The sequence below is a fragment of the Eurosta solidaginis genome, chromosome 5 (genome assembly GCF_040869045.1).
Source record: "Eurosta solidaginis isolate ZX-2024a chromosome 5, ASM4086904v1, whole genome shotgun sequence".
Lineage (NCBI taxonomy): Eukaryota > Metazoa > Arthropoda > Insecta > Diptera > Tephritidae > Eurosta > Eurosta solidaginis.
In genome coordinates, this window is record NC_090323.1 from 209,879,967 (window position 1) to 209,952,055 (window position 72,089).

The following is a 72,089-nucleotide window of genomic DNA, read 5'->3' on the forward strand; positions in this document are numbered from 1 at the left end:
CAAACACATTGGAGGTTTCCCCATCCCTAGGCTTCTAAATACGGGTGTCGATGAAAATACTTTATTGGCTGATAAGTCTTCGTCCATTTGCATAAAATGACCTAGCCAGCGAAGCTGTGGGCTTTTATTCGTTGCACTATCTTCATATTTGCGTTAAGTTCATATAGCTCATAATTATGTCTCATTCGATACTCGTCGTTGCCGTTACGGACAGAACTATAAACCTTCCGGAGATACTCTACTTGTAGAGCGTGATAACTGCTCGTAAAGAAAGGCCCTTACTTTTCAGTCTATAGCAGTATTATACTGTTTTCACACAGAAACTTAATGATCTCATTTCACCTGCTAATGAAATCGTAATTTTTTTGCTTTCACACAGAAGTAACTGCTCGATTAGTATGAAGGATGAGACAGACAATCATGGCGGAACGATACAAGGTGGGAGCATGGTGACATACCTACAAACAAAAAAATTCCATGTACTTGTAAATTCGATGGACAAATGTCAAAATCGTACTGCGCCGGCAGTTGATGTATCAAATCAAATAAAAAAGGTTATAATCAACTGTTCGATGCGGCCACCTTATATCGTTCCGCCATGCAGACAATGACATTTGCTTTGAAAATTAAGAAGCGGAAACGGAAGCGGAACGCTGCCAACAGAGTTGCATTGTGCTTTTGACTTCATTAGGCATTCGATTAGCTACTAATGAAATAATAATAGATTCGAATTTTGTAGGGAAGATTGAGCTCAATAAGCGTCTTAATGTAGAAAATTTCCTTTATTATTCTGTCACAGTTCGCCGGATATTTCAATCGTGAGCGCAGAACTCGTAAACTGTGTCAACTGGCAGCCGATGGTAACATTGCCATCCGACCACCTGCCTATACTTATTTCGGTCGAGCCGGCTTCATCGTCGCAGAAAAACGCACTTTCATTAACTTTAAAAAACAAAAGTGGGACGAATACAAATCGTATACAGACAACCGCTTTTCTGCCCTCCCCATCCCAACTGATGCCCACCAAGGGGAGCGTGCTTTCCGCATGGTCATTGAAACCGCCTGGGCTCGTTTCATTCCCGCCGGTAGAATTCCCGAAATTCGGCCCCACTTCCCGGCAGAGGCCGCAAGCTTAGCGAGAGAAGGAGACCTTATAAGACAGCTCGATCCTGGCGACCCCCAAATAAGGGATATAAACCAACGCATCAGATTGCTTGTAGATGAACACAAGCGGGCGAAATGGGAGGAGCACCTAAGCGGTTGTAACCTCTCTGTTTGTGTAGGTAAACTTTGGTCCACTGTAAAGTCCCTATCGAATCCGTCTAGGCACAATGACAAAGTTTCCATCGCCATTGGCGACAACGTGCTGTCGGATGCGAAAAAATGCGCGAGCGCTTTTTGCCGACAATACATAATGCATTCTACGGTCGACAAAAATAGACGGAGGGCCAACAGACGCACACGTAAACATAAGTTCAGCGCGTCACCAATTACCATCACCGCCAAAGAGGTTGAGGATGCCATCGGTCATGCTAAACCATCCAAAGCAGTGGGCCCAGACGGCATAGCCATGCCGATCCTTAAAAGCCTAGGGAAAGAGGGTTCAAATATTTAGCACATGTCTTCAACCTGTCTCTTTCCAACTTTGTCATACCCGAAAAATGGAAAATGGCCAAGGTAGTCCTGCTACTAAAGCCTGGGAAACCAGCTAACATAGGAGAGTCATATCGCCCGATATCCTATGGTCACAGGCCCGGGCCCAAAGATCGATGAGCTTTGCAACAGTTAAACGGCTACCTCCCTGATCTCTCCAGTTCTTTCGCCTCGCGAAACCTGGCATTATCACCGACTAAATCATCCGCGACCCTATTTACAACTTGGGCGTCCCAAATGTCGGCCATTTTGAACATCCACGTCGATGGCACTACGCTACCGACTGTCCTACACCTCAAAATCTTGGGTGTGACGTTTGATCAGGATCTACATTTTGGTGAACACACAGCCGCAATTGTTCCGAAAATACAGAGCCGTAATAAAATCCTCAAATCCCTTGCTGGCAGTACTTGGAGAAAAGACAAAGAAACGCTCTTTACCACATACAAAGCAATTGGCCAGCCGTTTGCGTGCTACGCGTCTCCTATATGGTCGCCAAGCCTAAAAACTACCCACTGGAAGAAGCTACAGGCCTGCCAAAATACTGCGCTTAGAACCGCCACGGGCTGTCTGCTTATGTCCCCAGAACACCATCTACATAATGAGGCGAGAATACTCCCCATCAGGGAGAGAAATGAGATGATAACCAAACAGTTCCTGTTGAATACCCAGAAACCTGGGCATCCCAACAGACATCTGATTGATGAGCCAGCACCGCCTAGGGACTTAAGGAGTCATTTCCGTAAGCATTTTGAGGAAATACTGCACCTGAGAACTCAGCCGTATGAAGCAAATAAACACAAGCAGATCCTTGGTGAACTCCGCAAACAGGCGTCGGACCTTTATGCCGGGAATTGCCCGGTGAATCCAGTACTTGGGGAACAGTACCCAAAACTTGCGAAAGAGGAACGCATACTCCCCAGGGAAACGCGAGTCAATCTGGCTCAACTTCGTTCTGGATACTGTAATAGGTTAAACTCTTAAATATCCAGAATCAACCCCGACATAAAAAATGTATGCCCCGCTTGCAATGTGTCCCCACATGGCACCAACCATCTCTTTAATTGTAATGTGGAACCAACGCCTCTAACACCACTATCGTTATGGTCCACCGCTGTCGAAACAGCGAGTTTCCTTGGACTCTCGTTAGAGTATATTGATGACAATTTGTGATCGGTCGCAGCTATTAGGTGTGGCGAAACATTGCTACAACAACAACAAGGACTCTTTCCTGACAATTTGTTACAATCTAAGTCCTCAATACATAATCCTTCCAATGACTGTACTCGACTCGGCGCCACATATGCTTGTGCCTCGTCGAACTCCAAAGTATTTTGACGTAACTTCTACGCGGACCGTATATAATATTTGTTCCAAATATGAGCCAAATCGGACGGAAAATTTGATTTTTTTAATATCTCGATCCTTGCGCCACCTGGCTACGAAATTTTTTTCATACGCCGCTTTCTATTCGTATATGTAATACGTGTTCCAAATATGAGCCTAATCGGAGCACATATTCGATTTTTTGAAATATCTCGGTGCATGCCCCACCTATCGGCGTTGATTTCTTCTTATTATTGCATTGTCATCGGGTTATGAACTATATTCCAAGTTTCAAGCTTGTAGCTTATCGGGAATTTACTTAAATTTCAATTACAAAATTCTGTTCGCTACACAGAGTCAAGGTAAATCACACCGTTTAAAAATAGATACAATCCGATTCTCAGACGTACTCAATATGCTCACAAAATTTCACGAGATCCGATCCAGCTGCTTCGAAAGGTTAAGATTAAAAAAGGTTGAGAAATTCAAATTATAGAAATTAAATTCGAAGCACGTTGTCAGCTGACCGCAATTGCAATAAGCCATCTAAAACGATTGAAAAATGCCGCCTTTTCTTTTGAATTCTCAATGAAGAATAAAGTACAGCTGCGAACACGAAAACAGGAGTGGCAAATTTTATAAGATTTCGTCAATAAAGTTCTTTTATTTATTTTTTTTTTTATGAAAGAAATATATGAATTTTGTAACTAAAACAATGCAAATAAATGTCAAGAACGTGTGTGAGAAAATTCGAATATTCGAAAAAATGTTGCGAAAATTTCGAAATTTTTTTTTTGAGAATGCAGTTTCCATATATGTAATACTCCTATATTGCTACGATAGGCTAGGTACATTCCCAAACATCAGAGTGCCGATATATTGCTGTTTGGCGTTTTTGTTTTTGTATTCAATAATCGAATATAACGAAATTTAAATTTTTTCTTGTCACATTTATGCTGCTACAATCACAAAAGTTTTATAGGCTGTCTTGTTTTGATTTCGAATTCAGAACACATTGCGAGCATTTTCTATTAGCAATATAGAAGTATTACATATATGGCAGTTTCGTAATAAAAGTAATTTTAGTCTTAAAAACTTTAAGTTCTATGAATCTCAAAATTCGAATTGATTTTGACAATTTTTCGAAGGATATTTTACTTTTTTCTCCATAGCAAGAGTGTATAGCTTTATTTTTAATGTAGAGGAAAATCGGAAAAAAGTTTTCAAAAATCGGTGAAAATTTTAACGAACCCTGAACTGTGGTACACAAAAATTGATTTAGCTACAAAATTCCATACCCACGTTGAATCTGAAGAACTCTCCAAAAAAAATTCTCATATAATATCAACCTGGTTAAAAATTGTCCGATATGAAATCGTTTATTGAATAATGAAATAAAAAATCCGACTATTCGGATGTGTGAGCGAAATGGAGCTCGATGGTTTTTAACTAATAGAGAATATGTTTTGCGATTATAATAGGGAAAAAAATATTAAAGCGGGCAAACAACTTTTAACTTGGATTGCTTTCGTGTGTTAGAGGATCAAATATCAGCATTTTTCCTTCACTTCGTTTTAAAAAAAATTGTGCAAAAACAGGCGAGTTTAAAGTCTAATTGTCATTTCTTCTATTGGTCACAAGTTCTGAACGGCTTAAGATATTTCAACCATTTTTAATGTGAAAAAATACATTTCCTCTGCTTCTAAATACGGTTCTCGAAAAGACGTCTTACTTGGCAGAAATGTCTTCATACATTCCCATAAAACGACCTACACAGCAAAACCTTTTTATTCATTGCACCACCTTCCTATCTGCGTTAAGCTCATAAAGACTAACAAATATATATATATCTTTCACATGCCGAACCAGACAACAAATCTTTCGAAAAACTTTTCTCTCGTACACTTCAAAGGCCAACTCATCTTCCACTCAGTCCAAAGTAGCACTGGGTGAAAAGAGTTACCTTTCTTTTGATTTCTAATCTAACATTGTTTTTGTTACAGCATACTGTATATTTCGTTAGTAAATCCTATATAAAACTCTGCAAAGTGGCATATAAGCCAATCTTTATCGCAGCTCTCTAATTCTAAGCTTTACTAAGTTTTAAATAGTTTAAGTCAGTCTAATCCTTTCAGAGTTACTTTTAATATGTACATTTTAAGTCCAAATATAAAATCTTAGCCTTAGTAAAATACATCCAAAAATGAGAGCTTTGAATGTAGCGTATTGCCAATATCGTTGTGAAAACCCTACTTAAAAACAAATCTTTAAAAATATGGCAAATGTCATTCGTTTCATCATTATTTTGAGAGATATAATCTAATTTTGTGTAGGTGGCACACTTTATCAACACCCCTGCAAGAGGGTAAGCGGTAACCCTAGTAATTTTCATTTGACACCTACTCAAAAATTCAAATATGTGGCAACTCTATTAATAAATCCTTAGTAATAACAACTAGAGTGTAGTCTTAGATTGTAATATACAGTAGAATAGCGAAAAAGTTGACGAAAATATCCCAAGGGTATTTTACTTTTCTGAAATATTAACTTTTCCAAGCGGTTTTCAAATTTAACAAGTAAGGAAGGCTAAGTTCGGGTGTAATCGAACATTACATACTCAGTTGAGAGCTGTGGAGACAAAGTACGGGAAATTACCATATTGTAAAAGGAACCTAGGGTAACCCTGGAATGTGTTTGTATGACATGTGTATCAAATGGAAGGTATTAAAGAGTATTTTAAGAGGAAGTGGGCCATAGATCTATAAATGGACGCCATTTAGGGATATCGCCATAAAGGTGGACCAGGGGTGACTCTAGAATTTATTATGTACGATATGGGTATCAAATAAAAGGTATTAATGAGTATTTTAAAAGAGCGTGGGCCTAAGTTCTATAGATGTACGCCTTTTCGAGATATCGCCATAAAGATGGACCAGGGGTTACTCTAGAATTTGTTTGTACGATATGAGTATCAAATGAAAGGTGTTAATGAGTATTTTAAAAGGGAGTGGGCTTAAGTTCTATAGGTGGACGCATTTCGGAATATCGTTATAAAAGTGGACCTGGGTTGACTCTAGAATGCGTTTGTACAATATGGGTATCAAATGAAAGGTGCTAATGAGTATTTTAAAAGGGTGTGGGCCTTAGTTCTATAGGTGGACGCCTTTTTGAGATATCGCCATAAAGGTGGACCAGGGGTTACTCTAGAATCTGTTTGTACGATATGGGTATCAAATGAAGGGTTAATGAGTATTTTAAAAGGGCGTGGGTCTTAGTTCTATAGGTGGACGCCTTTTCGAGATATCTCCATAAAGGTGGACCAGGGGTTACTCTAGAATCTGTTTGTACGATATGGGTATCAAATGAAAGGGTTAATGAGTATTTTAAAAGGGCGTGGGTCTTAGTTCTATAGGTGGACGCCTTTTCGAGATATCTCCATAAAGGTAGAACAAGGGTGACTCTAGAAGTTGATTGTACGATATGGGTATCAAATGAAAGGTGTTAATGAGTATTTTAAAAGGGAGTGGGCCTTAGTTCTATATGTGGACGCCTTTTCGAGATATCGCCATAAACGTGGACCAGGGGTGGCTCTATAATGTGTTTGTACGATATGGGTATCAAATTAAAGGTATTAATGAGGGTTTTAAAAGGGAGTGGTGGTAGTTGTATATGTGAAGGCGCTTTCCAGATATCGACCAAAATGTGGACCAGGGTGACCCAGAACATCATAGGTTGGATACCGCTAATTTACTTATATATCTAATACCACGAAAAGTATTCCTTCCAAGATTCCAAGGGCTTTTGATTTCGCCCTACAAAACTTTTTCATTTTCTTCTACTTAATATGGTAGGTGTCACACCCATTTTACCATGTTTTTTTCTAAAGTTATATTTTGCGTCAATAGACCAATACAATTACCATGTTTCATTCCTTTTTTCGTATTTGGTATATAATTATGGCATTTTTTTTATTTTTCATAATTTTCGATATCGAAAAAGTGGGCGTGGTCATAGTCGGATTTCGGCCATTTTTTACACCAATACAAAGTGAGTTCAGATAAGTACGTGAACTGAGTTTAGTAAACAATTTTTGTTGTTATATCGGCCTACTGATTTTAAGATCGCGGGTTCGAATCGAGCTCAAGGCCTAACAATAATTTTTTATCATTATTATTGTTATGATAAATTTTTTCTTAATTGAAAAAATTTTTAAATTAGAATAGAGGAAAGAAAAAATTTAGACAACTGCCAAAGCTCGTTGTATAGATCCATTTCGGGAACTGCTAAATTCCTTCATCGGCAACGTTTAGGCGCCGCTGCTATAACCATTCAGCCATTACAGCGGTTTTTTGTTTGTCTTCATTAATCCTACTTCTATTCTGGTTCGTGCCAATTGATATTCACAACACTGCGACATCTGTTGCAGAATGGATGTGAAAATTGGACTTGTTTGATGGCAATGCCGCCATAGTGTCATATTTTATTGACACTTTTTCCCCGTTGTCTGGGATGTATTAACAATTTTTGTTGTTATATCGACCTACTGATTTTAAGATCGCGGGTTCGAATCGAGCTCAAGACCTAACAATAATTTTTTATCATTATTATTGTTATGATAAATTTTTTCTTAATTGAAAAAATTTTTAAATTAGAATAGAAGAAAGAAAAAATTTAGACAACTGCCAAAGCTCGTTGTATAGATCCATTTCGGGAACTGCTAAATTCCTTCATCGGCAACGTTTAGGCGCCGCTGCTATAACCATTCAGCCATCACAGCGGTTTTTGTTTGTCTTCATTAATCCTACTTCTATTCTGGTTCGATGAAGGAATTTAGCAGTTCCCGAAATGGATCGATACAACGAGCTTTGGCAGTTGTCTAAATTTTTTCTTTCTTCTATTCTAATTTAAAAATTTTTTCAATTAAGAAAAAATTTATCATAACAATAATAATGATAAAAAATTATTGTTAGGCCTTGAGTTCGATTCGAACCCGCGATCTTAAAATCAGTAGGCCGATATAACAACAAAAATTGTTAATACATCCCAGAGAACGGGGGAAAAGTGTCAATAAAATATGACACTATGGCGGCATTGCCATCAAACAAGTCCAATTTTCACATCCATTCTGCAACAGATGTCGCAGTGTTGTGAATATCAATTGGCACGAACCAGAATAGAAGTAGGATTAATGAAGACAAACAAAAAACCGCTGTGATGGCTGAATGGTTATAGCAGCGGCGCCTAAACGTTGCCGATGAAGGAATTTAGCAGTTCCCGAAATGGATCTATACAACGAGCTTTGGCAGTTGTCTAAATTTTTTCTTTCTTCTATTCTAATTTAAAACTTTTTTCAATTAAGAAAAAATTTATCATAACAATAATAATGATAAAAAATTATTGTTAGGCCTTGAGCTCGATTCGAACCCGCGATCTGAGTTTAGTAAAGATATATCGATTTTTGCTCAAGTTATCGTGTTAACGGCCGAGCGGAAGGACAGACGGTCGACTGTGTATAAAAACTGGGCGTGGCTTCAACCGATTTCGCCCTTTTTCACAGAAAACAGTTATCGTCCTAGGAGCTAAGCCTCTACCAAATTTCACAAGGATTGGTTAATTTTTGTTCGACTTATGGCATTAAAAGCATCCTAGACAAATTAAATGAAAAAGGGCGGAGCCACGCCCATTTTGAAATTTTCTTTTATTTTTGTATTTTGTTGCACCATATGTTTACTGGAGTTGTATGTTGGCATAATTTACTTATATGCTGTAAAGATATTAACTTTTCTTTTAAAATTTGAATTTAAAAAAAAAAAAATTTAAAAAGTGGGCGTGGTCGTTCTCCGATTTTGCTAATTTTTATTAAGCAGACATAAAGTAATAATAGTAACGTTCCTGCCAAATTTCATCATAAAATCTTCAACGACTGCCAAATTACAGTTTGCAAAACTTTTACGTTACCTTTTTTTAAAAGTGCGCGGTGTCACGCCCATTTTCCAAAATTTTTTAATTTTCTATTCTGCGTCATAAGGTCAACCAACCTAACAAGTTTCATCGCCTTATCTGTCTTTGGCAATGAATTATCGCATTTTCTCGGTTTTTCCAAATTTTTGATATCGAAAAAGTGGGCGTGGTTATAGTCCGATATCGTTCATTTTAGATAGAAATCTGAGATGAGTGTGCAGGAACCTACTTACCAAATTTCATCAAGATACCTCGAAATTTACTCAAGTTATCGTGTTAACGGACGGACGGGCGGACGGACATCGCTCAATCAAATTTTTTTTTTTGATATTGATGATTTTGATATATGGAAGTCTATATCTATCTCGATTCCTTTATACCTGTACAACCAACCGTTATCCAATCAAAGTTAATATACTCTTTGAGCTCTGCTCAACTGGGTATAATAAAGTAAGATTTAAATTTAGTTTCAGCTTTTTGACATAATTTTCTATGAGCTCTCTGTCAAAAAGATGTAACTAAATATATAACCTATTTTATGTCGCCTATGACTATGCGCCATTGAGTTTATTTAAATGACTTAGTTTTAAACATTACAAAGCATAAACTTAGATTTAATTTGTACTGGCTGATTTCACAGAAGAAGTTCACGGAACATACATATTCATTTATTCACATTGTAGATATCGTCGTGGCATTCGAAAAGTAACACTTTCAAATTTTTTTTACAAAGAAATCCTATGAAAAAAATTTGAATTGTGTTATTTCCAAAGCAGCGCTTGGGAGGATTTTCCCAAAAATTTTGAATCACTTGAATTAAATTTTTTTCCGGTGTTCATTCTGGCAAATTCGAGCTTAGCTCTTAACTTTAAAATTGGACCACTGATTGCAACATTACGCTGCCTTTGATTCAAGTACTGTTTGTAGAACCTTGCCTCATGAACGGGATATTCCAATTTAGAGGTTTCTTGGTGGCTACTTTGAGTGTGTTTGCTACTGCCTCCGAAATGCCATGACGTTTTTTCACCGCTTCGGATACATTGTAGTCCAACGCCAATCGTTTTCCGTAAATACCTTTAAACTGCTGGCTTTTTCATGCAAGCTTAATCTGAATCGCGATGATTTTTTCTGTTTTTTCCCCATTTTCTTAACAGAAGCTTTACACAACTCACAAGTTTAAATGCTCATGACTAATTGCATTTGTGTCTCGCGACACCGACAATCATTTTTCACAAAAATTCGCAGAATACCCGCACCGGTTTTTATTGCCAAACAAGCGCTTGGATTTGAAAAATTGATGAGCTCAGAAAAGTTAACCAATAGTTAATTTTTTAGCGCAGGACGTGGACGCTCAAGCTCGGTCAACTTAGCCGAGTAATCAGCTTTCTCGTGTGTTAACTTTTTCGCGATTCTATTGTACTATCTGTGTACCGAATGTCGTTCAAATCGGGGAGGTCGTTTCAGAGATCTTTGGAATATACCTATACATATATTGTGGCGAATATTAGCAATTCTATATGCTGCTTGTAAAAAAATGCATAACAACATAGGAGAAATAGGCGAACGAGGTAACTGAGTGTATAAAAGCTGCGCAAACTGAGGAATAATGAATCACTTTGATTTTAATACGCTCTCAATGAAGTATTATTACTACCACAGTAGCGTTGTAATTCAAGAGCATTTTGCTATATTTAATATTTGAGTTATTAATTCGGCCACTCTGCGATTCGGACTATAACAGAATAATCAGGAATTCGTTACAAATTTAACATGTCGATGTCCTAGGCGTTGGAACAATTTCCCTACTGCATTAGCTATTCTATAGTTCCGAACTATGCAAAATTTTGCTGCTATCGAACTAGATCTTATTTGATACTTTAGGTATTGTTCTGAGTCAGAAATTTTGTATCGGTAGTTACTGACCACCCTTGGTGATAAGTGGGAAGTTTCTCTCTGCGATATGATGCAGGTGGAATTAAGAAGGGTCGAAGCATGGGCCGTTGATAATGGTCTGGGCGTGAACCCACATAAAACGGAGCTGGTACTCTTTACGAAGAGGTATAAGATACCACGTCTCTCAACTCCAGTGCTGGCAAACACAGTGCTTAAATTGAGTGAGTCCGCCCAGTATCGAGGGCTCACACTTGATAAGAAATTGAACTGGACACAAAACACCACTGAGCGTGTCCGTAAGGCCACGGTTGCCCTCTACACATGTAAAGGGGCAATTGGACGGAAATGGGGTATGCCCCCTATGATAGTACATTGGATATACACGGCCATAGTTAGGCCAATATTGCTATACGGGGTGGCGGTATGGTGGCCCGCCCTGAATAAATCCTCGACGGTTCTTCCTCTTCAAAAGGTGCAAAGATCTGCACTACTATGCATAAGCAGAGCCATCCGCACAACGCCAACGGAGGCTATGAATGTAATACTGAGCCTACTACCCATAGATAGAGTAGGCATTAAATATGCAGCATGTGCAGCTATCAGGCTGAGGAAACTGACCACATTGGCGCACTGCAAACATACTGTAATTCTCGACAGATTCTGCATATCAGAATGGACAGATTTCTACAAACCATATACCAACTGAGATATTAATCCCTGAGAGGGAACAGTGGGTGAATGACCCTGATTGGCCCACTAACAGCATTCATATCTACACAGATGGATCTAAACTGGATAACAGGGTCGTTGGGGGTGTATATTCGGAACGATTGGAGATATAAAGATCGTTTCGCCTTCCGGATCACTGTAGCGTATTTCAGGCCGAGCTTGCGGCCATACAAGGCGCTGTGGACTGCCTTAGGGAGAAGATAGTCTCTCAGAAGCACATTTACATTTTCTCAGACAGTCAAGCAGCAATGAAATCCCTTGACTCTGTCACAGCTAATTCTGAAACTGTAGTAGGCTGTCGCAGATCACTTAACGTTATGGCTGAACAGTTTACTCTGCATCTGGTATGGGTTCCGGGATATAAGGGCATACCAAGTAATGAGAAGGCAGATGAGCTTGCAAGTAAGGGTACCTCCCTTCCACTTTCGCCATCCTGGAAGAGGTTGGGCATGCCGCTCTCCACCTGCAAGCTCAAGATAAAGGAGGCTCTACTGATGGAAGCAGGAGCCAGCTGGAAGCATCATGATAGATGCCACACGGCAAAACTCACATGGCTGGAATGGAATGAGAAGAGATCGCGAAAGCTTCTCACCCTCCGTAAGAGGGATGTTTCCTTAGTTTAGGCCTTCTTACGGGTCATGTTTGTATTGGGCCGCATACGGTAAGGATTTGCGCTCCATTTAATGATTATTGTAGAAGCTGCGGCAACGAAGAAGAACCTGAAACTGTTAGGCATCTACTCTGTGAATGTCCAGGGCTCGGTAGAAGAAGGCAACGTTTTATGGGCAAGATGTTTCTCGTAGATCTGACTGATAAAGCTGAGGTCAATACAGGACGCTTAGTTAGCTTCATAAACTCAACTAAGTGGTTTGATTAGGAGAGTGGGAACAAATCCGTGTGGTTTCACAATGGGCCTATAAAGGCCTAAGTGTGCCGCTACAATGTGGACGGCAGCCACTTGAACCTAACCTAACCTAACCTACTGACACCTCTACAAGTTGTACATAAATATACAAGAATTGTTCGTTGAAGTTATTAGTTCTGTAAAAAAATATTCAAAGCTTCTCTAGATATTTAATTGTTTCGCTTTTTAATACAATTTAAAACCACTGTACGCCATGCAGTACTGCCAAAATTTGAATAAAATTTTCTTATCATAATTGAAATTTAAATTAGTTTGCCGACTGCATTATGATAATTAAATAATTTGACACAATTAAATATTTTTGGGGTTTTTCAATACCGAAAATTGGGCTGTGTCCGTGCACATGTCATAGCGGTCTAGTTTACATCTTTTCGAGCTAACATGGCTCAACCGAAATCGTTTTCAACGCTGGTTTATTTGATTTACAAAAATTAATTGCAATTTTTAGTTTTTCATCTTACTATTTATTAAACATTTTTATACCAATTAAGGTATGATACATTGTAATTACCACGGTTATAAAAATACTACAAAAGATTAGTCGAGCATATGCAGATTAGACTTATGCGTTTTCGACCTTCATTCTACTCCTATCCGCGTAGTAGACATATTTACTGTTTTAATTGATTAAGTTTTGTGTGCAATTAAAACAAAACAAATATAAAATAGCGTAAAATTCTTGATACACAGCAGTTATTGGTTTTACTTTAAACTGCGCTTGCGCCAAAGACAAGTTTTAATATGTATGTATGTATATTTTTTATACCACCCTGCAAAAAATTATGCAATAAATCCTTAAGAGAGCGGTCTGCGATTGATCTGTTTTGTCCACATTGGAGTATAATTGATCCTCTATTGTCCCTTTTGCGTATATCTGGCATCAGTCAGTTTGAAATTTATGTAGCCAATTGAAAAAAAAAAAAAAAAACAATAAAAAACCAACAGCAACGAAAGTAATAAAATAAAAGATTAAATGTGATTGAATAGCATTAGCACTGTCGTTAAAGAATTAGAAAATGCAGGTTACACGTAAAATTATGTCACGAGGATAGCACCAAATAGAATAAGATTCAAATCGGTTGTCGAGGCCCTATGCTCCAATAGGAGTTAAGGGAGGAAAGAAGAATAACATTATTTAAGGAAAATGCGGGGCTCTATACCGAACATAAAATACTGGGACCATATGTTCCATTATCGTAATATTTGTTTTGTTTTATTATTCTACAACACCAAAACGAAAAAAAAATTAAGAATACTACATTAGATTTAAAAGATTATAAAATCCGTAAGACATTCCGTACGGGTAGAAAGAGGGCTTGACCGACACTACCTATAGGCGAACAAAAGAGACTTGTGTGACTCTGGCTGTAATAGCACGAAGAGAATAGGTCCGACACTACCCGTATGGATAAAAAAGAGCCTGTCGGACACTTTCCATAGGGGTACAATGAAGGAGTATCGAACATTACAAAAAGGATCTGTCCGACAGTACCCGTAGGGTATAAAGGGGACCAGACCGACACTACCCTTTGAAGCATAAACAGGTACAATTGGTCGCTCCACAGAACATGCTCAAACAAAAGGGACCACTCCAACCCATATAAAGAGCTCAGAACTAGCTAAAGTCGCATAATCCTTTGCGACTCATCCCGGATTATTCGTAGACTAGGCGCTTTTTCTGCAGGGAAGCTATATGTATTTGTACACAGGGTATTATAACTTTGAAAAGTTGTTTGTACAGGTATAAAGGAATCGAGATAGGCATTGACTTCAATATATCAAAATCATTAGTATCAAAAATAGAATTGATTAAGACATGTCCGTCCGCCCGTCGGTTCTTAAGTTAACACGATAACTTGAGCAAATATTGAGATATATACACCAAATTCGGTATACGGGCTTATCTAAACACAGCATAGGTTGGTATTGAAAATGAGTAACCATTATGATAACCACGCCCACTTTTTCGTTATCGAAAATTTAGTTAATTTCGTTATGATAATTCACAAACGAATGGCGCTAAGCTAATGAAGTTTTGTAGGTGGATAGGTTTTATGACACAAAACATAAATTCCAAGAAATTTTGGAATAAGGGCGCGGCACCACCCACATTTAGAGTAAGAAAATTTGGAAGTTTAACAAGCCGTAACTCAAACGCCGTTAAAGATATTATATTAAAATTTGGCGGGGCCACTATCCTTGCCAGTTGATAAAGTCTAAATGGATATAATCAAAATCGGTTAAAAACACGCCCACTTTTCCTAAAAGTCTAACCTTAACAAATTTTGCAATAACTCGATGGTATTTAACTACATTTGACTGATATTCCATCTCGGTAGTGGTATTGATAAGGTAAGAATAAAACTTAAACAAATTTTGAAAATGGGCGTGGCCCTCCCCTTATTTGTTACTCTTTTCTAAATACTTTTAATGCCATTAGTCGAACAAAAATTTCCCAATCCGAACGAAATTCGACAAACAAATGTTTTTCATATCTCCAACTGTTAAACTGCATTTTTTCCGCACAAGTTCATTAGTGGTAGCCTCTGTATCCTCTTAACTTTTTTTGAACGAAAATGAGTGCAGAATAGAACCATGTATGTACCATCGCGCAGCCTTATATACTATTAACCACACAAATCAAACAACAAAAGCGTGTCAAGTGCACAGCTGGGTATGTAATGTTCGGTTTCACCCGAACTCAGACTTTCTTACTTTTTTTTTGATATTTGCTTTATGAGCTCTCCACAGCAACTCGCGGTTTTTTGGTTGAATAAAATCATATATATGTATATGCGATCATGTGTTGACATGCAAACAAGTATTTCCGACTTCGGTGTTATCTTTTATCTAGAGCTTTATATGCTTTATATGGCTTACTACGGTAGTAATTTTTATTTATTTCTTCTGTGTGTTTTAATGATATCCGCATAGTTGTTTGATTTCAGTCTTCAGTGCTCAGAAAAGGGGAAGACGAGTTTAGCCCCTGAGGGTTTAACAATTTTAAATGGAATTTTGATTGAGGTTGAAAAATCAGAGGTGCGTTGGTTTCGTTAAGCTGTTTTTAGTTCAGTTTCTGAGATATAAGCCCTTATGTGTACCAGAGCGAACACAGAATGTGTTTTGGCAATATTTCTTGATCGGATGATTAATGAGGGTTTTAACAAGGGTGGTCTTTAAGGGAAGAGCGTTAAAGAAAGGGAGAGATATATGAAAGCTGCTCCGAGCGAAAAAGAGAAAAATAGTATAAGAGATCGCAGTGGGACAGGTGACGGGGAGAAATGTAAGAAGAACTAGAGAAGAGAAGGAGAGGAAAAAAATGCAAGAGAGAAAGACCGCGAAAGTGACAGATAGGAGGAGATACAGAGATCAAATACAGAGAGGGAGAAGCAAGAAGATTTAAAATTTGACTTTTTTTGCAGAAGCTACAGTGTGCAATATGGCTGAAAAGGGAGATGCATGGCTGAGAAGAATACTATCGGCAAGAGTAACTCTCAATTATCTATCTCTATCTTATAGGTAAAGATGGATTTGATTTTCAAAATTTCATTTTCCTTATTTGGTATAAAGACTATATATATGAGGAAATGGAAGTTACTGTAAGTGGCATTAGGAGCAGCTGTGAAATTCGGAATGGAAGTGGAAGTAAGAAGGGGATTGAGAGTGGGAGCGATTGTTGGAGTGGCAATGGTTTCAGAAGTAGGTGGAACAATTATGAAATACGGAATGCACAAGAATAAGAAAATAAATAGAAGGTCAAATAGAAGAGAGTGGGACAGAGAGTATAGAGGGAAGCGAGGCACACTTTTGAAATTTACGCAAACCATTTTTATTTCAGGGCAATGACTGCCAGGTAGTCTAGTATATCAATTTAACACAACTTAATATCGCAAAAAAATTAACCGAAGTTTGTGGATTTCGTGGCGAACTTTCGTATTGAACGCAGCCGAAAAACGTTTACAGTATTTTGAGGGTGTATAAGAACACCAAGTCCCCGGAATTAAAATAAAAACCTAATTCAGTATTCAGATTAAGTGAACCGAAGACCTTCCGGTCTGTATTATCTGTTAAAGTTATATTGTTCATGGGCACGCAGAACTATCACACAGGCCACTCCAGCTCAGAGAGATACCTTCCTCAAACAATGTTAAGAATATGCCTCAGTGTCTGTCGCTTATTATCTGCTCTTCTCAACGTCTACGTAAGCGAGGTGAATACGCTCGGAGCAGGTTTAAAGTGAGTTATCTTTAGCACTATAATATGCGCTTTTTTGATCCGAAGCTTGCCGATCACTCGGATAATTTGGAGCTTTTCTGAATTTAGTCCGTAAGCAGCGAAATATCGGATCAGGAGGTTTCCAGTGTCTTCGCTATTGACGAAAAGAGTGATATTTTTGATTTTCCAGGCTTTAGTAGTGGAAATACCCTTGTGATTGTTTGGTAATGACAAAAGCCTTCAACGAAAGGTTGAAAACGTGCGCTGGTACTATATTTTCTCAGCGCCATGGTTTTTTGCTTTGGTATGGCTATTCTGACTGGGCATATTGGTTTAGAGAGCGTTGCCTTTTTTGGTGGCTTTTTCGGCCTCTATGGGGTTATGGTAATGGGTGACACGTTGCGTTTGATGCCTGGCGTTGTCTACCGAAGGATGCATTACGAATTGCCGGCAAAAAGAGCGCGCGCATTTGTTTGTTATTGGGTTTTGTTGTATAAGACAAGGGTTTGACGGTTGAGCACAGTTAATCAACACTCGCAGAGAAGTTGCAGCTTTTTAAGTGCACTTCCTATTTGGCATGCTTGTGTGCATTTACCAACCACATAAAATCCAAGTTGTGACTCCGAATATGGATGTCTCTAGCATCGAGTTGTCTAGCTAGGTCACGGTCTCCCGCTTAGTTTGGGAAGTGGGTTATTATTTAGGGTATTGCACCGGCTGAAATAAAATGTGCTGAAGCTGATCGCACGCTCATCTTGGCGGGCATCAGTCTCAATGGGGAGAGCAGCAAAGGATGGATTTGTGAAGATGGGATAGTTTTCACTGCTTTACTACATCGCGGTGCAAAAACAATAACAATACATGCCGGTCGCTCTTGCGGATGGCATTTATTATCAATTTTTGTTTTACTCTGTATTAGCTGAGTTCTTTTTTACGTGCATGTACAAATTCACTTAAGCTTTATATGGCCTGCTAATACCTTTATCTCTCCTTATGAAATTGTTGCGCAGAAATTAGTACTGCTACATTTCAGGATGCATTTTACTCAGTTGCAACTGAAATATTCTCTCCATTTATCTCTACTTTATTATCAACTTCTATGACCGAAAATGGTGTGAGTCCACTATTCATCGCAACCGATTCAGTTTTAGGTTTTTAATTATGGCTAACAGAGGTGCGTATCTTCGCTACTAAGAACAACCTGCTTTATAGTGAGTTATCTACCACTGTGGCGAGTCTTCAATAATTGCCGCTGGATTGGCCTTCTAAAAGTATCTAAGTGATGATAAGCGTTTTTTTAACCGCAAATGCAGTAGTATATATATGTAAAAAAAAAACACCGCTGTTATATGAAAAATTTAAACAACACACAGCACTAAGACGGATAATCCGAAAGCCGTTTCGTTACACCATGTATAATATATAACTCCTCAAAATCGTTTCCTTGTTTGTGTTGGTCTTTTACCATTATCATTATATAAATGGCAATGTGTTGCAATGAATTTTTAGTGTGAGCTTTCTACGAGTACTACCAATCATATGTGAAGCATTCCTCTAGCCATTAACAGGGTAGGCGCATCCTAAGGGATCAAAACCGCCACCGGGCTACAATTGTTACAGTTATTTGATCATTATTATCTAGTCATTAGTTATTATCTGCATACTTACCATGACATAATTGTGCAAAACATAAATCATTAAACTTTATAGCGAAAAACTTGCAATATAATTTTGTGAAAAAGACAATAATAATACAACTTTAACACTTTAAGCCATAATTAAACTGAATGAACTAGTTTAGCTAAGAAAATAAAAAAAAAAAGTAAATCAAATGCCATTCGTGACCAAAATAGTGCAAAAATACCTAAAGCTAAATTTAACTAGAGAGAAGGCCTTTACAATATTTTATAGCGCTGTATAGCTTAAAGGGTCAAATAACACGTACAAACGTATAAAATTAAAATTCAAACAACGAAAGTAAAATATTGGATGACAAGAAATGATGGCAAACAGTAATTTGATTTGAAAAAAGGAATCATAAAAAGACCGAATGAAAAAACAAAATGTGCCGAAACTCGAAAACAAAAGTTTTAATGAGTAATTTTGAGCATCGTACAGTGAACGAGTTTGGTTCCCCGAAAAACTTAAACTGCAAAAATGTCGTTGAGCTACATCATCAGCTCGATCAGAATTGGGAAGAACTTCTCCGAACCGTTCCAAACTAAATGAGGTTCCAGAAGGAGTGACCTTTACTTTGATGAATACCATGGCCCTAAATTTTTCTTACTCCAAACTAGAAAAAGAAGCGGAAAAGATGGGTTTTATGGTGAAGGAGGACAAAACAAAGCACCTGCTGTCATCAAGCAAAGCGTCAGCACATTTGCGCCTTGACAATCACGCCAATGTTGGCAGCCATAATTTCGAAATTTTAAAATACTTCGTTTTTTGGGGAACCAGAATTAACACGAACAACCAAATCAGCTTTGAAATCCAGTGAACAATCAATCTTACCTATAAGTGCTACCTTAGACTAGGTAGGCTATTTAAAATTAAAGTCCCATCTCAACAAACGAAAATTATTTTCTACAAGTCACTAATCGTACTCATCTTGCTATATGACGCAGAAGCGTGGACCACAATATCATCAGATAAATTGGCTCTGGGAGTGTGAGAGAGAAAAGTTCTACGAAAGATTTACGGACTTCTACGCGTTGGCGATGTCAAGCACCGAAGAAGGTTTTATGATAAGCTGTACGAGTTTTACGCGGATATTAAAATAACCTACCGAATAAAAATGCAGCGGTTACACTGGCTAGCCATGTTATACTGAAGTATAATGAAAGATGAGGCTCCGGCTAAGCAAGTAGTTTTGTCGGAAACCGCCCATGGAAGCAGAGGAATAGGAAGGCCCCCACTCCGCTGGAAGGACCAGGTGAAAAACGATTTAAATACCTTTGGTGTTCATATTTGGCGCTATTTATCGGAGTGAAGTATTAGCTGGCGCTCTTTGTTGGACGGCCATAACCGTTTAACCAGTTAAGCACCAATTAAGTCAGTAAGTGAGTTAAGATGAAAGATTGCTCCGAGAACATATAACCAACGTGTGATCCTGGATTAAACTCACGTCCCCAGAAAAGGCACATACCCCAAGTGGGTTAGGGGGTTAGAATTTACCCGCGGCAGGTATGTGTGTCGTAAGAGGCGACTAAAATACCAGATTCAAGGGGTTGTGTAGCGCAATCTTTTATGGTTGCCAGCGCAATATATAGCTTCTCCAAAGCTAATTGTAAATCTCACCTTCGAGCGGTGAATCCCTTTTCACTAACAGACGAGGCTCTGGCGACCCCAAGCTCATCATGTAACTTGGGGGTGGAGAGGGAGGGATGGCCTGAAGGTTTAATGTGACCATACAAATCGTTCCCGAGATGGTCGGGATAGCACCTTAATGGAGCTGTGTTGCCGGAGCGTTTCGGATCTGCATCCGGCAAAGGACCATCACATCGATAACACTCCCCAAACCCTTCGGGGAGTAACGTTATCGCTACAACAACAAAAACAACAGAAAAGAAACATCAACATTCTTGAAAAATCGTTTTTCTTAGCGACCATGGTTTCGAAAATATTTAAAGTGTGTTGTTGCCATGGAATGGTTCTGAACTAAAATTATTCTGCGTTGCGGATTTCAAAAATCAAAAAAGACCGCGTCTATGGACGTATTTTAAGACAAGTTAAAGCTATTGTCATGACTATTGTCTAAGGTTTTATCTACTAAATTCCAGTTTTTTCAAAGTCTTTTTATTAATCCTTAAATATCGTCTACATCTTATTCATTTTGTATTCATAAAGTTCTGGTTGATATTCAGAAAAAGGAACCCATATTACGAAATTGCGAGTCACATTTAGAAACATTCAATTGGTATTAAGAAAGTTACAATTTATATTCAGAAAAAGGAACTCATATTCAGAACTTCTGTTTGATGCTTACAATAAGGATTCAGAAAATTTCATTTCATATTAGGAAATTACGATATGGTCTTGTTTACAAAGAGGTACAAGGTCCCAAATTGGATCAGGCCTAAGGTAGGGGGTGGCCCTACAGGAGAAAGCTTGCACAAAGTATCTAGGAAACATCCTAGAGAGTAAGCTGTCATGGAAGCTCAACGTAGAGAAGAGGGTGAATAAGGCTTTAACGGCACTTTATGCATGTAAAAAAATGCTGGGGGGGGGGGGGGGGCTTATCGCCCTCTCTTTCTCATTGGGTTTTTACAGCGATTGGAAGCCCTATCCTATACTATGGAGTTCTTGTTTGGTGGAAAGCCACACAAAAAGCAACCTACCTCAAAAAATTAGAGGGGTATGCAGACTATCAACGCTTAGCATTACGGGAGCCCTGAAAACAACCCTGACATTCCACCTGTAGACCTGGTAGCAAAGAACACAGCGTCAACAACTGCAATCAGGCTCGGTGCCTCGGGGCAGCTTGAGCGCCGACCATACGGCCATAGTAGTATAGCGTCATCAATCACAAGACGAAAAGATTACCTGATTCCCTATCTGCGCTTCTAGGGCGATCTTAAGGCCACAATAGAGGTGGACGGTTGGCGCAAGGGTGCTCAAATGGCGGACGAGGCGATACATGTGTATACAGATGGCTCCAAAGTAGTGGAAGGAGCAGGGTCTGCGGTATACCGTGCTGATCGGGAAATAAACAGATCTTAATGGCTGCCGGATTACTGTAGCATTCTCCAAGCGGAAATAGTAGCCGTAACCAAAGCAGTAGAAACCCTGGAAGAAAATAGCCCAAGCTACAACTGTGTTAAATTTTATATTGACAGTCAAGCAGGAATTAAGACAATAATCTCGCATACCAAAGCATCTAAATGCGTGTTAGAGTGTAAGCAGTCCCTGGAGAGAATCGGGACAGGGAGAAGCATACATCTATATTGGGTCCTAGGGGCATATGGGAATAGATGGGAATGAAAAAGCGGATGAACTAGCTAAAAAGGGCGCATCCCTTGAAGCTTGCTCCGTAGACGTCCCAATTAGACTGGGCGAAATTAAACGAAGGCGAGAGGTGCACACGATCGAGCAAGCAGGAAAGGCGTGGGTTCAAGGCTGTAAAGTGTTGAAGATTATGTGCAGGTCTTACAACCTTAGACTAACAAAGTTGCTTCTATCATTAAAAAGAGAGGACTGTAGACTCATGACGGGTATTCTGACTGGACACTGCCTTCTGGCGTGACATGCCTTTAAATTAGGCTTTGTCAGTGATAGCAGATGTGGGAAGTGCGGGCTGGAGGAGGAAATGATCGAGCATGTTATGTGCTCTTACCCTGCGCTTGCCAGGCTAAGACTACAGCTATTAGGAGTAATACAGCTGTCAGATCTAGAAGCAGCAAGCGGCTTAAATCGTAAGAAGCTTCTAGTATTTGCCAAGAGGGCGGAGTTATTTTACAACATAGGTCCTCGTTTTTGATAGGGGTTTTCAGTTTGGTCGTTAAAGCAAACTTCTGGTAACACTATGGACTTATTCAGTCTATGTGATGTCCTCATGGACCGGCCGGTTCAACCTAACCTAACCTAACCAGGAAAAAACGAATCGTATTCAGAAACTTCTAATTCATATTCAGAAGGTTACAATTACTACTAAGAAAGAGGAGGTCATATTCAGGACTTCAATCCCATATTCAGAAAATTACAATTCATTTTAAGAAAATTGCAATTGATTTGCGGAAACATACAATTAATATTCAGAACATTTCATATTCAGAAATATGCCATTCACATTCAGAAATTATAACGGATATTCAGAAAGTAACTATTGGTATTCAGAAAAAGGAAATCACATTCATTTCAAAAAATTGTAATTGATATGCAGAAACTTACAGTTAATATTCGGAAAATTTGATTTTCAGAAATTTATAAATCACATTCAGAAATTTTCAATTGATATTCAGAAATTTACATTTGGTAATCAGAAAACTGCCGAATTTTCCTTTCATATCCAGGAATCTGAATTTCATACTAAGCAAGTTGCAATTAATATTTACAAACTTTCAATTTCCTTGTCAGAAAATTTTTTAAGTAGCTTTTGATATCCCGCATACAATGGACTACTAGACGATGTATATTGGAAGGATTTTCCGTCATCCCTTGTCAAATTTGGTTAGGAGAAATGCTGGTTATGGCATCAGTGTAATTTTTTCGAACGTGTCGGACTGTAAGACATTGAGTACTTTTAAAATAAAAAAGAATAAAAAAATAAATGTAAGGCGCGATAACCTCCGAAGAGATTTAAGGCCGAAATTCTCTTCCAATTTGCGTCGTGGACCTCTTATTTTTTCCTACAAATTGGCTTAATGGAATCTACTTGTTTTATGCCGACTATGAACGGCATTTGCCAGGAAGATGACTTTTCACTGAGAGCTAAAATGGCAGAAATACACTCGGAGTGCTTACCAAACACTGCCGAGGGGTGACCGCGCTTAGGAAAATTTTCTTCTAATTGAAAAAACGTGTTGGTCCGTGGCGTGAACCTAGGATCTTCGGTGTGGTGATTATTAGTTTTCGACCACTAGCTGGTCCAAATCGAATACTGTGCATGAACGGCAAAAAAAAAAAAAAACTCTCAGTGACAGATGAGTGACCAATGAACAGATGAGAGGCCATTGGCATTATCAGTTGAGATATTGAAGCAAACCCAAGAGAACAAACTAAAAGAAAATTAACAACAAAAAGCGAGCGCGGCACATTGGCTTAACACGATGAGCGGTAGGAAATAATTGAACGGCATTTAAAACAGCAACAATTATTGATTGACCAGTTTAGATGATACAACGTGTAACCAAAAACAAAGCATGTGACATAAAAAAAACCAACACAAAAACTTTATGTAAAAAATGCAAATAAAATGAAAAAAAAAAAAAAAAATCAAAATTTATATTAGCTCATGGATTTCGGACAAAATACAAGATCAAAAACAAGAATAGATAATTAGGTTTAAATTCAAGTGAATAGCCAAAGTAAAATGCGGCAAATAAAACAAAAGAAAAAAATATTATGTATACTAAATGGAATGAAATGTGAAGACAATACGTTAAATTCCTATAAAAAGCATCTTTAGTTTGTGAACAAAGTTTACTCAGTTAAAAAAGCTCGACAAGGTGACAACGTGCCTCTGCTTGAGCTGTTTGATTGTGCAGTTAAAGAAAGAAACAGAAAAAAAAAACAGAAAACATAAATGCAATTATAAGAGCAATAAAAAAAATAAAAGCAATAACGCAGCAATACACGTACATAAATATATGCATATGCACATGTACCCGTTAAGCAACACTGCCAATAACGGGTAATCAAGTTGGTGATCGAACGCGGGAGAATACGTTATAGACGTAACGGCGGTCAATGAAATACTCGCATTTAGCTTTAAGATGATGTGCATCAATATTATAAATAAAGGCAACAAATAAGAATTTGAAAAGCGAATATTAAAACAAAAGACTTAAGAAACGAACTTGAGATGTTTACTCAAGGCAAAAAAACTTGAATGCAGTTGTGAAGAGAGTGCCAAACAAAGTGGAATAACTGTGCAGCAAATAAAAAATAAAATTCTTTTCAATTTATATTTCTTGGCTTGTTCGAAACAGTCATCAGCAATAAAAAGTTTTAAAAACTCAATACGAATACAAAATAAATGTGGTGCGATTTAAAATATTGGTAGAATTAAACACAAGCATCTCCTCATCAAAAGCAAAAAATGTTAAATAAAGTGAGCATACCAAGAAAAATTGAAGAATCTATTGATATAAGTTCATCCCATAAGATATGCGGTACTTATTTTTTAAAAAACCAGAAACATAAAACTTAACACTCAAACGCGCAAGCGTGCAATAATGACCCGAATCAGTTGATGCGTGTAAATTTTGGCTATATAGTATTTTCAGGTTAAATTAAACTTTTGTTAAGTCAAATGAAACTTTTTCAAATCAAATGAATTTTTTTTTTAAATCGAAAGAAACTTTCTTTTAAACCAAATGAAACTTTTTTAAAATCGAATTTAATTTTTTTTTTTTTAATAATTTAAGAACTTTTCAAGTAAAATAAAATATTTTTAAATCTAAACAAAAAATTTTTCAAGCCAAATGAAACTTTTTTTAAAAAGTTTTTTCAAATCAAATAAAAAATTTTCAAGTCAAATTAAATTTTGTTTAATCTAAAGAAAACTTTTTTCAATTCATGTAAAAGTTTTTTCATTTTGGTCCAGTTTACCAGTACAAGTTCAACTCAGTTTTTCAGTTAAACTACGCTTAAATTTATTCTGCAGTTTTTCAGTCCACTTTAACTGAAGTTTAAGCTGAAATTAAGCGGCCGATCTGGCAGGGTTAAACTCTAGTTAACCCGTCGGTGATTAGCGTTCGTTTGAAATGGCGCCGAATATACCCAACAACCATTTGGGCTTGAGTACCATTAGAGCTCATGTTGATAACTAGCATACCTCTATGCTCAATCTTAATACCTCTAATCTCACGGGTTGTTACGAAACAGCGGCTCAACTTGAGAATCATAGTGTACTCGGCAATAGAGGGAATTTTTTACAAAGCGAAAAATGGCGGCCTCCGTGGTGTGATGGTAGCGTGCTCCGCCTATCACACCGTATGCCCTGGGTTCAACTCCCGGGCAAAGCAACATCAAAATTTTAGAAATAAGATTTTTCAATTAGAAGAAAATTTTTCTAAGCGGGGTCGCCCCTCGGCAGTGTCTGGCAAGCGCTCCGATTGTATTTCTGCCATGAAAAGCTCTCAGTGAAAACTCATCTGCCTTGCAGATGCCGTTCGGAGTCGGCATAAAACATGTAGGTCCCGTCCGGCCAATTTGTAGGGAAAAATCAAGAGGAGCACGACGCAAATTGGAAGAGAAGCTCGGCCTTAGATCTCTTCGGAGCTTATCGCGCCTTACATTTATTTATTTTTTTTAAAAATGCTATTAATTTAATTGAAAAATGAAAGTTCCTAACTTGTGATTCTTTGACTTAACTCAAGTGTAAGATTCCAATACTGCAGTATTTTCACCAAAATAAAATAAAATATATATAATTTATTTTTGTAAAGTTACGCTTCATTACTGCCATAAATCAGGTGTTTATTTCTCACAATAAATAGTTGTTTGCTCTGGAGGTACCACCTTGGAATTTTTTTTTCAACTTCACCTCAACTCGATATCCAATGTAAGATATCAACTGGAGAAACGTGTTGAATATTCATTTGAGAAATGTACATTTCTCAAAATCTCCCAAAGGTTGGATAATAATTTGAAAATGCTAATGACGTTGGAGGTCAACTCGATAACTATAAATATTACAAAATTTCTCAAAGGTTGGATAGTGATTGGAGAATGAAGTTCGATATCAGCTCGAGAGCTATCTGGTTTAAGAATAATTAAATAATGATGTTGCATATAAGCTCGGGAACTAGATATATTTCCCGCTGAAGAAATGTTTTTCCATGTTTGTTGGGTAAACAAAATCCAGTTGTTCTGGTATATACAAATTATCTAGATCATAAAAAACCAATGTTGCCGTACAAAAAATACTACCCCAAAGACGGCCTTAAACTGTGACTGAAAAATTACTCAGTAGTTTAACTGGAGTTTGAATTTGACTAGATTTCAAGCAAACTTAGTTTAAGCTTAGCTTAACCAACTACAGAAAAACCAGGCCTTAAAATTAAAATATTTTTTGGCTTGTAAAATCTACAGGTTTTGAGCTTAGCTTTTGCACCAAATTACTATTGTGCTATTCGAAGTTTGTCATGCAAGCTTTATAAATCGGCCGCTGAGTATTACATATATAATTTACACAATGTCCCCATTTGAGTATAAATTCAATACATTTTGACGTAAAATAGCGCAGGTATGACAAAAATTTTGGAATGGGGCTAATTCTAAGATAACACGTTTATAGCAAAATTATTCTAATAGGCTAATATTCAGCTCAGAAATCGATGCCAATACAATAACATTGGTCAAATAAAAAACAAAACAAAAGAATCCCTTTCGGTAAATTGAAAACATTTTTACTGACATCGAAACAATTAACCTTAAAAATGTCAGACTTCAATTTTAATGGCTAGAAGTACCTTATGGCGATTTTCGCTTTCACAAACAAATTAAATGTGAGATTTTGAATTTTTTATAAGAAACTAGCGTACCCGGCAGAAGTTGCCCTGCCCTGTATTTGAAAAGTGAACTTCCTTTCCCTCTATCACTCCCTTAGTCATCGAATAGACAATATCTTTACTACTTTTTCAAATATTTCTCCTTCTTATTCCTGTCCTTCCTTTATTGCCTTTATTTCCACTCCCTTCTTTTTTTAATTCTCCTTCTCATTCCCAAGCTCTAGTTCATTCCCACTTCCACTCCCATTCCCTCTCTCATTCCCATTCCCACTCTTACTCGATATTCAACTTTCTATCTCTGACATTTAAATTACTGCCCTCTTCAAAAATGTAAAGAGGAATTGAAAACAAATAATTGCTGAGCTTTCACAAATTTACTATTTTATTCCACTCTCACTCCTACGGCCACTTCCACACCCTCTCCCACATAGAACATTTTCATAGAATCTATATTTATACCAAATATTGCATATCCCCATCAAATAATTACGGAGATAAAGTGAATTTTAATATTTTATTCACTTGCACTGGCATTTCTGCTACCACTCGCGCGTCCACTCCCAAGCCTTCTACCTAAATATCCTCATATACGGAATATATAAACCAAAATAAATATAACGAGTTAAATTTTGTTTCACTCCCACTCACTCCGACCTTTTACGCTCTTGCGCCTACTTTGAATTTCATTTTTATTCCCTCCACATATACCATTTTATTATTATTATTTTTTTTTTTGATATTAAAAATATTGAATAACTGCTTCCAATAATATGGAGAATGAGCTAATTTGAATCTTTGCTTATAGGGCGAACGTGGTGTGATGCCTACCACACCGACGACTCTGAGTTAACGCCCCGGGCAAAGCAACACTAAAATCATAAAAACAAGTTTTTCAATGAAAATAAAATTTTTCTAAGCGGGGTCGCCCCTAGACAATATTTGGCCTCGATTTTATCCTGTCGACCACTGAAGCCTTCATGAAACTGGGTTAGTTTTTCTTCCATATGCGCTTCCAGTTTAGATGATATAAGGGCTTCCTGCTCTTCTAGTTGTGTGGAGATCTGAGATGAGATATGTGCTGAAATTTGTGCTGACATTTCCGAAATACGTGTCTCCTGTGATTCAATCTTCGCTGTTATACGGTTCTCCTGCGATTCTAGTTGTGATGCCATATATGTCTGCTATTCTGCCAGTTGAGATGACACTGTCGATGTTTGAGCAAATATTGCAGCTAAAATCATGTTCAAGTCTGTACTGGTAACCGTCTGCGATGTTTCCTTTTCCTCTTCAATTTTTGTTGTCTCCTCGCCATCACGATGAAAGACATACTCTTCCACATCAATTCCTTCTGCTTCCATTGCCTCTCGTAGCCGTGCATGAAGTTCGATCTTATTGCCAGTTGTATTTAATCCACGGTTCGCCAACTCCTTTTTCAGTTGTTGGATCTCCAATTCACTGAACTTTGCCATGTCCTTGTTGTCTGCTGGAATTTATTCAACAATTCCTCTTCTGACACCAATTGTAACGAATTTGCTGCAAATTCCTCTTATTTGCTCTTTTGCTAGGTTCGTATCGCTAAAGTGTTGAACAGATAACTCCAATATTGAATAAAGAAAAATGGCCTTTATTAAAGTACTTCACAATAACACTTATACTTACTACTCGCTGGCTTAATAACCAAACTGATTGATAACTCAAATTAAACTCTACTATTGGCCACCAGATCGCGTGCTTAATCAATAACTGATGGATAGCTCAACTCAAACTGAATTACTTTTTACTTGCTTGTGCCGCTTTTATAGTTTACGCTGCATACTTCTAGGCTCTTCTAATTCCAGAACTTACCAACTATTTCGAGTGTTTATAGTTCTCATATAGTTTCTACTTGTTTACAATTTTCTACTTTCCAGCGTCTCTCAGATGTATGTGAGTTTGTAGTTTACAGTCTCTCGCACACACATAGGCGTATAAGTAAATGCATCTGTGTGTGACATCTCTTTCGGCTGCCTTATATATGTGTATACATGATTTGATTATTGACGTAAATACTGCTTGGCATGGCCTTAGCATCGCCTTAGTGATGGTATAGCTTAGTGATGCTAATATCCGTGCCAATATATATATATTGTAAAAGAATACATATACATATGTTCATATATACTCATGCTGTACATAACTAGTATTTATCTTTTATTGTAATTATTGTAAAAACTGGTCACCTCGTTTTTGAAAAGCAGTGTATTAGTTAGTTGCCTTAATCTAACAGGAAGACAGTTCCAAAGACGAACCGCACTTATAAAGAACTGGCGTTCAGAGGTGAGAGTTTACTGTATGCATTTTACTCTGAAGGGCATAACGCTTCATTATACTCAGTTGAGCAGAGCTCACAGAGTATATTAAGTTTGATTGGATAACGGTTGGTTGTACATATATAAAGGAATCGAGATAGATATAGACTTCCATATATCAAAATAATCAGGATCGAAAAAAAATTTGATTGAGCCATGTCCGTCCGTCCGTCCGTCCGTCCGTTAACACGATAACTTGAGTAAATTTTGAGGTATCTTGATGAAATTTGGTATGTGGGTTCCTGAGCGCTTATCTCAGATCGCTATTTAAAATGAACGATATCGGACTATAACCACGCCCACTTTTTCGATATCGAAAATTTCGAAAAACCGAAAAAGTGCGATAATTCATTACAAAAGACAGATAAAGCGACGAAACTTGGTAGATTGGTTGAGGTTATGACGCAGAATAGAAAATTAGTAAGATTTTGGACAATGGGCGTGGCACCGCCCACTTTATCAAGAAGGTAATTTAAAAGTTTTGTAAGCTGTAATTTGGCAGTCGTTGAAGATATCATGATGAAATTTGGCAGAAACGTTACTACTATTACTATATATGTGCTAAATAAAAATTAGCAAAATTGGATGAAGAACACGCCCACTTTTTAAAAAAATTTTTTTTAAAATTCAAATTTTAACAAAAAATTTAATATCTTTACTGTATATAAGTAAATTAAGTCAAAATTCAACTCCAGTAATGATATGATGCAACAAAACACAAAAATAAAAGAAAATTTCAAAATGGGCGTGGCTCCGCCCATTTTCATTTAGTTTGTCTAAAATACTTTTATTGCCATAAGTCGAACAAAAATTTACCAATCCTTCTCAAATTTGGTAGGAGCATAGATTCTATGACGGTAACTGTTCTCTGTGAAAATGGGCGAAATCGGTGGAAGCCACGCCCAGTTTTTATACACAGTCCACCGTCTGTCCTTCCGCTCGACCGTTAACACAATAACTTGAGCAAAATCCGATATATCTTTACTAAACTTAGCCCACGTACTTACCTGAACTCACTTTATCTTGGTATAAAAAATGGCCGAAATCCGACCATAACCACGCCCACTTTATCGATATCGAAAATTACGAAAAATGAAAAAAATGCCATAATTCTATACCAAATACGAAAAAAGGGATGAAACATGGTAACTGGATTTGTTTATTGACGCAAAGTATAACTTTGGAAAAAACTTTGTAAAATGGGTGTGACACCTACCATATTAAGTAGAAGAAAATGAAAAAGTTCTACAAGGCGAAATCAACAGCCCTTGGACTCTTGGCAGGAATACTGTTAGTGGTATTGCATATATAAATAAATTAACAGTACCCGACAGATGTATTTCTGGATCACCTGGTCAAAATTTGGTCGATATCGCGAGAACGCCTTCACATATACACCTAAGGGCCACTCGCTTTTAAAACCCTCATTAATACCTTTAATTTGATATCCATATCGTACAAACACATACTAGAGTCACCCCTGTCCCACCCTAATGGCGATATCTCGAAAAGGCGTCCACCTATAGACCTAATGCCCACTCCCTCTTAAAATGCTCAGTAACACCTTTCGTTTGATACCCATATCGTACAAACATTCTAGAGTCACCCCTGGCCCACCCTAATGGCGATATCTCGAAAAGGCGTCCACCTATAGACCTAATGCCCACTCCCTCTTAAAATGCTCAGTAACACCTTTCGTTTGATACCCATATCGTACAAACATTCTAGAGTCACCCTTGGTCCACCTTTATGGCGATATCTCGAAAAGGCGTCCACCTATAGAACTAAGTATTACTCCCTTTTAAAATACTCCTTACCACCTTTCATTTGATACCCATATCGTACAAACACATTCTAGAAGCACCCCTAGCCCACCCTAATGGCGATATCTCGAAAAGGCGTCCACCTATAGACCTAATGCCCACTCCCTCTTAAAATGCTCGGTAACACTTTTCGTTTGATACCCATATCGTACAAACATTCTAGAGTGTCCCTTGGTCCACCTTTATGGCGATATCTCGAAAAGGCGTCCACCTATAGAACTAAGTATTACTCCCTTTTAAAATACTCCTTACCACCTTTCATTTGATACCCATATCGTACAAACACATTCTAGAAGCACCCCTAGCCCACCCTAATGGCGATATCTCGAAAAGGCGTCCACCTATAGACCTAATGCCCACTCCCTCTTAAAATGCTCGGTAACACTTTTCGTTTGATACCCATATCGTACAAACATTCTAGAGTCACACCTGGCCCACCCTAATGGCGATATCTCGAAAGGGCGTCCACCTATAGACCTAATGCCCACTCCCTCTTAAAATGCTCAGTAACACCTTTCGTTTGATACCCATATCGTACAAACATTCTAGAGTCACCCTTTGTCCACCTTTATGGCGATATCTCGAAATGGCGTCCACCTATAGAACTAAGGATTACTCCCTTTTAAAATACTCCTTACCACCTTTCATTTGATACCCATATCGTACAAACACATTCCAGTAGCACCCCTGGCCCACCCTAATGGCGATATCTCGAAAAGGCGTCCACCTATAGACCTCATGCCCACTCCCTCTTAAAATGCTCAGTAACACCCTTCGTTTGATACCCATATCGTACAAACATTCTAGAGTGTCCCTTGGTCCACCTTTATGGCGATATCTCGAAAAGCGTCCACCTATAGAGCTAAGGATTACTCCCTTTTAAAATACTCATTACCATCTTTCATTTGATACCCATATCATACAAACACATTCTAGAGTCACCCCTGGCCCACCCTAATGGCGACATTTCGAAAAGCCGTCCACCTATAGACCTAATGCCCACTCCCTCTTAAAATGCTCAGTAACACTTTTCGTTTGATACCCATATCGTACAAACATTCTAGAGTCACCCCTGGTCCACCCTAATGGCGATATCTCGAAAAGGCGTCCACCTATAGACCTAATGCCCACTCTAAAATGCTCAGCAACACCTTTCATTTGATTCCCATATCGTACAAACACATTCTAGAGACACCCCTGGTCCACCTTTATGACGATATCTCGAAACGGCGTCCACCTATGGAACTAAGGATCACTCCTTTTCAAAATACTCATTAACAGCTTTCATTTGATACCCATATCTTACAAACATATTCTAGAGTCACCTGGTCCACCTTTATGGCGATTTCTCGAAAAGGCGTTCACCTATAGAACTAAAGCCCATTCCCTTTTAAAATACTCATTACCACCTTTCATTTGATACCCATATCGTACAAACACATTCTAGAGTCACCCCTGGTCCACCTTAATGGGGACATCTCGAAAAGGCGTCCACCGATAGACCTAAGGCCCACTCCCTCTTAAAATGCTCAGTAGCACCTTTCATTTGATACCCATATCGTACAAACAAATTCTAGAGTCAGCCCTGGTCCACCTTTATGGCGATATCCCTAAATGGCGTCTATACATAGAACTATGGCCTACTCTCTCTTAAAATACTCTTTAATACCTTTCATTTGATACACATGTCATACAACCACATTCCAGGGTTACCCCAGGTTCATTTTCCTTATTTTGTCTCCATAGCTCTCAACTGAGTATGTAATGTTCGGTTACACCCGAACTTAGCCTTCCTTACTTGTTTATATTTGAGTTTATAGAAACATCTATTAATCTCACTAGCGTTTTGTGCGGAAAAGATGTGAAACCAATACGCCTGTAGTATTTCGAGCGTGGCTGATTTTTCCCACTTTCTATAAGACTATCAACTACACGAACCGTTTTTCAAGAGTTAAGTTTCAAAAAGACGTCGAAAATTGTTCTCCACCATCTTCAATATAGCATTGAATATTCCATTCGGGCCCTGCAATTTTAATTTAGCAAAATTTTTAAGCGCCCATTCAGTTATGGCATTTTTTGGCAAAACGGGTACTGCTCGCTCCTTATTTGAAGTGTAGATGTTATTGCACAACTCTTTCGTGCCATGTCTCGATAGGAACTGTTTGTTAAGTAGTATTTTAAGGAATTCTTGACTGCTACGTGATCATTCAAAGTAATCCTTTTATCAGTCCACCGACTAAAACTACATAGGATGGGATTAAGCCTTGCCGGATCACTGGAGCATTCAATTTATATTAACCTGGGTCGATTTGTATGGACGAAAGTTAACCGAAATCCCGCCATCAGTTTTTCGATAGCACTTGGCCTCAGGAAGAAAAGAAGCGAAAAGGTCAATTTTTCGACCAAAACACTCCCCAAACCCCAAAAAATATTTATTTTCCAAAAACTGTTGTAGAAACTTTGGCGATAACAGTTTTTTAAAAAAAGAAAAATATTTTTTGGGTTTTTGGGAGTATTTTGGTCGAAAAATTAACCCTTTTTCCATTTTTTTTCGCAGGCTCGAAAATTATTTTTTTTTGGGTATACGTAGTGGACCTTTTTTTTCCTGAGCCCAAATCCTATCGAAAAAACGATGGCGCGATATCGGTTAATAAATCGTCCCAGTTTAATATAGACAAAGAAATTTGTCCATGAAACCCTCTTCGACTTGTTCGTTTCACGTTTATAGGTCATCATATTCATTACAGCATTCCCCGCTTAAAAGTCTCCCTTACCTCTGTTTTAAGAAGACTCAGCCTCTTATTATGTGGTGGTCGCTTTGGTGTTCAACGCTACCTGACTTAAAATCAAGTTCAATAATGGGATTTAGTAAAATTTTGTTTTAAATTTTAAAATCCAAATTTATTACCATAATTAGGGCAGTAAAATAATTGGCCGAAGTATCTGTTAAAACTCTGTTAGTAGTATAAAATTCGTCAAAGCTATTTGGGGCTAGAACAGATTACGTAGTTATATTAGTTTTATATTATCTTTATACCCAGCTGTACTTGTACACAGGGTATTATAACTTTGATTGGATAACGGTTGGTTGTACAGGTATAAAGGAATCGAAAAAAAAAAATTTGATTGAGCTATGTCCTTCCGTCCGTCCGTCGCTCCGTTAATACGATAACTTGAGTAAATATTGAGATATCTTCACCATATTTGGTACACGAGCTTATCTGTACCCAGAATAGATTGGTATTGAAAATTAGCGAAGTCGTATGATAACCGCGCCCACATTTTATATGTATAACATTTTGGAAAGCAGAAAACACGTGATTATTTAGTAAATAATTCACATAGAATGTCAAAATATGACCTGCGAACTGATTATGAGAATCTTGATAAAAATTGAAAATTTTTTTTAAAATAGGCGTAGGACCGCCCACTTGTCATAAAATCAATTTTACAAATATTATTAATCATAAACAGGGCTGCTCAAAATTTTTTATATGGAAGTGCGAATCATAATACATGTACAAAATTGTATGTGCATTGAAACTTTTTTTGTATTTAAAAAATATATTTAAAAAATTTTAATTGTTTGAGGTCGGAATATGTTGAATATTTGGTTTCATATTACAAAATATTAGCTTAAAATATTACGTCAATAGTTACATCACCAACATGCAAGAGCCAATAAATTTAATTCTGAAAGTAGCCTCAAGTTTTGTGGGAACATATTCTATTTACATATATCGTCGGAATTTGGTTTTCAATAATCATACTAAAAGTGAATGTAGAGGTTTCCGCGAATGCTGCATTGGAAATTGAATTTGAAAACTTTTGAAATGCTTAATTAGAGGACTCTGCGTGGTTTGTTTTAAATTTTTGTTCAAATTTACATACATATTGTAACGAATTTAGTGAAATTCCGCTTATTTCAACACTTCTGACGTTCGAATCGCTAAACTGTTGAATGAATCACTCCAATATTCAGTATTGCAAACTGGTATTTATTTAGATTACTTTGGGAGTAGTGAAATTATATTTCAATATCACGTACTTCACAATAGCGCGTGTTAATCAAACTGAATTACTGATTACTCAGCTTGCGCTGCTTTTATACTCTCCGTTGCCTCGTTCGCATATTTTTCCTAAGGTTAAGAGTTTCACCTTCTACAACTTTTGTATCTCCTGCTTGGTTAGTTATCAGCTATATAAGTACATGTATATTTATAGTTTATAGCCTTATGCGTGTGTATGTGTGAGTAACTACTTCGGTTGATGACTACATTTGTGTGCATGAGATAGCTCTTCGACGCCTTCAACATAAGTGTTGCTAGCTTTAATATGTACACGTACATAAGAGCGGCTAGTTCATGTTTTTGTTGTTGCCTGATTATGCTATAAAGTTTTTGAATAATTTTTAGTTGTCAAATTGTTAGTGTAACTTTTTTATCATACACAAGTACCTGAGCTTCTTACGGGAGTGCTTTTTCTTGGCACTTTCATAAGAAATTCAAGCATTTTCATATAATTCGAAATTATATGTGAGGGCATATGGGAGTGCTTTAAAATTTTTTTTTATATTCAAAGTGTGAATTTGAATCTGTACCTAGGATTCAGAGCAAAACAAAAACAAAAGTGCTACAAGTGTATAGGGGTTGAGCAGCTCTGATCATAAATCAAAAATATTTAAACCCCTATCGTAACAAAATTCGGCAGAGAAGTTGCCTTTACTATAAGGAATGCTTTGAAGAAAAAAATAACAAAATCGGTTAAGGAACACGGCCGCTTTTATATAAAAGATTTTAGAAGGGTCGCTAAAGGGTTAAAAGGGCCGTACACGAATAAAATAAGCTATATCTTTGCAAAAAAGAGCTTTATATCAATGGTATTTTATTTCCAAAGTGGATTTATAGAAATAAATAGGAAAAACTTCAAATTTTAAAAAATGGGCGTGGCACCGCTCCTTTTATGACTAAACATTTTTCTATGTTTCGGGAGCCATAAATCGAAGAAAAATTAGAGCAGAATAGAACTATATGTATATGTATTATTGCGCAGCCTTGTAACACTATTAAGCACACAAAACAAACAACAACAGCATTTCAAGTGTACAGCTGGGTATTTAGTGTTCGGTTTCAGCCGAACTTAGACTTCCTTACTTATTGTATATAAATTTGGTAAACAATTTGCATACCGTATTACTTTTGGAGTGACCGAGTACTACTTTGAAAAATAGTTATATATTTTGTTAAAAATAAAAATATAATAATTTGTTTATATTTTTGCAGACAATATCCATTCGCACGTGTGCTCTACTATTCTCTTTCACCTGCGCCACGCTAGCAGCACAGTTACCGCCTAGTTTTCTGCCACATAGATACACACAATATTATCATTATCCTGTGCCGCGACAGCAATTCCCTTTCCCAGCATCAAAACCAACAACACAACAACAACAACAGAAATATCTGGGCTACTCGCATATATATAAACAACATTATGCACAACAACAAACACGCAGCTATCAACAACAACAACAACAACAGCAACAATATCGTACACAATCTACAAAAACCGTGAATTCATATTACCAACAATCAACTAGAGCAAATAACAATAATATAATACAAAAATTTACATCACCTACTTTAGAAAATGCCGCATTCACAACTGCCTTGACAAGTCAAGGTTATAATTTTGTTGGTGGTAATGGCGGCGCAAATGCTCGCAGCATCAATAACCCAGCAGCATCATCAATTTTCTCAGCACGCGTATTACCAGCTGCATCATCGTTGTCATTGATGGCCGCTAATGCTGTTGAATCAGGCTATAATAATAATAATGATATTGGAACGGATGGTAGCATTGATTTAACAGATTCATCGATCAATTTAAAATTGCCGCTGCCAGTGAATATAGCACCAATTAAAGCATCACCACTACCACTACAAGCGGGCACATCATTTAGTCAGTTGGCGAATGGTGTTACTTCGTATGGTACGACTTATCCACAACGTAAGCGGTGATGCGTTTGTGTATGTACATACATTTGTATGAAGGAGGTGGTGAATTCTGCTGTGCGCTATAGCCAAGTAGCGTTGCGCTGATGCTTGAAATATGTTGCGTTTGCGTAAAGCGGTTGATTTAGGCCCGGGCTTTTAGTGCGCGTTTAAACTACAGTTAAAGTTGACTAGAGTTAAACGCTGCCACTTTGGCTGCTTAGGCTGAAATTAGCAGCAAATTTGTATGCCATCGAACAAAATGCAAAGGTTAAACTCTAGTCAACTTTAACTTGAGTTGGAATTCGCTCTGAAAAACCGGACATTAGTCTTTTATTTATCAGAAATGAAATTGAAGTTTAAATTTTTAAATATTCCGTGATATGAGTTTATCGCTTAATTTAATGATTTTTCATAGCATACCACCAGAGTTGCCAATGCCACCAGTCATAATTTAAGGTATTCTATTTAAGTTAGAAATACTTTATTATATTTTAAGTTAGTCTGAAGAAAAAAACAATGTGTAAACCGATCTTTGTACCAATAATAATATAAAAGTGGATGCTAAAGTATGCTTGCCATGCCGAAAAAAAAGTATGAAATGTCTTATTTTATGTAGAACCCTATAAAATCGACCCACCTGTAGGTTAAGATATGAACTTCAAGCCCAAGCATCATATTCTAAAACAAGAAAAAATGGCACATGGAACTAAAAGATCGTAATTTAGTACAATGAGCTCACATAAAACTTAACGGTTCGCTCATTTTACATGTCGTCTTGGGAAAATTGCAAAATAATTTTGCCGAATGTTACCTGAAGGAAAATTTTAGAATAACTTGACTTTTAAGCACACTATGCCTCTACGTTCTTTCAAAAAGCTTTTTGCAAATAAAAGTACTCACTTGCACTCACCAAATTATGGTATCCCAGCTTTATAGTAGCTTTTCTGGAGAATCTAGTTCATCTTACTATAGTAAGCATGGAAGATTAACAGTTTCTTAGTAAGCTTGCTTGTTTTATCAGTAAGAAGTAATTTAGTTCATTTGTGGCCCACAATAAGTTTTGTTCACTTGGACTATAAGTGCCGCGGATCTGTGTTCGGCGAAACTCACTCTTTTCTACGTATCCGAGAAACATGCACAATAAGGTATCTTTATATTTAACTCTGTATGAGTTAACGCATAATAGAGTAAAATAGCACTTGCCAAGTACGACCATAGGTGGCGGAAGAAAAATATAGGCACATTACCATAACGTTAGCCATGCCTGAATTATATGCACCGCTAGCACCATTAACATAAACTTATTTGCTCTGTATCCTAGAAGACGTGGAACGCATAGAAGTTAATTTCGCAGCTAATGGTTACATATAAAGTCAGATATTTGCCAATCAGAGTATTTACCTTATTACGAAGGCACTCACGGACAAATACACTCAAAGGCATAGTTCTGGCCCTTATCGTCAAGTGAATTATGACGACTTCAGCGGCAGTACTTGCATTATTACAGATATTGGTATTGATAGAAAAAATTCCGTCATACCTGAGTAGCAAAGTTGTACAAGATTACAATCATTATAATTTTAAGCCAATAATCACTCTACTTGGCGGCCACCGTGGTGTGATGGTAGCGTGCTCCGCCTACCACACCGTATGCCCTGGGTTCGCACCCCGGGCAAAGCAACATCAAGATTTTAGAAATAAGGTTTTTTAATTAGAAGAAAATTTTTCTAAGCGGGGTCGCCCCTCGGCAGTGTTTGGCAAGCGCTCCGGGTGTATTTCTGCCATGAAAATCTCTCAGTGAAAACTCATCTGCCTTGCAGATGCCGTTCGGAGTCGGCATAAAACATGTAGGTCCCGTCCGGCCAATTTGTAGGGAAAATCAAGAGGAGCACGCGCAAATTGGAAGAGAAGCTCGGCCTTAGATCTCTTCGAAGGTTATCGCGCCTTACATTTATTTTTTATTTAATCACTCTACTTATTTGATTGCCATGAATTTTTATTGCTTATTTTGTGGTTGTAAAATTTACAAATTACAATGAGCTTATAATCAGCTGTAGCAATGTATTTGATTGCTTTCTTTGTGATTGTAAAAATTACAGTTTATAGTCAACTTGATTGTGATGAATTGTGATGAAAACAGAGACGCATTCAAATATAGGTAATGAATGAAATTATCAAATATGCAATCACTTGGAACTTGGCTCCATCATTCTTACTTATGTTAGTTTTTACATATATACATAATTTCGTTTATGCAATTTAAAAAAATAAAGCACTATAATGTCGCCAACTTGTTACTACTGAAGGCCAATAGCTCTTTAAAAGAAAATTTGTTATTCATTGTACCCCAGCGCCACGGTGCGCTAACCAAAGTGCCGTTGCCATATTCATTGAAATAAACTTTACAAATACACCAAATTACTTAACTTTTGAGATTTGTTATAAATATAAATAAAATTTGTACAATCAATGATTGTTGCAGAAAAGTGATTGCAATCATATGCATACAAAGGATTTTAGATTGGATTTTTTTTTTAATCAATTTTTAAACAATCAACGATTGTAAGAACAACATGATTGCAAACAAATACTCGGAAGTGATTGAAGATTGTAATTGTACACTCATATATCGCACACCTAGATTAAAACGATGATATACTAAAAAAATTTCATTATTCAGAGCACTCGAAAATGATATTATAAATTCAACAAAAGATTTTCTCAGTGATTAGTGATGGTATAAGTTAATAGAAAAAACAGTTCGATAGTAATTGAATTAGCATGGCGGGAGGTTCATATAAATTCGAAATTTCAGATTTTTGAGTTAGCCAGTTATTGATCTAGGTGTGGGATAAGATAAAAAATCTAAAGTGATTGCAATATTTGTTGGACTTTGAGTTCACAATCAAAGTTTTTTGCAATATTTTATAGCTGCGCTAATTAGTCATCAAATTTGCACCTATTATGGGACTTAACCAAAAGTTAGACCTATTAAATAATTACTAGAAATTTTAATGAGTATTAACTATACGGAGTAATCTTTATTAAGAATAATCTCAAGTAATTTAAATAATTTTTACTAACAAGATTTAATATAATTTTTGATAATTTTCAATTGGTTTTTAATTATTCTAATTGTAAATTTAATACAATTGAATTATTATTTTTGATTAATATAATTATTTGATTGATTATTTTTAATAATTTGATTATTTTGAATTGAAAAGCCAACTTTTCCAACTACTTGTGCTTTAATGCCAAATAATCATATTATTATACTTTTCATGAACATGCAGTGGTATATTAACTTTGGTCCGATGTTTGTAACGTTGAGAAATATAGAAGATAGACTCACCATTATATATACCGAATTGATCAAGGTAACGAACTGAGTTGATATAGCCATATTCGTCTGTCCGTCCGTCCGTCTGTCTGTTTGAACGCAAACTAGTCCCACAAATTTGAGATATCTCAATGAAACTTGGCACAAGGATGTATTTTTGTATTATATTAGACATTTGGCGGATCCGGTAGGATCGGACCACTATAACATATATCTCCCATACAACCGATCGTTCAGATAAGACGATTTTGGTCATTCCTGTCGCAATTTAGAAAGTGTAAACGTGAAATTCGGTGATATATATTCTAATATATCATAGAAGATATCCTGAAAAAATCACTTTGATCGGAGCTATATAGTATATATCCCATACAACCGATCGTTCAGATAGAAAGATTTTTGGTAATTTCTCCCTTAATTTCCAATAAAAAAGCATTAAACTTGGTGATATTTATTCTTAAATATCATAGAAGATTGCCTGTAAAAATAATTTCGATCGGAGCTATATATAATATATATCCCATACAACCGATCGTTCAGATAGAAAGATTTTTGGTAATTTTTCCCTTAATTTCCAATAAAAAAGCATTAAACTTGGTGATATTTTTTCTTATATATCATAGAAGATTGCCTGTAAAAATAATTTCGATCGGAGCTGTATATAATATATCGTTCAGATAAGGGGGTTTTTTGCCATTTTTTATTTTATATTTATCTTAAAAATCGTTTAGGTGTGTATACTTGTTCACTATATATTTCTTATCTTATTACTTATCCGATTATTTGGAGATTACGAACGGGATAAGATTATTGTTCAGCCCCGTTCATGAAAGGTATGAAGTCTTCGGCACAGCCGCAGACAGTCCCGTCCTTACTTGTTTTTTATTGTTTTATTTAGTTAAATATAAAATTATCAATTACTGGGACATGCGTTAAAAATTAATTGGTTATTAACATTTAAAAAGGGAAAGAAATTAATGATTATTAATATTATTGAAATTTTAACAGGTCTGCTTGAAGTTAGAAAGTCAATTTGAATTGGGCTAGATTAAGAGAGCATGCGTGGGAGTTTCCCATTATTTTCCAGTGAGTTCCCTCAGTGAATGCCAGGTACCGGCACATTCGTCAAACCAGATTACTTCCTTAGTCCTTAACGAACAATTTGGTGTCCCTAACTTTTCTAATATCTGCCAGACTGTCGCAAAACTATAAGTCGTCTTATTTGCAATCCTGGACACCAGTAGAGAAAGTGATGAATCGACTATTCTTACTCCTCATCCCAACATCTTCTGCAGAGTGTACTTGTTCGTATACGTGGATGTGAAATAATATATAATATTACATATAGAGATAAAGATACTCTTCGACAGTTTTGGAGGGTGTTATCGATGCGGGTAGTTATGTATGTGCCAGCATGCAGCGACATCTCAAGCTACTTAATCCGACTTTCGGAAAAGGCTTGATATGAAAGAAACTTTAATGTCGCCAGGGCTTGAATTTGTCCTAATTGCTTTTGTTTGCGCTTCTTAATTTATTCTTTTAAACGAAAACGGCCACCGTGGTGTGATGGTAGCGTGCTCCGCCTACCACACCGGATGCCCTGGGTTCAAACCCCGGGCAAAGCAACATCAAAAATTTTAGAAATAAGGTTTTTCAATTAGAAGAAAATTTTTCTAAGCGGGGTCGCCCCTCGGCAGTGTTTGGCAAGCGCTCCGGGTGTATTTCTGCCATGAAAAGCTCTCAGTGAAAACTCATCTGCCTTGCAGATGCCGTTCGGAGTCTGCATAAAATCATGTAGGTCCCGTCCGGCCAATTTGTAGGGAAAATCAAGAGGAGCACGGGGCAAATTGGAAGAGAAGCTCGGCCTTAGATCTCTTCGAAGGTTATCGCGCCTTATATTTATTTTATAAACGAAAGATGCGTTGTTTCACATCCACTACCAATTTAAACTGAAGGCCAATTTTCACGAGTTTACAATCCAAAATAATTTGTTCAATGACATGTTAATCGATTCAATTGTGAACGTCTATAACGTAGCTGCAATTAAAAAATTAATAAAATAAATAGCAGCTAATTAGCATAAATAATTAAATCAAACTTTTTCAGGTTATGCTTTTTGATGCGATAGAGATTTTTGGTATTTTTATAGTCATTTGACCGGTCAGTTTAATTTAGGCATGTGCTCATTTATTTTTGCATCCAAACTTTTTTGGTTTGTCATCAATCTTGTCACTTCTCTTAAACGCATTTTGCACATACCTGTGGTCAAGGTTTTTTTAGTTTCTTCTAGTTTTTTCTTCAAACATTTCACTTTTAATAAGTGTTGTTAACCAGATTTCCATTTTTGTCAATTCTATTCTATCTACTTAATGACTTATAGAGTAAGGCCACTAACCCGGACTCAAATTATATTAAAATTCAATTTTTATTCACAATCGCCATAAAATTAATATTTTTTAAGTTCTCGTTTTCAACAACTTCTTTTTTGAAAAATTGACTTAAACTAAGCTTCTGGTTTAGCAAGAAGCTTTATTTGGAAGAAGAGTGGAAAAAGTGAAAAGAGCGGAAGTTGGGATTTGCATATGGTTGTTGATCCCTTTAATTAATTAAACATTATTTGAGTAATTTAAATAAAAAAATTTTAAATGTTTTAATATGAAACGAGTAAGGGAGGGATTGTCTTCGAATGTGCTGAAGACTACATACCTTTTATGAATGCAGCTGAGAAAAATCTGATTAAATTTCAAAAATTCATAAAATCTGAGGGATCAGTTGTATGGTGTATATATTGTATAAACGACCGATCTTGATGATTTTTTCAGACAATAACACACAAAAAAACATAGTGCACTTTCGGGCACCAAAATAAATCCGCTCATTGAATTTTATCGATATGTCTCACAAATTGAGGACTAGTTTGTATCACTGAATCAACTCAGCTCGTAATTCTTATCATGCTGGTATTACTATTAGTAACAAAGGGTAAGTACGCATGTAGATCAGTGTAAGCTCTGCTCCCAGACACACCGTGTTTAAGAGCGATGCAAGTAGCAAAACAAAAACTCCAAACGAAAATGCTATTTGATTGGATTTATTTGTTGATTTTTGTGTATTGCTGTAGCATCTTTTTTTATATTGTAGTTGGTATTAAACTGGGAACTCAGCAGTATATTTTTTGCCCTTGCTTCACTACATGTAGCATTTCGTTTGGAGTATTTATTCTTCTATTTTCTCTGCCCTAAACATATCGTAGCTTTTAACAGAGCATAACAAATGCTTCTATGCTACGGCTCTGCTCTATGCACTGTTCATGTTCAGCAGCAGTGCCGTATTCATTGAAATAAACTCAAAAAATACACCAAATTGCTTAATTTTTGAAATTGATTACAAAAAAAAATTTGTACAATCAACGAGTGTTGTAGAAAAGTGATTGCAATCAAAAACATACACATGATTGTAGATTAGAATTTTTTTACGATTAATGGTTATACAATCAACGAGTGTAAGAAGAACGTGATTGCACAAATAATCGGAAGTGATTGAAGCTTGTAACTGTACACTCATATATCGCACATCTAGATTAAAACAACGATATACTAAACAAATTTCATTATTCAGAGCACCGGAATACGCAATTTTAATTTCTTACAAAAGATTTTCCCAGTGGTTAGTGATGGTATAAGTAAATAGAGAAAACAGTTCGATAATTTTAAATAATTTTTATTAACAAGATTTAATATAATTATTTGATTATTGTCAACTAGTTCTTGATTATTTTTATTGTAAAATGAATACAATAAAATTATTATTTTTGATTAATATAATTATTTGATTATTTTTAATAACTTGATTGTTTTTAATTGAATAGCCAACTTTTCCAATTACTTGTGCTTTAATGTCCAATAACCATGGTAATTTTTTTATCCTTTTAATTGCTTAGTTATAAAATTATCAATTACTGGGTCACACGATAAAAACTAATTGATTATTAAAACTAAAAGACAAAAAAATTAATATATTGGAATTTTAACTGATCTGCTTGAAGTTAGTCAATGTAAATTAGGTACGATTAAGAGAGTATACGTGGGGGTTTCCCATTTTTTTCCGTGGTGAGTTCCCTCAGTGAGAGCTAGGTAGCGGCAAATTCGTCAAACCAGATTGCTTCCTAGTAGTCCGTAACGAACAATTTGGTTTCTCTAATGATGAGTGAAAGATCCACTTTTCTAACATCTGTCAGACTGTCGAAAAACTGTGAGTCGTCTTATTTGCAATCCTGGACACCAGCAGAGAAAGTGTTGAATCTACTCCTCTTCTTCTCATTCCGACACCTTATGCAGAGTGAGCTTTTTGGTATACGTGGATGTGAAATATTATGTACAGCAAACATTTATATACTCAGCTGAGAAGAGCTCACAGGGTATATTAATTTGGTTCGCATAACGGTAATACGTAACGGCATAAACTAATCGAGATAGATATAGATTTCTATATATCAAAATGATCTGGGTGAAAAAGAAAATATAATTTTAGAAACAACTTTGTAAAATGGGTGTGATAGCTACCATATTGAGTAGAGGAAAAGGAAAAGCTTTTGGAGGCTTGTGTCAAATGTTGTATTTAACATTTTAGTGTACACGAATTATACCGTTTCTTTCTTCTTGAACTTAATTTAAGAACATTGTTCTTAATTTAAGAACATTGTTCTCATTAATAGAACATTTGCTCATATTTTAAAACCAGCCGTTCTCTTTTCAAGAAAATGGTTGTTGTTTTGAGAACAGGTCGTTCGTTTTTCAAGAACAAAAAAGTAAGAACATGAAAAGCTTGAATTGAGTCCGGTGGTGCTGGATTTTCGAACGGCGTTTTTCTCTGAGTACATGCAGGAAACTTCAGGGTCTCCACAGCTTGAATTTTCTCACATTGTTTTTGTTTATGCTTCGTAGTTTGTTCCTTTAAATCAAAGATGCGTTACTTCACACCAACTATCGGTTTAAACTGAAGGCTAACTTTCACGAGTATACAACCCAAAACAGTTTGTTCAATGACATATTAATCAATTAAATTGTGAACGTTATACACCAGCGATCACTTCAAAAGCTGCAATTAAAAAATTAATAAAACAAGTAAGAAAGGCTAAGTTCGGGTGTAACCGAACATTACATACTCAGTTGAGAGCTGTGGAGACAAAATAAGGAAAATCACCATGCAGTAAAAAGAACCTAGGGTAACCCTGGAATGTGTTTGTATGACATGTGTATAAAATGGAAGGTATTAAAGACTACTTCAAGAGGGAGTGGGCCATAGTTCTATGGATGGGCGCCATTTAGAGATATCGCCATAAAAGTGGACCAGGTCTGACTCTAGAATTTGTTTGTACAATATGGGTATCAAATGAAAGGTGTTAATGATAATTTTAAAAGGGAGTGGGCCTAAGTTCTATAGGTGGACGGCTTTTCGAGATATCGCCTTAAAAGAGGGCCAGGGGTGACTCTAGAATGCGTTTGTACGATATGGGTATCAAATGAAAGGTTCTAATGAGTATTTTAAAAGGGAGTGGGCCTTAGTTCTATGGGTGGAAGCCTTTTCGAGATATCGCCATAAAGGTGACCCAGGGGCGACTCTAGAATTTGTTTGTACTATGTGGGTATCAAATGAAAAGTGTTATAGGGTATTTTAAAAGGGAGTGGGCCTTAGTTCTATAGGTGGACTCCTTTTCGGAATACCGTTATAAAGGTGGACCACGGTTGACTCTAGAATGCGTTTGTACAATATGGGTATCAAACGAAAGGTGTTAATAAGTACTTTAAAAGGGGATGGGCCTTAGTTCTATGGGTAGACGCCTTTTTGGGATATCGCCATAAACGTGGACCAGGGGTACTCTTGAATATGTTTGTACAATATGGGTATAAAATGAAAGGTGTTAATGAGTATTTTAAAAGGGCGTGGGCCTTAGCTCTATAGGTGGACGCCTTTTCGAGATATCACCATAAAGGTGGCCAGGGGTGACTCTAGAATTTATTTGTACGATATGGGTATCAAATGAAAGGTGTTAATGAGTATTTTAAAAGGGAGAGGGCCTTAGTTCCATATGTGGACGCCTTTTCGAGATATCGCCATAAAAGTGGACCAGGGGTGAATCTAGAATGTGTTTGTACGCTATGGGTATCAAATGAAAGGTGTTAATAAGTATTTTAATAGGGAATGGGCCTTAGTTCTATAGGTGGACGCCTTTTCGAGATATCGCCATAAAGGTGGGCCAGGGGTGACTCTAGAATTTTTTTGTACGATATGGGTATCAAATGTAAGGTGTTAATGAGTATTTTAATAGGGAGTGGGCCTTAGATCTATAGGTGGACGCCTTTTCGAGATATCGCCATAAAGGTGGGCCAGGGGTGACTTTTTTTGTACGATATGGGTATCAAATGAAAGGTGTTAATGAGTATTTTAATAGGGAGTGGGCCTTAGATCTATAGGTGGACGCCTTTTCGAGATATCGCCATAAAAGTGGGCCAGGGGTGAGTCTAGAATTTGTTTGTACAATATGGGTATCAAATGAAAGCTGTTAATGAGTATTTTAAAAGAGAGTGGGCCTTAGTTCTATAGGCGGACGCCTTCTCGAGATATCGCCATAAAGGTGGGCCAGGGGTGACTCTATAATTTGTATGTACGATATGGGTATCAAATGAATGGTGTTAATGAGTATTTTAAATGGGAGTGGGCCTTAGTTCTATAGGTGGACGCCTTTTCGAGATATCGCCATAAAGGTGGGCCAGGGGTGACTCTAGAATTTGTTTGTACGATATGGGTATCAAATGAAAGGTGTTAATGAGTATTTTAAAAGGGAGTGGGCCTTAGTTCTATAGGTGGACGCCTTTTCGAGATATCGCCATAACGGTGGACCAGGGTGACTCTAGAATTTGTTTGTAAGATATGGGTATCAAATGAATGATGTTAATGAGTATTTTAAAAGGGAGTGGGCTTTATTTCTATAGGTGGACGTCTTTTCGAGATATCGCCATAAAGGTGGACCAGGAGTGACTCTAGAATTTGTTTGTACGATATGGGTATCAAATTAAAGGTGTTAATGAGTATTTTAAAAGGGAGTGGGCCTTAGTTCTATAGGTGGACGCCTTTTCGAGATATCGCCATAAAGGTGGAACAGGAGTGACTCTAGAATTTGTTTGTACGATATGGGTATCAAATTAAAGGTGTTAATGTGTATTTTAAAAGGGAGTGGGCCTTAGTTCTATAGGTGGACGCCTTTTCGAGATATCACCATAAAGGTGGCCAGGGGTGACTCTAGAATTTATTTGTACGATATGGGTATCAAATGAAAGGTGTTAATGAGTATTTTAAAAGGGAGAGGGCCTTAGTTCTATATTTGGACGCCTTTTCGAGATATCGCCATAAAAGTGGACCAGGGGTGAATCTAGAATGTGTTTGTACGATATGGGTATCAAATGAAAGGTGTTAATGAGTATTTTAAAAGGGAGTGGGCCTTAGTTCTATAGGTGGACGCCTTTTCGAGATATCGCCATAACGGTGGGCCAGGGTGACTCCAGAATTTGTTTGTACGATATGGGTATCAAATGAATGGTGTTAATGAGTATTTTAAAAGGGAGTGGGCTTTATTTCTATAGGTGGACGCCTTTTCGAGATATCGCCATAAAGGTGGACCAGGAGTGACTCTAGAATTTGTTTGTACGATATGGGTATCAAATTAAAGGTGTTAATGAGTATTTTAAAAGGGAGTGGGCCTTAGTTCTATAGGTGGACGCCTTTTCGAGATATCGCCATAAAGGTGGACCAGGAGTGACTCTAGAATTTGTTTGTACGATATGGGTATCAAATTAAAGGTGTTAATGAGTATTTTAAAAGGGAGTGGGCCTTAGTTCTGTAGGTGGACGCCTTTTCGAGATATCGCCATAAAGGTGGACCAGGAGTGACTCTAGAATTTGTATGTAGGATATGGGTATCAAATTAATGGTGTTAATGAGTATTTTTAAAGGGAGTGGGCCTTAATTCTCTAGGTGGACGCCTTTTCGAGATATCGCCATAAAGGTGGACCAGGGGTGACTCTAGAATTTTTTTGTACGATATGGGTATCAAATGAAAGGTGATAATGAGTATTTTAAAAGGGAGGTGGCCTTAGTTCTATAGGTGAACGCCTTTTCGAGATATCGCCATAAAGGTGGGCCCGGGGTGACTCTAGAATTTGTTTGTACGATATGGGTATCAAATTAAAGGTGTTAATGTGTATTTTAAAAGGGAGTGGGCCTTAGTTCTATAGGTGGACGCCTTTTCGAGATATCGCCATAAAGGTGGACCAGGAGTGACTCTAGAATTTGTATGTACGATATGGGTATCAAATGAATGGTGTTAATGAGTATTTTAAAAGGGAGTGGGCCTTAGTTCTATAGGTGGAAGCCTTTTCGAGATATCGCCATAAAGGTGGACCAGGGGTGACTCTAGAATTTTTTTGTACGATATGGGTATCAACTGAAAGGTGTTAATGAGTATTTGAAAATGGAGTGGGCCTTAGTTCTATAGGTGGACACCTTTTCGAAATATCGCCATAAAGGTGGGCCAGGGGTGACTCTAGAATTTGTTTGTACGATATGGGTATCAAATGAAAGGTGTTAATGAGTATTTTAAAAGGGAGTGGGCCTTAGTTCTATAGGTGGACGCCTTTTCGAGATATCGCCATAAAGGTGGACCAGGAGTGACTCTAGAATTTGTTTGTACGATATGGGTATCAAATTAAAGGTGTTATTGAGTATTTTAAAAGGGAGTGGGCCTTAGTTCTATAGGTGGACGCCTTTTCGAGATATCGCCATAAAGGTGGACCAGGAGTGACTCTAGAATTTGTTTGTACGATATGGGTATCAAATTAAAGGTGTTAATGAGTATTTTAAAAGGGAGTGGGCCTTAGTTCTATAGGTGGAAGCCTTTTCGAGATATCGCCATAAAGGTGGACCAGGGGTGACTCTAGAATTTTTTTGTACGATATGGGTATCAAATTAAAGGTGTTAATGTGTATTTTAAAAGGGAGTGGGCCTTAGTTCTACAGGTGGACGCCTTTTCGAGATATCGCCATAAAGGTGGACCAGGAGTGACTCTAGAATATGTATGTACGATATGGGTATCAAATGAATGGTGTTAATGAGTATTTTAAAAGGGAGTGGGCCTTAGTTCTATAGGTGGACGCCTTTTCGAGATATCGCCATAAAGGTGGACCAGGAGTGACTCTAGAATTTGTATGTACGATATGGGTATCAAATGAATGGTGTTAATGTGTATTTTAAAAGGGAGTGGCCTTAGTTCTATAGGTGGACGCCTTTTCGAGATATCGCCATAAAGGTGGACCAGGAGTGACTCTAGAATTTGTATGTACGATATGGGTATCAAATGAATGGTGTTAATGAGTATTTTAAAAGGGAGTGGGCCTTAGTTCTATAGGTGGAAGCCTTTTCGAGATATCGCCATAAAGGTGGACCAGGGGTGACTCTAGAATTTTTTTGTACGATATGGGTATCAACTGAAAGGTGTTAATGAGTATTTGAAAATGGAGTGAGCCTTAGTTCTATAGGTGGACGCCTTTTCGAGATATCGCCATAAAGGTGGGCCAGGGGTGACTCTAGAATTTGTTTGTACGATATGGGTATCAAATAAAAGGTGTTAATGAGTATTTTAAAAGGGAGTGGGCCTTAGTTCTATAGGTGGACGCCTTTTCGAGATATCGCCATAAAGGTGGGCCCGGGGTGACTCTAGAATTTGTTTGTACGATATGGGTGTTAAATTAAAGGTGTTAATGAGTATTTTAAAAGGGAGTGGGCCTTAGTTCTATAGGTGGACGCCTTTTCGAGATATCGCCATAAAGGTGGACCAGGAGTGACTCTAGAATATGTATGTACGATATGGGTATCAAATGAGTGGTGTTAATGAGTATTTTAAAAGGGAGTGGGCCTTAGTTCTATAAGTGGACGCCTTTTCGAGATATCGCCATAAAGGTGGACCAGAGGTGAGTCTAGAATTTGTTTGTACGATATGGGTATCAAATGAAAGGTGTTAATGAGTATTTTAAAAGGGAGTGGGCCTTAGTTCTATAGGTGGACGCCTTTTCGAGATATCGCCATAAAGGTGGGCCAGGGGTGACTCTAGAATTTGTTTGTACGATATGGGTATCAAATAAAAGGTGTTAATGAGTATTTTAAAAGGGAGTGGGCCTTAGTTCTATAGGTGGACGCCTTTTCGAGATATCGCCATAAAGGTGGACCAGAGGTGAGTCTAGAATTTGTTTGTACGATATGGGTATCAAATGAAAGGTGTTAATGAGTATTTTAAAAGGGAGTGGGCCTTAGTTCTATAGGTGGACGCCTTTTCGAGATATCGCCATAAAGGTGGACCAGGAGTGACTCTAGAATATGTATGTACGATATGGGTATCAAATGAATGGTGTTAATGAGTATTTTAAAAGGGAGTGGGCCTTAGTTCTATAGGTGGACGCCTTTTCGAGATATCGCCATGAAGGTGGACCAGGGGTGACTCTAGAATTTTTTTGTACGATATGGGTATCAAATGAAAGGTGTTAATGAGTATTTGAAAAGGGAGTGGGCCTTAGTTCTATAGGTGGACGCCATTTCGAGATATCGCCATAAAGATGGGCCAGGGGTGACTCTAGAATTTTTTTGTACGATATGGGTATCAAATGAAAGGTATTAATGAGTATTTTAAAAGGGAGTGGGCCTTAGTTCTATAGGTGGACGCCTTTCGAGATATCGCCATAAAGGTGGGCCAGGGGTGACTCTAGAATTTGTTTGTACGATATGGGTATCAAATGAAAGGTGTTAATGAGTATTTTAAAAGGGAGTGGGCCTTAGTTCTATAGGTGGACGCCTTTTCGAGATATCGCCATAAAGGTGGACCAGAGGTGAGTCTAGAATTTGTTTGTACGATATGGGTATCAAATGAAAGGTGTTAATGAGTATTTTAAAAGGGAGTGGGCCTTAGTTCTATAGGTGGACGCCTTTTCGAGATATCGCCATGAAGGTGGACCAGGGGTGACTCTAGAATTTTTTTGTACGATATGGGTATCAAATGAAAGGTATTAATGAGTATTTTAAAAGGGAGTGGGCCTTAGTTCTATAGGTGGACGCCTTTCGAGATATCGCCATAAAGGTGGGCCAGGGGTGACTCTAGAATTTGTTTGTACGATATGGGTATCAAATGAAAGGTGTTAATGAGTATTTTAAAAGGGAGTGGGCCTTAGTTCTATAGGTGGACGCCTTTTCGAGATATCGCCATAAAGGTGGGCCCGGGGTGACTCTAGAATTTGTTTGTACGATATGGGTATCAAATGAAAGGTGTTAATGAGTATTTTAAAAGGGAGTGGGCCTTAGTTCTATAGGTGGACGCCTTTTCGAGATATCGCCATAAAGGTGGACCAGAGATGAGTCTAGAATTTGTTTGTACGATATGGGTATCAAATGAAAGGTGTTAATGAGTATTTTAAAAGGGAGTGGGCCTTAGTTCTATAGGTGGACGCCTTTTCGAGATATCGCCATAAAGGTGGGCCCGGGGTGACTCTAGAATTTTTTTGTACGATATGGGTATCAAATGAAAGGTGTTAATGAGTATTTTAAAAGGGAGTGGGCCTTAGTTCTATAGGTGGAGGCCTTTTCGAGATATCGCCATAAAGGTGGGCCCGGGGTGACTCTAGAATTTGTTTGTACGATATGGGTATCAAATGAAAGGTGTTAATGAGTATTTTAAAAGGGAGTGGGCCTTAGTTCTATAGGTGGACGCCTTTTCGAGATATCGCCATAAAGGTGGACCAGAGGTGAGTCTAGAATTTGTTTGTACGATATGGGTATCAAATGAAAGGTGTTAATGAGTATTTTAAAAGGGAGTGGGCCTTAGTTCTATAGGTGGACGCCTTTTCGAAATATCGCCATAAAGGTGGGCCAGGGGTGACTCTAGAATTTGTTTGTACGATATGGGTATCAAATGAAAGGTGTTAATGAGTATTTTAAAAGGGAGTGGGCCTTAGTTCTATAGGTGGACGCCTTTTCGAGATATCGCCATAAAGGTGGACCAGAGGTGAGTCTAGAATTTGTTTGTACGATATGGGTATCAAATGAAAGGTGTTAATGAGTATTTTAAAAGGGAGTGGGCCTTAGTTCTATAGGTGGACGCCTTTTCGAGATATCGCCATAAAGGTGGACCAGGAGTGACTCTAGAATTTGTTTGTACGATATGGGTATCATATGAAAGGTGTTAATGAGTATTTGAAAAGGGAGTGGGCCTTAGTTCTATAGGTGGACGCCTTTTCGAGATATCGCCATGAAGGTGGACCAGGGGTGACTCTAGAATTTTTTTGTACGATATGGGTATCAAATGAAAGGTATTAATGAGTATTTTAAAAGGGAGTGGGCCTTAGTTCTATAGGTGGACGCCTTTTCGAGATATCGCCATGAAGGTGGACCAGGGGTGACTCTAGAATTTGTTTGTACGATATGGGTATCAAATGAAAGGTGTTAATGAGTATTTTAAAAGGGAGTGGGCCTTAGTTCTATAGGTGGACGCCTTTTCGAGATATCGCCATAAAGGTGGGCCAGGGGTGACTCTAGAATTTGTTTGTACGATATGGGTATCAAATAAAAGGTGTTAATGAGTATTTTAAAAGGGAGTGGGCCTTAGTTCTATAGGTGGACGCCTTTTCGAGATATCGCCATAAAGGTGGGCCCGGGGTGACTCTAGAATTTGTTTGTACGATATGGGTGTTAAATTAAAGGTGTTAATGAGTATTTTAAAAGGGAGTGGGCCTTAGTTCTATAGGTGGACGCCTTTTCGAGATATCGCCATAAAGGTGGGCCAGGGGTGACTCTAGAATTTGTTTGTATGATATGGGTATCAAATGAATGGTGTTAATGAGTATTTTAAAAGGGAGTGGGCCTTAGTTCTATAGGTGGACGCCTTTTCGAGATATCGCCATGAAGGTGGACCAGGGGTGACTCTAGAATTTTTTTGTACGATATGGGTATCAAATGAAAGGTATTAATGAGTATTTTAAAAGGGAGTGGGCCTTAGTTCTATAGGTGGACGCCTTTTCGAGATATCGCCATGAAGGTGGACCAGGGGTGACTCTAGAATTTTTTTGTACGATATGGGTATCAAATGAAAGGTATTAATGAGTATTTTAAAAGGGAGTGGGCCTTAGTTCTATAGGTGGACGCCTCTTCGAGATATCGCCATGAAGGTGGACCAGGGGTGACTCTAGAATTTGTTTGTACGATATGGGTATCAAATGAAAGGTGTTAATGAGTATTTTAAAAGGGAGTGGGCCTTAGTTCTATAGGTGGACGCCTTTTCGAGATATCGCCATAAAGGTGGGCCAGGGGTGACTCCAGAATTTGTTTGTACGATATGGGTGTTAAATTAAAGGTGTTAATGAGTATTTTAAAAGAGAGTGGGCCTTAGTTCTATAGGTGGACGCCTTTTCGAGATATCGCCATAAAGGTGGGCCAGGGGTGACTCTAGAATTTGTTTGTACGATATGGGTATCAAATGAAAGGTGTTAATGAGTATTTTAAAAGGGAGTGGGCCTTAGTTCTATAGGTGGACGCCTTTTCGAGATATCGCCATAAAGGTGGGCCAGGGGTGACTCTAGAATTTGTTTGTACGATATGGGTGTTAAATTAAAGGTGTTAATGGGTATTTTAAAAGGGAGTGGGCCTTAGTTCTATAGGTGGACGCCTTTTCGAGATATCGCCATAAAGGTGGGCCAGGGGTGACTCTAGAATTTGTTTGTACGATATGGGTGTTAAATTAAAGGTGTTAATGAGTATTTTAAAAGGGAGTGGGCCTTAGTTCTATAGGTGGACGCCTTTTCGAGATATCGCCATAAAGGTGGGCCAGGGGTGACTCTAGAATTTGTTTGTACGATATGGGTGTTAAATTAAAGGTGTTAATGAGTATTTTAAAAGGGAGTGGGCCTTAGTTCTATAGGTGGACGCCTTTTCGAGATATCGCCATAAAGGTGCGCCAGGGGTAACTCTAGAATTTGTTTGTACGATATGGGTGTTAAATTAAAGGTGTTAATGAGTATTTTAAAAGGGAGTGGGCCTTAGTTCTATAGGTGGACGCCTTTTCGAGATATCGCCATAAAGGTGGGCCAGGGGTGACTCTAGAATTTGTTTGTACGATATGGGTGTTAAATTAAAGGTGTTAATGAGTATTTTAAAAGGGAGTGGGCCTTAGTTCTATAGGTGGACGCCTTTTCGAGATATCGCCATAAAGGTGGGCCAGGGGTGACTCTAGAATTTGTTTGTACGATATGGGTATCAAATGAAAGGTGTTAATGAGTATTTTAAAAGGGAGTGGGCCTTAGTTCTATAGGTGGACGCCTTTTCGAGATATCGCCATAAAGGTGGGCCAGGGGTGACTCTAGAATTTGTTTGTACGATATGGGTGTTAAATTAAAGGTGTTAATGAGTATTTTAAAAGGGAGTGGGCCTTAGTTCTATAGGTGGACGCCTTTTCGAGATATCGCCATAAAGGTGGGCCAGGGGTGACTCTAGAATTTGTTTGTACGATATGGGTATCAAATGAATGGTGTTAATGAGTATTTTAAAAGGGAGTGGGCCTTAGTTCTATAGGTGGACGCCTTTTCGAGATATCGCCATGAAGGTGGACCAGGGGTGACTCTAGAATTTTTTTGTACGATATGGGTATCAAATGAAAGGTATTAATGAGTATTTTAAAAGGGAGTGGGCCTTATTTCTATAGGTGGACGCCTTTTCGAGAAATCGCCATGAAGGTGGACCAGGGGTGACTCTAGAATTTTTTTGTACGATATGGGTATCAAATGAAAGGTATTAATGAGTATTTTAAAAGGGAGTGGGCCTTAGTTCTATAGGTGGACGCCTTTTCGAGATATCGCCATGAAGGTGGACCAGGGGTGACTCTAGAATTTGTTTGTACGATATGGGTATCAAATGAAAGGTATTAATGAGTATTTTAAAAGGGAGTGGGCCTTATTTCTATAGGTGGACGCCTTTTCGAGAAATCGCCATGAAGGTGGACCAGGGGTGACTCTAGAATTTGTTTGTACGATATGGGTATCAAATGAAAGGTGTTAATGAGTATTTTAAAAGGGAGTGGGCCTTAGTTCTATAGGTGGACGCCTTTTCGAGATATCGCCATAAAGGTGGGCCAGGGGTGACTCTAGAATTTGTTTGTACGATATGGGTGTTAAATTAAAGGTGCTAATGAGTATTTTAAAAGGGAGTGGGCCTTAGTTCTATAGGTGGACGCCTTTTCGAGATATCGCCATGAAGGTGGACCAGGGGTGACTCTAGAATTTGTTTGTACGATATGGGTATCAAATAAAAGGTGTTAATGAGTATTTTAAAAGGGAGTGGGCCTTAGTTCTATAGGTGGACGCCTTTTCGAGATATCGCCATAAAGGTGGGCCCGGGGTGACTCTAAAATTTGTTTGTACGATATGGGTGTTAAATTAAAGGTGTTAATGAGTATTTTAAAAGGGAGTGGGCCTTAGTTCTATAGGTGGACGCCTTTTCGAGATATCGCCATAAAGGTGGGCCAGGGGTGACTCTAGAATTTGTTTGTACGATATGGGTATCAAATGAATGGTGTTAATGAGTATTTTAAAAGGGAGTGGGCCTTAGTTCTATAGGTGGACGCCTTTTCGAGATATCGCCATGAAGGTGGACCAGGGGTGACTCTAGAATTTTTTTGTACGATATGGGTATCAAATGAAAGGTATTAATGAGTATTTTAAAAGGGAGTGGGCCTTAGTTCTATAGGTGGACGCCTTTTCGAGATATCGCCATGAAGGTGGACCAGGGGTGACTCTAGAATTTTTTTGTACGATATGGGTATCAAATGAAAGGTATTAATGAGTATTTTAAAAGGGAGTGGGCCATAGTTCTATAGGTGGACGCCTTTTCGAGATATCGCCATGAAGGTGGACCAGGGGTGACTCTAGAATTTGTTTGTACGATATGGGTATCAAATAAAAGGTGTTAATGAGTATTTTAAAAGGGAGTGGGCCTTAGTTCTATAGGTGGACGCCTTTTCGAGATATCGCCATAAAGGTGGGCCCGGGGTGACTCTAGAATTTGTTTGTACGATATGGGTGTTAAATTAAAGGTGTTAATGAGTATTTTAAAAGGGAGTGGGCCTTAGTTCTATAGGTGGACGCCTTTTCGAGATATCGCCATAAAGGTGGGCCAGGGGTGACTCTAGAATTTGTTTGTACGATATGGGTATCAAATGAATGGTGTTAATGAGTATTTTAAAAGGGAGTGGGCCTTAGTTCTATAGGTGGACGCCTTTTCGAGATATCGCCATGAAGGTGGACCAGGGGTGACTCTAGAATTTTTTTGTACGATATGGGTATCAAATGAAAGGTGTTAATGAGTATTTTAAAAGGGAGTGGGCCTTAGTTCTATAGGTGGACGCCTTTTCGAGATATCGCCATAAAGGTGGGCCAGGGGTGACTCTAGGATTTGTTTGTACGATATGGGTATCAAATAAAAGGTGTTAATGAGTATTTTAAAAGGGAGTGGGCCTTAGTTCTATAGGTGGACGCCTTTTCGAGATATCGCCATAAAGGTGGGCCCGGGGTGACTCTAGAATTTGTTTGTACGATATGGGTGTTAAATTAAAGGTGTTAATGAGTATTTTAAAAGGGAGTGGGCCTTAGTTCTATAGGTGGACGCCTTTTCGAGATATCGCCATAAAGGTGGGCCAGGGGTGACTCTAGAATTTGTTTGTACGATATGGGTATCAAATGAATGGTGTTAATGAGTATTTTAAAAGGGAGTGGGCCTTAGTTCTATAGGTGGACGCCTTTTCGAGATATCGCCATGAAGGTGGACCAGGGGTGACTCTAGAATTTTTTTGTACGATATGGGTATCAAATAAAAGGTGTTAATGAGTATTTTAAAAGGGAGTGGGCCTTAGTTCTATAGGTGGACGCCTTTGCGAGATATCGCCATAAAGGTGGGCCAGGGGTGACTCTAGAATTTGTTTGTACGATATGGGTATCATATGAAAGGTGTTAATGAGTATTTTAAAAGGGAGTGGGCCTTAGTTCTATAGGTGGACGCCATTTCGAGATATCGCCATAAAGATGGGCCAGGGGTGACTCTAGAATTTTTTTGTACGATATGGGTATCAAATGAAAGGTATTAATGAGTATTTTAAAAGGGAGTGGGCCTTAGTTCTATAGGTGGACGCCTTTCGAGATATCGCCATAAAGGTGGGCCAGGGGTGAATCTAGAATTTGTTTGTACGATATGGGTATCAAATAAAAGGTGTTAATGAGTATTTTAAAAGGGAGTGGGCCTTAGTTCTATATGTGGACGCCTTTTCGAGATATCGCCATAAACATGGACCAGCGGTGACTCTAGAATGTGTTTGTACGATATGGGTATTAAATTAAAGGTATTAATGAGGGTTTTAAAAGGGAGTGGTGGTAGTTGTATATGTGAAGGCGTTTTCCAGATATCGACCAAAATGTGGACCAGGGTGACACAGAACATCATCTGTCGGGTACCGCTAATTTATTTATATATGTAATACCACGAACAGTATTCCTTCCAAAATTCCAAGGGCTTTTGATTTCGCCCTACAAAACTTTTTCATTTTCTTCTACTTAATATGGTAGGTGTCACACCCGTTTTACCACTGTTTTTTTCTAAAGTTATATTTTGCGTCAATAGACCAATACAACTACCATGTTTCATCACTTTTTTCGTATTTGGTATATAATTATGGCATTTTTTTCATTTTTCGTAATTTTCGATATCGAAAAAGTGGGCGTGGTCATTTTCGGATTTCGGCCATTTTTTACACCAATATAAAGTGAGTTCGGATAGGTACGTGGACTGAGTTTAGTAAAGATATATCGATTTTTGCTCAAGTTATCGTGTTAACGGTCGAGCGAAAGGACAGACGGTCGACTGTGTATAAAAACTGGGCATGGCTTCAACCGATTTCGCCCTTTTTCACAGAAAACAGTTACCGTCCTAGAATCTAAGCCTCTACCAAATTTCACAAGGATTGGTAAATTTTTGTTCGACTTATGGCATTAAAAGTATCCTAAACAAATTAAATGAAAAAGCGCGGGGCCACGCCCATTTTGAAACTTTCTTGCACCATATCATTACTGGAGTTGAATGTTGACATAACTTACTTATATACTGTAAAGATATTAGTTTTTCTTTTAAAATTTGACTTAAAAATTTTTTTTTTAAAAAGTGGGCGTGGTCGTTCTCCGATTTTACTAATTATTATTAAGCGTACATATAGTAATAAGAGTAACGTTCCTGCCAAATTTCATCATGATATCTTCAACGACTGCCAAATTACAGCTTGCAAAACTTCTAAATTACCTTCTTTTAAAAGTGGGCGGTGCCACGCCCATTGTCCAAAATTTTACTGGTTTTCTATTCTGCGTCATAAGTTCAACTCACGTACCAAGTTTCATCGCTTAATCCGTATTTGGTAATGAATTATCGCACTTTTTCGATTTTTCGAAATATTCGATATCGAAAAAGTGGGCGTGGTTATGGTCCGATATCGTTTATTTTAAACAGCGATCTGAGATGAGTGCCCAGGAACTTACGTACCAAATTTCATTAAGATACCTCAAAATTTACTTAAGTTATCGTGTTAACGGGCAGACGGACGGACGGACGGACGGACATGGCTCAATCGAATTTTTTTTCGATACTGATGATTTTGATATATGGAAGTCTATATCTATCACGTAATAAGATTTTCTATAAACTGTGCATACAACACCTTTGCTAGGCCCTGCAGATTCAAAGATAAGATTGTTTTTTGTAAGAATATATAAATATTTGTACTTTGCAAGGAAGTATCTCGAAAACTTTTTATTTTTTTGCAGATTTTTTTTTCCTCTGAGCTCTGTTTTATTACAATAAAAAAAGCTTTCATTCAAGCTTTCATTCAACAAAATCGATGTACTAATACAAAAGTTATAAGCATTCAAGTAGATGTATCCATTTAATACTTAAGTACCCTACTGGTACATATCGCTCATTTACTTCAATAGTGTCATAACTCAAAAAACACAATTTTCCAGGAGAGCCATTCAAAGATTTTAACTGCTATATGTTGCGCATATAAAGGCATATTTTCATTTTTATACCACGTGCTAAATTTTTAACTGATCATGAAGATTTTTTTATACAACATAGATTATGATATTGGGTACGTTTATATGTTACTAACTCAAAAGTCATGTTTTTTGAGCTACGACGACGTTGCAGCATATGAGCTATATGTGTTAGATTCGTATATCAGTTAGTTAGCAGGTAGATTTCAGAAGGGTTATTAGATACAAAAAACTGTTATTGTCGTTTTCGCAAACCCAGGTACATTTCAAGCAAGAGCATATTTTTAAAGCAAGTGGTGTTTTCCGTGTAGAACTGGGGAATCTTTTTGTCTAGGTAGGCTTGAATTTTTACTTGATATAGGTATAAATAATAGTACATGAGCTTTGTTTCTTCATAATATCTGCAAGGCTCGCCGGATACTGCTCAGTTTATAATTGCAGTTTATAACACGTCATTTACTTAAAAATATAATGTGAATAAAAGCGCGCGAGAGTTTGAGTGTACAAATGATCCAGATATGTTCTATTTCATCTGCGGTCAATTTATCGTTAAAAGGATGCGACGTGTGTTTTCAAATCTTTTGAAAGTTACATACTATAAGTATTTTGGAATTGAGCCTAAAAACAATGAAAAATGATGGACACCGAACACTGTGTACACCACATGTCGAGTCGAATTGATTTTCGGAAACCGGAATAAAAAGGTGCGTTGTAAAAATTAGGAATTTGCTCCCTTCTAATGCATAGCTAGCTAATTTCTGAAACTATCTATTTAGGCGACATATGAAATTTATTACACCAATGAAGTGGAGGTAACCAACTTGCCATTCAACGGACTGCTATATTTGTACTACAAATGTACTTGGGGTTGGAAAGCCAAGAAAAGTAACCTATGCGAGCGTATCTACAGTGTCATTACCAGAACTAAATTCGACGGAAGCTACATTGCCAGAATCAAATTTAAATTTAGTTCCGGCTCCAGTTTCATTGTCAACAGCAGTATCTGACGTGGCACCATGTTATACTGGATTTCAAACGGAAAACGAAGGAAACTCTTTGTCACAAGCACAACTCAATGATTGGATAAGGATTTTGGAATTGTCAAAGGAAAAGGCCGAACTAAACGCCTCTCGTATGCAACAATTTAAACTTGTTCAATCCGATGTTAAGGTAACATATTAAAGAACTCGTCACGAACAATTTTCCAAGTGCTATGCGAAGGAGGACAGTTTTTGTTATTGCAAAGACATTGCTGGTCTATTCAAAGAGTTTGGTGAACCATATGATTCAAAATAGTGGCGATTATTCATAGACGGCAATGAATTAAGTTTAAAGGCCGTATTATTGCATATTGGCAACCAAAAGCCATCTATCCCGATCGCGCATGCAGTAGATACGAAGGAAACGTATGAGATAATGCAAAAATTCCTCAAATTAATCAAATACGAAGAACATGATTGGCGACCTTAAAGTCGTTGGAATGCTATGCGGTCTACAAAGTGGACACACAAAATATTGTTGCTTTCTATGCAAATGGATAGCCGAGCTCATCAAGACCACTACATCATAAGGGATTGGCCAGAACGAATCGAGTTTCAAGTTGGGGTGGATAACATAAAATACTCGCCACTTATAAAGAAGGAAAAAATAATTCTACCTCCGCTCCACATCAACTTTGTCAAGGCTTTGGACAAAGAAGGTGAAGCTTTTCATCATTTGAGGACAATTTTTCCAGAGATTTCAGAAGCAAAAATAATGGAAGGGATTTTTGGGGGACCGCAAATAAGGAAAATGATGACCAATAAGCATTTGTCACCGGTGGAGGCAGCAGCGTGGGATTCTTTTGATAAGGCCGTTACTTCTTTTTTAGGCAAACACAAAAGTCCTAACTACGAGATGATAGTGAACGACTTAATCGAAAACTATGCGGAAATGGGTAAATAAAAAAACATATTTAAGACCATTTTCTCAGTTAACTTTAAAACCTATCTGCCAGATATACAAAAAAATTGTATGAAAATTTCTAAATTTACATGAGAATATATAAACCTTAATCTGAATTCATCGTCCAATATCGAACAAATAAGAACGAGAAAAATTTAAACAAAAAAATTTGTTCTGAATTGAAAGATACTTATATATTTATCTAATATACTTTTTTTTTCGTTCAGGAGAAAATATGTCTTTAAAAATTCATTTTCTATACTCCCATTTAAATCTTTTCCCGCAAAATCTTGGCGACGAAAGTGATGAGCAAGGCGAAAGGTTTCACCAGCAAATGAAAATGATTGAAAGTCGGTATCAAGGATTCTGGGATGTCGCTATAAGCATCAAAACAAGACACACAACTTTTTCAATTATAAAATAAGATCACAGAGTTAAGACAGAATCATACGTACATATGCTATTATTTGTAGGGTACTTAAGTTTTACTATATGGATATATTTGTTTGAATGCTTATAACTTTTTTATTAGTTCATTGATTTTGTTGAATGAAAGCTTATTTTTTTATAGTCAGTTGAGCAGAGCTCACAGAGTATATTAAGTTTGATTGGATAACGGTTGGTTGTACATATATAAAGGAATCGAGATAGATATAGACTTCCATATATCAAAATAATCAGGATCGAAAAAAAATTTGATTCAGCCATGTCCGTCCGTCCGTCCGTCCGTCCGTTAACACGATAACTTGAGTAAATTTTGAGGTATCTTGATGAACTTTGGTATGTAGATTCCTGAGAACTCATCTCAGATCGCTATTTAAAATTAATGATATCGGACTATAACCACGCCCACTTTTTTGATATCGAAAATTTCGAAAAACCGAAAAAGTGCGATAATTCATTACCAAAGACAGATAAAGCGACGAAACTTGGTAGATGAGTTGAATATATGACGAAATCGGTTGATGCCACGCCCAGTTTTTATACACAGTCGTCCGTATGTCCTTCCGCATGGCCGTTAATACGATAACTTGAGCAAAAATCTTTAATGAACTTAGTTCACGTACTTACTTGAACTCACTTTATCTTGGTATGAAAAATGAACGAAATCCGACAATGACCACGCCCACATTTTCGATATCAAAAATTACGAAAAATGAAAAAAATGCCAAAATTCTATACCAAATACGAAAAAAGGGATGAAACATGGTGAGGTAATTGGATTGGTTTATTGACGAGAAATATAACTTTAGGAAAAACTTTATAAAATGGTTGTGACACCTACCATATTAAGTAGAAGAAAATGAAAAAGTTCTGCCGGGCGAAATAAAAAATCCTTAAAATCTTTGCAGGTATTACATATATAAATAAATTAGCGGTATCCAACAGATGATGTTCTGGGTCACCGTGGTCCACATTTTGGTCGATATCTGGAAAACGCCTTCACATATACAACTACCACCACTCACTTTTAAAACTCTCATTAATACCTTTAATTTGATACCCATATCGTACTAACTTATTCTAAAGTCAACCCTGGTCCACCTTTATGGCGATATCTCGAAAAGGCGAACACCTATAGAACGAAGGCCCACTCCCTTTTAAAAATACTCATTAACACCTTTCATTTGATACCCATATCGTAAAAACAAAGTCTAGAGTCACCCCTGGTCCACCTTTATTGCGATACCTCGAAAAGGCGTCCACCTATAGAACTAACGCCCCCTCCCTTTTAAAATACTCATTAACACCTTTCATTTGATACCTATATTGCACAAACGAATTCTCGAGTCACCCCTAGTCCACCTTTATGGCGATATTTCGAAACGGCGCCCACCTATGGAACTAAGGATTACTCGCTTTTAAAATACTCATTAACACCTTTCTTTTGATACCCATATCATACAAACGCATTCTAGAGTCACCCCTGGTCCACCTTTATGGCGATATCTCGAAAAGGCGACCACCTTTACAACAACCACCACTCACTTTTAAAACCCTCATTAATACCTTTAATTTGATACCCATATCGTACAAACTCATTCTAGAGTCACCCCTGGTCCACCTTTATGGCGATATTTCGAATCGGCGTCCACCTATAGAACTAAGGCCCACTCCCTTTTAAAATACTCATTAACACCATTCGTTTGATGCCCATATTGTACAAACACATTCTAGAGTCACCCCTGGTCCACCTTTATGGCGATATTTCGAAACGGCGTCCACCTATAGAACTAAGGCCCACTCCATTTTAAAATACTCATTAACACCTCGTTTGATGCCCATATTGTACAAACAAATTCTAGGGTCACCCCTGGTCCACCTTAATGGCGATATCTCGAAACGGCGTCCACCTATGGAACTAGGGATTACTCGCTTTTAAAATACTCATTAACACCTTTCATTTGATACCCATATCGTACAAACGCATTCTAGAGTCAACCCTTATCAACCTTTCTGGCTATATCCCTAAATGGCGTTCACCTATAGAACTATGGCCCACTCCCTCTTAAAATACTCTTTAATGCCTTTCATTTGATACACATGTCATACAAACACATTCCAGGATTTCCCTCGGTTCATTTTCCTACATGGTTATTTTCCCTTATGTTGTCACCATAGCTCTCAACTGAGTATGTAATGTTCGGTTACAGCCGAACTTAACCTTCCTTACTTGTTTTTAATAAAACAGAGCTTAGAGAGAAAAAAAAATTGCAATAAAATAAAAAGTTTTCGAGATCCTTCCTCGGAAAGTACAATTTTTTTTATATTTTTCCAAAAAACAAAAATTTTAAAATCCGTAATGATTGTTCGTTGTCTTTGAATCTGCAGGGATCAGCAAAAAGTGTTGTATGCACAGTTTATAGCAAACTTTATTATCTTTTAAAAGCATCAAACCGTTTTGGAATTACTCAATTCGTTCTTGAGATATATACGACTAAGTGTACCCAATTTTTTTTTTTGAAAGAAAAAAAACGGTTATTTGTAAATATCTCAAAAACTTTACCGTATAATTAAAAATAACGTTGATTTTCGGAATCAAGGGCTGCTTCTACATAGGAATTTCATAATGGCCTCTCTGGTGCTCTTTGATTGTAAACCAGTGTAAGTAAATCAAACATTTTCAGGTTATGCTTTTTGATGCGATAGAGCTTTTTGGTATTTTTATAGTCATTTGACCGGTCAGTTTAATTTAGGCATTTGCTAATTTATTTTTGCATCCAAATTTTTTGGTTTGTCATCAATCTTGTCACTCCTCTTAAACGCATTTGTTACATACCTGTGATCTGGATTTTCTAGTTTCTTCTAGTTTTTTTCTTCAAACCTTTCACTTTTAATAAGTGTTGTTAACCAGGTTTCCAGTTTTGTCTATTCTATTCTATCTACTTAATGACTTATCGAGTGAGGTTACTAACCCGGACTCAAATTATATAAAATTTAAATTTTTGTTCACAATTGCCACAAAATGAATATTTGTTAAGTTCTCGTTTTCATCAATTTCTTTCTTGAAAATTTGACTTAAACAAAGCTTCTGGTTTAGCAAGAAGCTTTATTTGGAAGAAGAGTGGAAAAAGTGAAAAGAGCGGAAGTTGGGATTTGTATATGTTTGTTGATCGCTTTAGGTAATTAAACATTATTTGAGCAATTTAAATTTAAAAATGTTTAAACCGTTTTAAAATGAAACAAGTAAGGATGAGACTATCTTCGAATGTGCCGAAGACCACATACCTTTTATGAATGGAGCTGAACAAAAATCTGATTAAATTTCAGAAATTCATAAAATCTGAAGAATCAGTTGTATGGTGTATATATTATATAAACGACCGATCTTGATGATTTGTTCAGACAACAACACACATACATAGTGCACTTTTCGAACACCTAAATAAACCCGCTCATTGAATTTTATCGAAATATCTCACAAATTGAGAACTAGTTTGTATCACTGAAACAACCCAGCTCGTTGTTGTTGTTATTGTTGTTGTTGTAGCGATAAGGTTTTCCCCCGAAGGCTTTGGGGAGTATTATCGATGTGATGGTCCTTTGCCGGATACAGATACGGTACGCTCCGGTACCAAAGCACCATTAAAGTGCTAGCCCGACCATCTCGGGAACGGTTTATGTGGCCACATTAAACCTTCAGGCCATTCCCTCCCTCCACACTCCCAAGTTCCGTGAGGAGCTTGGGGTCGCCAGAGCCTCGTCTGATAGTGAAACAGGATTCGCCGCGGATAGGTGAGGTTGACAGTTGGGTTTGGAGAAGCTATATATTGCGCTGGCAACCTGAAGGGTTGCGCTATACAGCCCCTTGAACCCGGTATTTGAGTCGCCTCTTACGACAGGCATACCTACCGCGGGTATATTCTGATCCCCTAATCTAGCTCGTCATTCTTATCATTGAATATACGTTTTGGTATATCTATCGATTCTCTTTTTTTATTGTATTTGTTGATAAATATGGATATTTTTTTTTGGTCTCGCTTCACTCAACGGTCTTGTAGCAGCAGAGCATTAGAAATGCAATCAGTTTTTATGCTAAAGCTATGCTTTAGGCTAAGTTTATGATCGAGCGTAATTGCATCGCGCGATGCGACGACAAACGCTCCATCGCTTGTTACATTTTCGCTAGCGTTATAGCTGGCGATTGAGTGTTTATAGTAGAGCGAAATCGCAAGCGATGGGATGCTCAACAATATAATTCAACATCTTTTTATTCACGTTGTGGCAGTGTAGAGAAAGCAACACTAACTCGTAAAATTTTATTATTAGAAAATGGCATTTGTTACGAAAAAAATATTTAAAAAGTATACATAAGAAAAACAAGTAAGGAAAGTTAAGTTCGGGTGTAACCGAACATTACATACTCAGTTGAGAGCTATGGTGACAACATAAGGGAAAATAACCATGTAGGAAAATGAATCGAGGGAAACCCTGGAATGTGTTTGTATGACATGCGTATCAAATAAAAGGCATTAAAGAGTATTTTATGAGGGAGTGGGCCATAGTTCTATAGGTGGACGCCATTTAGGGATATAGCCAGAAAGGTTGATCAGGGTAGACTCTAGAATGCGTTTGTACGATATGGGTATCAAAAGAAAGGTTTTAATGAGTATTTTAAAAGGGAGTAATTCTTAGTTCCATAGATGGACGCCGTTTCGAGATATCGCCACAAAGGTGGACCAGGGGTGATCCTAATTTGTTTGTACAATATGGGTATCAAAAGAAAGGTGTTAATGAGTATTTTAAAAGGGAGTGGGCCTTATTTCTATAGGTGGACGCCGTTTTGAAATATCGCCATAAAGGTGGACCAGGGGTGACTCTAGAATGTGTTTGTACAATATGGGCGTCAAACGAGTGGTGTTAATGAGTATTTTAAAAGGGAGTGGGCCTTAGTTCTATAGGTGGACGCCGTTTCGAAATATAGCCATAAAGGTGAACCAGGGGTGACTCCAGAATGTGTTTGTACAATATGGGCATCAAACGAATGGTGTTAATGAGTATTTTAAAAGGGAGTGGGCCTTAGTTCTATAGGTGGGCGCCGTTTCGAAATATCGCCATAAAGGTGGAGCAGGGGTGACCCTAGAATTTGTTTGTACAATATTGGTATCAAAAGAAAGGTGTTAATGAGTATTTTAAAAGGGAGTAATCCCTAGTTCCATAGGTGGACGCCGTTTCGAGATACCGCCATAAAGGTGGACCAGGGGTGACTCGAGAATTCGTTGTGTACAATATGGGTATCAAATTAAAGGTATTAATGAGAGTATTAAAAGGGAGTGGTGGTAGTTGTATATGTGAAGGCGTTTTCCAGATATCGACCAAAATGTGGACCAGGGTGACCCAGAACATCATCTGTTGGATACCGCTAATTTATTTATATATGTAATACCTGCCAAGATTTTAAGGGTTTTTTATTTCGCCCTGCAGAACTTTTTCATTTTCTTCTACTTAATATGATATGTGTCACAACCATTTTACAAAGTTTTTTCTAAAGTTATATTTCGCGTCAATAAACCAATCCAATTACCTCACCATGTTTCATCCCTTTTTTCGTATTTGGTATAGAATTATGGCATTGTTTTCATTTTTCGTAATTTTCGATATCGAAAAAGTGGGCGTGGTCATTGTCGGATTTCGTTCATTTTTCATACCAAGATAAAGTGAGTTCAAGCAAGTACGTGAACTAAGTTCATTAAAGATATGTTGATTTTTGCTCAAGTTATCGTATTAACGGCCAGGCGGAAGGACAGACGGACGACTGTGTATAAAAACTGGGCGTGGCATCAACCGATTTTGCCCGTTTTCACAGAAAACAGTTAGCGTCATAAAATCTATGCCCCTACCAAATTTCAAAAGGATTGGTTAATTTTTGTTCGACTTATGGCGTTAAAAGTATCCCAGACAAATTTAATGAAAAAGGGCGGAGCCACGCCCATTTTAAAATTTTCTTTTATTTTTGTATTTAGTTGCACCATATCATTACTGGGGTTGAATGTTGACATAATTTACTTATATACTGTAAAGATATTACATTTTTTGTTAAAATTTTACTTTAAAAAAATTTTTTTTAAAAGTGGGCGTGGTCCTTCTCCGCTTTTGCTAATTTTTATTAAGCGTACATATAGTAATAGGAGTAACGTCTCTGGCAAATTTCATCATGATATCTTCAACGACTGACAAATTACAGCTTGCAAAACTTTTAAATTACCTACTTTTAAAAGTGGGCGGTGACACGCCCATTGTCCAAAATTTTACTAATTTTCTATTCTGCGTCATATATTCAACTCATCTACCAAGTTTCGTTTATCTGTCTTTGGTAATGAATTATCGCACTTTTTCGGTTTTTCGAAATTTTCGATATCGAAAAGGTGGGCGTGGTTATAGACCGATATAGTTCATTTTAAATAGCGATCTGAGATGAGTGCTCAGGAACCTAAGTACCAAATTTCATCAAGATACCTCAAAATTTACTCAAGTTATCGTGTTAACGGACGGACGAACGGACGGACATGGCTCAATCAAATTTTTTTTCAATCCTGATTATTTTGATATATGGAAGTCTATATCTATCTCGATTCCTTTATATATGTAAAACCAACCGTTATCTAATCAAACTTAATATACTCTGTGAGCTCTGCTTAACTGAGTATAAAAATATCAAGTGCATCCAACCGCCAAGGAAAGAAAATATTGTGGTGAATTCCATAATTTACATGGACGCCGTTTTACATGTACCCTTTTTTAATTATATTGCGATTGTGGTAATCTGCATGACACAAATTCCACAGATACTGCTTGTCACGTACATTTTCAAAAAAAAATTCAGTTGGTTTCGCTAATTTCGCTCAACTGAATGAAAATATTTTGGTTGCAAATTTTCGTCGCTTTTGTCACTTGTAATCGCTCAATTCGCTTTGCACTAAATCGCTTTGTCATAAACATCTCCATATGCAGTAATATAATTTATCGCTAAGAGCGATTCTCGTCGCATCGCGTGATGTGATTACGATCGATTATAAACTTAGCCTTAGTCAAAAGCAGCGACTATTTACTAGCTTATTAATTTCGAATTAGACCGGTATCAACAATGTTTATGTCCTTCGGAGCGTTGAAAAGTCATCCATCAAAACCTTTTTATCACCACTGGTAGATGAGCTTTGGTGACCCAATCGTTTAAGCAAGCTACTTGCTATCCACCTACGGTCAGAAGCATGTCGCTACTCTGTAAGGGAAAGTGCTCGCGCAGCGTTTGCCTTGGTAACTCCAGGCTCATATCTAGAGGAGCAGACCACAAGTGGTTAGGGGCACTTCGTTTCCTTACAGCCATGTACATTCGGCAGGGCCTCCAGTTATTTTAATTTAAAAGTAGTGTGACTCAGCCGCAAGAATATAGGAAAACATAGCCACTTTGCTATCGGTGAAGATGTTAAATTCCCTAACCGTAGTAGCACTGGAAATCCTCCTATTCCACGCAACCTTAATACCAGCAACTCTTGCTTGGAAGGCCTAAAATTGCGGCTACATCGTGCTACTATCAGAAAACTCCATTCCACCATCTCGTCCAAATTCAAGCCATCCGTGAACCAGTCCATTATCCTAAATAAATTGTTTCTCCAATCCTTCCTTGAGGAGATGACTGCTCTCAAGCTTGCACAGAGGTTTATTGTTGACATACGATAATCCATCTTATTGATATGGATGCTTCAGTGCCCCAGATAAGAAAGCTTATATATAGCCCATGTCATGAAGCCAAATCAAAGGCCGGGTCTCAGCCCCTTTCCTGCAATATCAACCGTAATTATATTTACCGAGATGTGCTATGCGAATTTAAGTGTTTTTTTAAGACACTGGTGCCCAACGACGGCATTCTAATACAAATGCAATTTTTCTTTAGTAGTATGTGTTTACATTGAGAATGTTTGAGCATGTAATATTGTTTTTTATAATCGATGGCATTGAATTCCGTAATTTAAGTTATTTAAATGAGGCTGATATTGACGATACTGTGAAGAAATTTGGGAAAAGAGCTGAATTTCGACAAAAGCTTTTTGCTTCGCGAAAGAAAAACGTAGGTAATACCTATCTGCTTATATTTTAATTAGCTTTTTCCGTCTGATTCTGCCCTCCCCCCCTCTACACTTTTTCCTAATCCTTTTATTCACTCCTCCTTCCGTCTTTTTCGCTTCATCTATCTCCATCTTCGTCTCATTCTATCTCTTTCTCAATCTCCTTCTCCTTCTCTCTTTTCTCTTCTCTCAATTTCTTCTCATTCTCCTGCATCCCTTATTGCCTGTCCCAGAGGGTGGTATGTATTTTATTCCAGTCCCACTCCGAGTCTCTGTCCCAGTCCTAATCCTAATCCCAGTCCCATTCCGTCTCTGGATAATATATTGCTCTGTACTAAATCACTCATTAACAGCTTTCATTTGATATCCATATTGTATAAACACTGTCTAGGCATTCACTGGCCCATGTTTTGGCCTATAGCTCGAGACCCTAGTCACCCAGGGGTATGAAAATTACCCTCTACACAACTAAAGACTCTCCTGAATTAAAAAAAATGTCATAGTACCACTAAATCGCAGGCCCCCTCAGAAACCCCACCGCCACCACCCTCTCGGCGGGCCTGGTGATGTGCTATACTTGATATCATTCGCTATAATATTTTTTATTGATAAGCAGGTTGTTTAATTAAACACCAAGCAATTACACGGAAGTATATCCGCACCCCTGAAAATATGAGTGCCACTGCGTATACGTAACATTTTATTAATACGTATAAACAAATTAAAAAAAATTGCAATAAAATAATATTGCGACTATAAACTGAGATGTAACCTATCCTATCTCTCAAGTTAGATCAAATTAAACACGGGATGTAAAACAAATTCAAATTCGGTTCAGTAGTTTAGTAGTCCATCCCGCCCAAAAATGTTGTCACACGTGTTTTTTATATATTAAGATAATGTATTTGGAAGAAAAATAGCTTGTGTAAGCACAAATATGCATGTGCATATGTACATATGTTTGCTAACGTCGTTCGTGCTACCAGCGCTGGACTTAGCAGAGCAGTTTTTGTGTGGCTGAATAACCACACGGTGTATTTTGTGAGGATTCTGTGTATTATTAGCTTAATAAAAACTTTAAGTGAAAAATGTTGGTTATTATAAATATTAATATATTTATTTATATATATGTAGGCATGTGCTGGTGATGAGCTCCACAAAAAATATGATCAAAATGATTTCGATTATGTGATTTTCATTATGCAGAACTTTTATTAGATTTAGTAATAGCATTTAAGCTTATTTTGTGCCTTAATATAACTATATATGTACAAGCAAAGCTATATTTAATAAAAACAAGTATATATATATAACTTTGAAAATAGTTTTTTTTTATTCCAACAAAAGCAAATTTAAATATTTTTAAATTTAAATATACTATTTGATATTCAAAAAACAATTAAACATGAAAGTTGGTTAATTTAATATTTCGTATTTGAATAGGATTTGAATATCATCTTATTACACGCTAATATTTCGTACTCAGATCGCTTTCAAAAACTATGTAGTAAAATTAAAGGTGAAAGTATTCAATTGAGCTTCAAATATTGCATATTCGATTTAAATAATTTGCTCTACACAGCACTCTCATTGACGTTTTTAGTCAAATCATATGCGTTTGTATTTGATTTTACTATTTTTTTTCCACAGTGTATAGGAATAGTTGTCATGTAGGGAAAATCTCTAATTCAAAACGCCCTTCTATTAAACGAGAATAAGCGAAATATGTGCAACTGTTCTCTAGTTTTGCGCAAATTCAACGAATCATTTTAACATCAAAGTTTATAAGGCCGCCGTGGTGTGCTGCTAGCGTGCTGCGCCTACCACACCGAAGATCCTGGGTTCACGCCCGGGCAAAGCAATATCAACAATTTGAAGAAAACTATTCTAAGCCGGGTCGCTCCTCGGCAGTGTTTGGCAAGCACTCCGAGTATATTTCTGCCATGAACTTGACTCAGTGATAACTCATCAGCCTTGCAGATGCCGCTCGGAGTCGGCACAAAACATGTCGGTCCCGTACCGCCAA

The 72,089-nt window shown here is 37.4% G+C and overlaps 1 protein-coding gene across 1 annotated transcript; it reads left to right on the plus strand.

Moving 5' to 3' along the window:
- Positions 1 to 23,702: 23,702 nt before the first annotated feature.
- On the plus strand, positions 23,703 to 37,640 carry LOC137233544 (TPR-containing protein DDB_G0280363). Its single transcript, XM_067756634.1, has 2 exons — positions 23,703 to 24,470; positions 36,328 to 37,640. The coding sequence occupies exons 1-2, from the start codon at positions 24,459 to 24,461 to the stop codon at positions 37,063 to 37,065; spliced, it is 750 nt and encodes a 249-aa protein (XP_067612735.1). The 5' UTR covers positions 23,703 to 24,458; the 3' UTR covers positions 37,066 to 37,640.
- The last annotated feature ends 34,449 nt before the right edge of the window (positions 37,641 to 72,089 follow it).